The following is a 72,089-nucleotide window of genomic DNA, read 5'->3' on the forward strand; positions in this document are numbered from 1 at the left end:
AAAAACTGTTTTGAAGAGGTAACCCTTCTCATTGCCACAAACTGGGTTTGCACATTTGATAAAAGTGTAACAACACAAATGACCAAAAGGCATTATTATTACACTAAATAGGGAACCATTGTATGTTTTAAATGTTATCTGGGCTTTGTATGAACAAATATATATATACATATATAATTTGTTCGTCAGAATGTGTTCAAAATGTCCAAATAATTTAGCAAACATTTTGATGTTAGATAAATTTAGGGTCAATTAAATCGCATTTGTTACCTACAACTTCAATAAGAGCAAACTATCGCAATACATTACAGGATCTGGGAGGGGGGTTGCTGCGTACAAAGTAAGTAAGGAAGTAAGTCTTAAAACAATATTAAACATACAATGAATTCGTATAAAAATCATGTTGCATTAAAACATAAATTGTGTCTCTGAGATCACCAGCGGAAGGTAGCTGAAATCTGAAACTTGTCATTAGTTTAAAAATGGTGTTTGTAAGCAATTCTCATAATAGTCATAAAGAATCAAGCTGATAAAAGAATGTTTAGTATATATTTGAGTTATTAAAGAGGGCTCAGGTCTACAGGATCCCAAACAGAACAGTAGGATTAAAATGAAATCCACTTTGACGGATTGAAGTGGGATTGTTAGTTGACTTATGGTGGATGTTATGAAAGCAACCGCACACAATTTGTTACATAACTTGTCTTCCTCCAATCAGATTTGTCTGAAGACTTCAGCAACTCTTCCACATTAATCCGGAGCTCCTTGGCCTTGTCTGCATTCAGTCCTTTCTCCACCGGTTCTCCTGCCACCTGGAGCCCCTTCAGCACCGACTGCAGGGCATCTGCATTCTTCACAGAGTCCATCTGGTCTCTTTCTGCCCGGATCTCCTCCACCCAGTCCAGGTACGCCTGAAGTAATCCAAGGTCATCCGCAAAGTTTGCAATTATTCAGAGTCCCGTTCAGCCTTCTCCTCCCCACCTCTCCGATGTCGTTCCCATCAATGCTGATGAAGGAGAAAATACCCGGGTAAGAGTTTCTTTCAAGACATTAACTCACACTAGATGGCAGTGTTTACATACGTTATAACATTGAGAACACTGAGCAGAAGTTGATGTGTTTCAGTCTTACGTCAGTGTCTTCAGAGAAGTGTTTTTGCTGAGGCAGGTAAGGATGTTTTCTGTTCCTTGCTCTGTGATGCTCCACAGTGGTGTTGCGCTCCAGAGAGTCAGAGCATTCCACAGCTCCAAAACGCCCTCTGGACCCAGGTTGTTGCCACACATACTGTACAAACGAGGACTAAAATGTGGAGGACTAAATGTGAAACGAGTATTTTTACCACTAGAAAGACAATACATTAGAAATAATAGATATAATACTCTAATATCTAGTTTTTGATAAGATAATAAATCAGTACATTTAACTTCAGTAGTCAGGGTCCCTTTCCTTTAAACAGTTCAGCAATGGGGCCTTTAGGTTTCTTCTATGTGGGTATCACACATTTCATATGGTAATTAATGCATGAGAGATACATTATATTACAAAGTCATAAGGATTCATCCTCTGGGCACTGGGTATGTTTATCCATTAGTAGTTGTTGAGATATTTCAGTCCGAGTGGGGGACCGACCAACAGACAGGCATTGCCGTTCCTTAAAAATCTCATCATAGCTGAGCTAAATATTAGTTTTGCATTAAAACTCCTTCATTGCCAAAGTCAGTGAACTTAACTTGGCAAGACATCATAATTGATTATACTGTATTAATAATCTTCTCACACCTCTGTCGCACATGCTTAAAAACTTGATTTCGTTTCCAGTCTGTAATTTTGGACGACAAAACATTGCAAACAGTATTATTCACATTTCATTTAACTTTAATACGTGCTTAGTAAGAATACTCACAGTCTTCACCAGTATATTCAAGCAACCTCACCTCCATCTTTTACAAGTGCAGGAGCTGGCTTACTGACGTGATCGCCCCTGCAGTGTCTCTCCACCCAGACCTGCAGATCGCTGCTGTAATAATCCTGCACCTCCCTCAGCACCTGCAGAAACTTTAGGCTGCTCTCCTTGGTGGAACACACCGTCTCTAGAGCCTGTGCCATGGGCATTGGAAGGTGACCTCTCCAGCAGAGACAGGTGTTGCAGCATCATGCAGCCAACGCAGCAAGGGTGCCGGGTGGTCAACGGTCCACTTTAGCAGCAAGTCCCTCTGTGACCGGAGCAACTGCTGAGCTGAGTTCATGGCTGCAGAAAATACTGATGGGAGGAACAAAAACAAATACACTTAAAAATGTCAAGCCAATAACTTGGATTCAGAATGCTAACTATAAATGACAGTTCAGTAAGGAATCCTATGCATAATACTCGCATGCTTACCTTAAAGCATTATTTAATTATTATTTTTTGTGTCACTGTCCCTCCCGGCTAGTTTTGCCATTGCAGTCAGGAGTGTTTGCTGGAGACTTTTTGTGTTCCATCTTAAGTTACAGGGAGGTGGAGTGAAATGACTTACTGTATAGACAGCAATACTACCTTTCAAAATGCCCATAGTTGAAAGTATCCAAGTCTTTTTTTCCCCTGACTCTGATTAATCGCTTTTGTTTGATCTTGCAAAAATGTGCCTGTCCCCTCAAGTGACTTGGAAGTAGCACACAGAGTGAGGAGAATAATCAAACTGCATGGATTTTCAGAACATACTGGGACTTCGAAAACTGAAATGCTGAAAGTTAACACTGGCTAAAAACAGTCTAATATTGTTATATTTTTGCGTATTTGAACAGACCAGAGGTATAAACTCTTGCTGAAGTAAAAAAGTTTTAGCTTGACACTTTTCACACTTGCTTCCATCCTCTTACACAACTGTAGTGACCTACTTACAGCGACGGATATTCATTGACGACTGAACAGCTATAAATCAGTGTCAGACAGAAAAGTGAATCATTAATGAGATGTATTCATTTTTTAATAGAACTTTTATCGCTATAACTTGTGTCACGCTGTTTCGAGGTTTGGTCAGGACGGTCGGAGTAGACAGACGGAAACAGAGATGAACACATTCAGTAGTTGGAGACTTTGAGGAAATGGACATCAGCATGAGAGTGACTCAGCCGTTGTCATGTGTTGTTGCACAGATAATAGCTGAGGTCTTTGTTTTCCAAACAGTTCCTACTTCCATCACTTGTGTGAGCATCTGAATCTTTTGACATGTCAATAAGGATAACGTTGGAAGCCTTTTTACCATTATTTACAATCAATTTATGAAATAAATCAATAAATTATAATCATGAAGCCATTCTTTTCTATTTTTAATTTACGTCTTTTACTATTGCATACAATGTTTATTGTCAGGATTCAATCAACAAGCCAAATTCCCTGTATGTGTAATTTACTTGCCTATAAAACTGTTTCTGATTCTGATTCTGATTCTGATAAGCTCAGCGGGATGTAATGAATGGATATAAACAGCATAGAAGATATAGAAGATGTTGGTAGAGTTCAAGAGTTAAGTGGAGGCATCAAAGTGAAGTCATAGTACGAGCAGCAGAATTAAACACTCCCAACTTCCCCCTCTTTTCTCCGTTGTTCATCCTGCCCTCTGTCTGTGCTGGCAGAGCAGGGTTGCAGTCATGTATGTGGACACTGTCTTTCTTGTGTGTCCTCTGATGTTTGGTGAGTAATTAAATCATTTTAATCACCTTTTTTAATAAATTGATCAGCTTCAGATTTCTGTGAAAATGTCAAAGTTATTCATTATTCAGTCATGTTAACCTGATTAATTTATCCCCTGTTATCTCTGTTATTATCATAATTATTAATGTTAGAGACGGATTAATTGTGTCCGTGAATGTCTCTTTCAGAATATACTGTAGTGGATGATTACATTATATTCACAGATGAGGATGCTTTCTGTTGCATTTTTGTTTTATTTTATTCATTTCATTATCTCCCTGAAGTTGATGCCAATGTGATAACACATATGCAAATGTTTCTTAAAATAATCAAGATCATTTTGTAAAAAAAAAAGAAAAAAGTATTTACTACGTAGTAGATTTTCCAGAAGTACTAGAAGTGCAGTTACCCTCTTCCCTTTTCTAAGTATAAATCTGTTGCGAAATTGTACTGGGTCATATTATGCGTTTGCAGACAGTGCAGGAAAATACAGCATAACCTTGTGTTGGCTCAAATGTATTCTTTTTGATGACCTTACTAGAAGATATCAAGGGATTAATTCAGTTAGACAGGGAGATATTTGTAGCTTGAAACACACACATATATGTCTGGAAATTGTCTTTGGCCTCATGGTGGTCAAGTTAAAACTAAAAAAAGACGTCAAGCACATAAGAAATGAACATCAAGATCATGAGGCACAATAATTCGGCTGGATGGCTTCATAACAAACTTTCTGTCTCCCGTGATTTAAACCTGAGTTTAGAACAAGGTATGGTTACGTTAGATCCTGTGTATTGGTAATCATGGTCTGCTCTCTATCACAGCAGCGAGCCTGTGGAGGAGGGTCCAGGCTGTCTCTCCTGTGCCCTCAGTCCCTGACCGTGTCCAAGCGCTGAAGGGCTCCTGTGTGGTGATTCCCTGCTCCTTCACTCCTCTAGCTCCTCTCAGGGGGAGGAAGGAGAGGGTGGACGTCCGGCTGAGGTTCAGAGGTGGCGGTCACTTCTTCCCTCTCCGCAGCACCGCCTTTAACAGCGAAGACAGAGATCAAGTGAGCCGGGATTTCCAAGGCCGGACGTCCCTCATTGGGCGAATCGCAGATGGAGACTGCTCAGTGAAGATGGAGAGGATCAGCCAGGACGACTCACGGGTGTTTGAGATCACTCTGAAGAGGGGCGATGACTTACTCTGGGGGAGGCCAAGGAGCTTCAATCTGGATGTTTCGGGTGAGTCACTGTGCTGCCTTATTCTTCTCCCATAAAAGCAGTTGTTCTTTTGTATATCTAACAATCAGATAATGTATGTGTATCCAAGCTTCAGGACTTGGAAACAGGAGAATATCTGACACATGACTAATTGCACACAAATGTTCTTTACAATCATTTTTCATTGCATATTGAGTGCAGAAGTGCGTGTCAGTAGATATTTCTTCCCTTCAGGTCAGCTGCATGCCGAACATTATGAATACATAAATAAAAGAAGAAATGAATACAAATAAGCACTTTTATATTGAATAAGCGATCGCAGTCAAGTACTCTTTACATTTTTATGAAAATAGGAAACAATAATAAAGACAAAATAAGGATAGTGGAATCATCCACCTTAAACAAACCACTTTTAAGTAAGTAAAATGTATTTATATAGCGCTTTTCACAGACATAAGTCACAAAGTGCTTAACAGGAGCGGAATTAATACACAATTTAATACACAATCCTATATGGGCTGATTGATTAATAGTTCCTATATCTACATAAATGTGAAAATCTGGGACAACTAATCCAGAAAATAGGCTTTTTTTATGATATTCTGCACAGTACTTTTGTATAAATTGTTATTTGTCCTTAATGAAATACACATCAGCAGAAAAAAAACACAGTAATGATGGAGATTTTCCTCACTGTCAGACACCCCTGAGGCTCCTGTCATCAGCGGCTTGTTGTCAGCCACAGAGGGACAGCTGGTCAGCCTGAACTGCTCCGTCAGCTATCACTGCCCCTCCAGACCTCCTGTCCTGAACTGGAGCTGGGAGAGAGGAACCCAGCTGAACAGCACACCTGGGGAGGTACAGACACTCCACCTGGAGCCCCACAGGCCCATGTTACTGGCCCCTCTGTCCTTCACGGTGTCCCACCAGGTGAAACCGAGGCTCAGATGTGAAGTCAGCTACCCGGGAGCAAAACCAGTGGCTGTTTCAAAGGATCTGCATGTGACATGTAAGCATTGCTTTTACAAGTATATTGTGTGTTTCTTGGCCCTGTTTACACTTTTTTTCCTTTATTTTCTCATGCTCTGTAGTTTCACCAAAAGATGTAGTGGTTCAGGTCCAGACCCTGATAGTGCTGGAGGGGAGCAGCGCCTTGTTGGTCTGCTCCTGTAAAGCCGACCCCCCGGTGACTGTGTACCGCTGGTCCTACAGTCAACACGGCCGCACGGTGCACATCCACCAACGCACGCACACGGTCCGGGTGTTCAACGTGACCCGGGACATGAGGGTCCGCTGCACAGCACAGAACCTGATTGGTCGAGGAGAATCTCGGCCCACTCCGCTGAACATACAATGTAATCCTTCTTCCTCTGGGCCAGCCTCCAATGGCCATACACACATTTATGTAGTCTATTAGAAAAAAACGCTTAACCTACATGACACCAGGCTAAAATGTTTCACTGTCCTTTGTTATTGAAAGTTTTTAAGTTTGCTTCGCCTCTAACTGGTCGGGTGGGGTCAGAGTTGTATTCTGGGGCACCTGTAACAACCCCAAACAGTGATGTCACAGTGTACTGACCACACCCTGTAGTACACTTTTATGTCACTGCAGAAATCTGAGAAGTTAAGAGGTTCGCAAAAAACAAGCTTTCAGTTGATGATAATTTTTCTTTAAGGGGTTAAAGTGTTCTCCAGAAATCTTTTCTGGTTTCCTTATTTTTGACTTCAGTGTAGCCCAAACGTAAATGGAAAAACCTTTTTAAAGGACTCTAACTAACATTCATGCAACATCCAGTCCACACCGATGGCACACCTTGGGGTTAAAACCTTTGACATTTCGGGAAATACATTTATTCGCTTTCTTTCTGAGATTCCTAAATGAGAAGGCAGAGAGTCCGGGAGGTTACTGGTCCAGGCCAAGAATTTCCCTGGTACATAAACTGTAAAATGGTAAATTGTTATTTGGACAATTTCTTTTTTTTGCAGATTAAACAAACAAGATATAAATGGTAATTTTTTAGCTTAAAAAGTGCATTAAAAAATGTTTTGGTTAACTTTGGTCAGGGCCAGGCTAGCTCCTGGCTTTGGCTTCATATTTAGCTTACAAACACGAAACTCGTATTGATCTGCTCATCTTACTTTTCTAATGAATACGAGAAATTTTCTCAAATATTTGAACCTAAGACCAGAGTTTTAATATCACATGAATAAAAAGTAGAGTATAAGTTAAAGAACATAAAGAATACTAAGTAAATATTAAGAGTAATAAGTTAGTGTCAGTCGAAGTTTAAATGTGCTCTATCTCTCATACAGATAAACCAGCCATCCTCCGGCTCTCCTCCACCTGTGTCGTGGAGGATCTGGAGGTGATGTGTCGCTGTTCAGTCGACTCAAACCCAAAACCCGCAGTCACCTGGAGCGTGAATGGTACTGTTCCACCTCGTGACTACAATGTGTCGGTAACATCTGAGCCCGACACGCTTACAGCCACTCTGAGGGGACACATGGACAGACCTCAGACCGTGATCTGCTTTGCTTTCAACGCGCTGGGAAACGACTCCCTGATGTTGCTGCAGGGAGGAGAAGGTGTGTTCAAAGCACAGTTTTCCCACGCTAACAAAAAGACATCAGCTCTGCCTCTTGTTTACTCACTCTGATGGAGGGGCTGTGTGGAAAACATCTGCGCAACATGCCTGCAGCTTGGAAACACAAGTAGAAGAGAATAAGCTGATGAGTGCCGCAAAGACAACCTTATGTTGTTGTACCTTTATTGTACTATGAGTACGGCTTTCTAAGTTGCTGCAGTCCATCGTATATTTCTTTACATTGCAATGCTTAGTTTAAAAGGGAATCCTTTTCATCTATCTTGAATGACAATGTCTGAAAAGGAAAAAACATAATCAATCATGTTGTTTCAGCCATGGCGAGGAGAGACATTTGTAAATGATACATTATAGTTTCACATCATATGCTGATCCATTCCTTCTCTTTTTGTCCATAAACAGAAATAGCACCTTTGTTGTGGGTGGTGATACCTGCTGTGTCCATTTGCCTGGTCATATTCCTTCTGTGTCTTCTTTTCTACTGCTGCCGAAAGAGAGCGAGAAAGTATGTAGAAAACAATCAGCCCTTTAAATATTGCACTTGTATTTGTCACACTTGCTTGTGGTGATGTTTTAAGTACTTGTTGTGCTCCTCTCAGACATGGCCTGAGCAGACGTCCAGCCGTGTACCCTGAAGGAATGGGAATTTATCAGGACCAGATGCCTCTCTACATTAACTGCACAGAAGTGACTCATATCTACACCAACGGCAGCTACCAACTCGTATACCAAAACTGCACACCTCTTTTTGTGCATACTAAGCAGGTAGGTTAAGTCCTTGGCAACAGAGGGCACTGCATAAACAAAAAAACAAAAAAAAATCTGTAATTCCCAAAATTGTGGATTAGCAACATCCGTCCTTTTTTTCCAGAACCGTCCAATGGGCAGAAGAGGGGGTGAAAGAAGAAGAGGAGGAGAGGATGGAAGAATAGAAAGACCAGCAGGTTTGGGAGTGAGAGGCACAAGAGAGGTACAGAGTACTGCTGTGACCGATGCAGAGACGGCAATCTACCTGGAAATCCTCTGAGCTCACTGTGGAAAGGACTGATGATTCACCTGCTACATTAAACTCACATTAGACTTCAGATTCATTCTCACACTGATGGTAATGCATAGGTTATGTAACTCTCAGTTATTGCATATATTGCGAATCCATTGTGTGATCTCTGTAATAGCAAGTGCTGGTCTATCCTTCTCTTAATCTACATATTGAACAATTTCTTCCTCTTTGACTGTTGGCCTTTAACCTGCCTTTCGGCTCTTTTTATAAAAGATGAAACGGTTTGATAAATTAGTTTTTTTTTTGGTCTTTTCTTCTTGTGTCTATTCTTCAATGCACATAAGCACTCTGATTCGATTTGGTCTTACCAGTCTGCTGCTCCAATTGCATTTGTAACAGAAAGTGATCTTCATTTAGTGTCCTAAAGTTCCTCTGTAGGGAGAAAATCTGCTCAACCTATGATGTAGTTTGTGTATATATATATTTTTTTATATATATATATATATATATATACTTTTATTTTGTATAAATTGATATATATTTTTGTATATATTTATATATATTTATATATATATATTATATATATATATATATATATATATTATATATATAATATATATATTTATATATTTATATTATATATATTATTATATAATATATATATATATTTTAAATTTCCCGTAACCTGCTTGGGACTAATAAAGGATTATCTTATCTTATTTTATCTTATATATATATATATATATATATATATATATATATATATATAATAAAATATATATATATATATATATATATATATATATATATATATATTATTATTATTATATATTATATATTATTATTATATTATTATTATATATATATTTGTAAATTTTGCTGCAGGACTAATAAAGGACTATATTATCTTATCTTATATATATATATGTATATATTTATTATTATATTATTATATTTATTATATATATGTACTAATATTATATTATATATATGTATATATTTATTATTATTATTATATATATGTATATTTGTAAATTTCCCCGCTGCAGGATAATAAAGGATTATATTATCTTATCTTATATATATATATATAAATATATATATATATATATATATATATATATATATATATTTTTTTTTATTCTTGTGTATTTGGTGATATATTCGTCTCACTCACAAGATTTCTATACACACCCTATGCGATTGGTGGCGGTAAAGCTCTGACGATGCCGCTATTTAACCGCAGAAGAAGAAAACGAAGCTCTCTCATTGGTTGGGAAGGGGAAATTACGTCACAGCACGACACGCATCAGGCTTTTGGTGGGAATATGAGTTCGCCTCCATGCACATTTAATTTAACATTAAAAGCGTTAATATACGTCTTGTTGTGTTTAATGTAATGCCAAAGTTTCATATATATATCACAGTTTAAAAGGTTGAAGCGTAACAGCCCTTAAGGTGTGTTTAAACCAGAAAGCCAGACAGGAAAAGTTCACTCTTTCTATTGTTTGCTAGCATGCTATCACGTTAGCCGACGGTAGAGCTGAGTAGCAATAAAGTGAGTTTACTTCAGTTTTCGAGGATACATTCACAGCTATTTATAGATAACTGTGTGTAATATGTTTGATTAGTTGTTTGCGATATATCAGTGGTAAGGAAAGCCATCAGTCCATCCTTCAGTCTTCAGAATCAACAACAACATGCCAGAGATCCAACTCAAACACGTCGTGTCCTGCAGCACAGAGGACACTGTGAGTCCACTTCTCACTTGCATTTTCATTTGCTTTGTAGATCTATTTGTATTTAAGCCAAATGTGAAGCCGTCCTTCCACTCATTTCTTGTCCATAATCCAAAAACAGACCCACAAGGCAGACAACCTGCTGAGCTCTGACACCTACAGGAAGTGGAAAGCAGCCCGACCCGGGGAGAAGCAGACCTCAGTCATTCTGCAGGTATGTGTTTCACCACCTGTGAACTGACTCCCACTGGTGTTACATAGTAATGAGGTTTTCAAAGATTCCATCCATCCATCCATCCAAAATGTTTCCAATTGTTTCAATTCAATTCAGTTTATTTTGTATAGCCCAGAATCACAGCCACTACAAATTTGCCTCAGAGGGCTTTACAATCTGTACACATGAGACATCCTCTGTCCTTAGACCCTCACATCGGCACAGGAAAAACTCCCCTAAAAAATAACCTTTTAACAGGGAGAAAAAAGGAAGAAACCTCTGGGGGAGCGACAGAGGAGGGATCCTTCTCCCAGGATGGACAGAATGCAATAGATGTCATGTGTACAGAATGAACAGCATAACAGAGATACAACACATTCAATGTATATGACATAAATGATTCATATAATAAGACTACTTATAATAACAGCAGCAATTATTATAGTAGAATTATAATTATGAAAATAGGGATAGTAATGTGATTAATAATAATAATATCGAAGTAGCAGTGGGTGTCAGTCGGCTCACAGCAGGAGGCACGACTACGGTCCAGGTACCACAACGATTCATGGAAACCTGCAAAGTGAGAAAAGAAAAAGGGCTTCAGGGTGGAAGCAAAGCTAATATTCGTAATGGTACAGGTAATAGTAATGTGACTAATAATAATAATGGTAGTAGCAGTCGGTGTCAGCAGGGCCATAGCAGGATGCACGACCACATAGCATTTTTTTAATGCTGTTAGTCCACTAAAACAAAGGAAAGCTTTGAATCCAACTTTACTTTTTCCATAAAGGGAACAGTTTTCTGTTAAATTCTGAGGTGTGAAGCCATTTGTTATGGCGTTATGTCACCAATTAAAAATGTCGATTTCTGCTCCCACTTCCCCTTTGTTGACATATTTTTTATCCTTTTGGGAATCCCCTTGTCTGCATTGTCTTAATCGTAATGTCATCCTCAACTTGCATACACATTCTGCTATGAGTCCATTTCCTTTTTTTTTTTTACCACAGAATACTTTCAAAACGGTCGCAGTTGTCTTTATTTTTTAGGGTTTAGGCAGGAGCAAATAGCCCGTTCTCCAGATTAATTCGAAATGCTGCTACTGAAAAGCTTTTAACCAAGTCTGGGAGACAATGTCACATATTGTGCTTATCTTTGTCTCTTTTCACCTACAACACCCTACAATTTTACACAATATGTTAAAGGCACTTTGAAATCTGGATTAGTAGATCTATATTACAAAGTATTGTATTACTAAGGAGCAGTTGGTCTATTCCCACATATGTATGAATGTATTTCCTTGGCATAAACATGTTTAAAAGTAGGAACTGGCAACTTCAACTTCTTTCATCTACTCTGAGAACTATTTTGAATTCGTTTCTAGTGTAAACTTTGTTAACTTATGTTGTTTTACTCTTCTCTCAGTTAGAAAAGGAGGAGCAGGTGCACAGCATTGATATTGGAAATGAAGGGTCGGCTTTCATCGAGGTGCTGGTGGGTAATTCTTCAGCTGTCAGAGACCAGGACTATGAGGTATTCCTGCAGTACAAAGTATATCACCCCCTAATGATTGTAATTACTCTACTGGTGTGTCTTGCTCCTTTATACTTTGAGTTCAATCTTTCCTAGGTTCTTTTGGTTACGTCTTCCTTCATGTCCCCCACGGAGAGCCGTAACGGCACCAACATGAACCGGGTGCGTTTCTTCGGGCCCAGCCAGCTGCAGAAGAGCACAGCACAGGAAAAGTGGGACAGAGTGAAAATTGTGTGTAGCCAGCCGTACAGCAAGGTAAAGGCCCGGTCATTCAAATTAACAACGGAGCGCAAACTGACAAATCCATCTAACTTTGAATCAACAGAATCCTAAATTAAACCCTTTTGTAATATTCTCACAGCACTGTTATGATACAGCAGTACAACGGAATTCGACAAACAGTTAGTGCTTTACACACACGGCACAATAAGGGTCTACTTGTATTGAAAGAGCATGGCTTCACACCTAGATGTAAAAGTTGTGTTTAGTAGCTAATTAAGATAACCGAATTAAAGCTGACTTCTGTGACGAGAAAGTGTAAACTAATAAGCAGAGCAGGCCCTGACCAATTTGCTGCATCAGACTTTGGCTGGTGCTCCTTGCATTGCAGCCCATAATTCACACACACACATTTACTGCTTAGCTTTATGTCTTTGAGATTATGTAAGCTATGCAGAATTGTCTTTCCAACTTCCCCTAATCAATTTAAGTGGGAGTAACTGACTTTAACTGTAACTATTTATTAGTTATAAGGGTGATGCTGCGGGCAACATAGAAACTAGGGGCCTAATCAATAGGAAAGTTATGTTGTTGTGGCCTTTTAAGTTATATTTTGAAACAATTGTATTAAAAATAATATAAGTTAAAAAATATAAAATGTTATAAATGTATCTCTTTACAGATGGATGGCGGCCCCAGCATTTGCCCCTATTCCTATGAGCATTTATTCATTGTTACTTGTGACATTAAATCTAAGATGAGTTTGTCTGTGATCTTTGCAGACCATAGCGTACGGACTGGCCTTTGTGAAGTTTCATTCACCGCCTGACAAAAATGACCCTCCTCCAACATCCTCCCCGGTGAGTCGTCCCAAGCCACGTTTTTCCTCTTTTGATTTTAACACTTGAGACCATGATGCTATTGTTGACGATGGCTGGGTATTGATCTATGTGATAGGATTACAGTTTGTAGTCCTTACCCAAAAACAATACTTTTTTTTTACTTTGAAGAAAAATAAAAATTCTCATTCGTTTTACAAAACCCTCTTCAAAATCCAAACATCTCAAAAGGTAAATGTTGTCTGAACACAAACAATTTGGCTGAATGATAATCAGAAAAGTACCTGATCAAAAAACATCTGACCAGACATTCGATGCAAACTTTCTATACTTTGGACTTTGTCAAGTTTTTGACACTATGTGACACATTTTACTTACTACGCAAAAAGTATTGAGGTTCAATACATAATAAGAGTAAATTATTAAAGTTATTCATTCAAGTGTCGGCATGAAATTCAGTATCATAAGAAAACGTTTTTTGGGATCATGTTGCTGTAAGATTAACTGTACGGCTTTACTGCTTTCCTTTGACCTGGATATATGTAATATTTATATTTCCACCTTCTCAACACAGTGTGTGGAGCATCTTTTTTTACCTGTGGTATAATTTGTTAAATTAAATGTTTTTGCTATTTAAGAGATAACAAGAGAATATCCACCCGAATCAGTCCCTCCACTTTCTCGTTTGGTATCAATCTTCTCATCCTTCTCTCCTGTCAGAAACTGACAAAATTGGGACAGTTCAGGGTGAAGGATGAGTCTCCTTCAACGAGTCCCAGCCTTCAGCCTGGCAGTCTCTTCTTCAGTCGGGACAATGCAACAAAGTCCAGCACTGCACTCAAAGGTAAATCCATTTATTAAAACTTAGAAGCTGCTGAAGCCCAATGAAATGCTTTCGTGTCCTTGTAACAATAAAGTGCTGATCACATTGAATAATTATAAAGTGCCAAGAGAGCAGTAATTATGCTTTATTTAAAGCTATTTAAGTGCGTCAGGAGTCAAGAGAGAAGGGGTTTTTCAAAAACATCCTTCATAATGAAGCTACTTTGTTCCCTCTCCAGCACTCAGCACGTCTCTGTCTTTAGTGTCTCCTCAGAGTGAGAGGTTGAGTTACGCCGCTGCTGCCCTGCAGGCTGGGGGCAGCTCCCACTCGTCAGGCCAGGCTTCCTCCTCCAGCTCTGCCTCACCACAGGTACTAAACATCATCATCATTTTCTGAAGGTCGGTCAGCAAACAGCGGTTCCCTTAACGAGGAGTAGTTTTTTTTTTTTATTTTTTTTGCTTTATTAAGACAACAGGAAAGCTGAGAGGTACGTGGAGAAGAAGTAGAAGCAGAGGCAATAAAGCAGGTTGTAGGATGGGATCTACAGTTAGAGGGAGTTTTAACAACCACATCATGTTTGGGAAAGTTAAAAGGATTTAGAAACCAATAGTGTAAAAAAGAAACCAATGTTTTTGCTCCTTTCTTCATAATAGCCTCATAGTTTCTGACAACATGTTTGTCTTTGATCAAAGTAAGCTTTTTCAAATAATAATCTCACTGTCAGGTCAGGAATAACTCAAGCACATGTAAACCAAGAAGATGTCTGACATAATAAACAGTCTGCCCTTTAATAATAACTAATGTATTCGTTGCAGCGTTTAAAAAAAAACAAAAACAGGACGTATCTGAGAAAATAATTACGGTAATACATTTGAGTCAAAAAACTAACTAGGTTCTTAAATTTTACAGCAGATATCAGCAGATATGTGCTCATTCCCTCTTATCTTATTTGGTAAAATCCCGTTTATTGAATGAAATTGTTACGTGTGCAACGGTTGCCGCTTTCATCAACTTTGAAAAAGAAGAAACTGCTTGAAACATCACATTTTCCTGGCTCAGATATAAATGCATCAAGGTAACTCTGCCTGAGCCCACTCTGAAAAAAGAACTCAACATCAGCTCTGTGTCGCTTTGAAGGAAAAAAGATAAATTAAGAATGATCTAGAGCCGCACAAATGAATGGTCTATGCATCGAAAAATAGTATAAAAATATACCTCAGTAATTGCGGTTCTGTTTTAAATTTTCTAGTGTAATTGATTCTCCACGTTTTTTCATGGGAGCTAATAATATTAAAATTTGCACAATCATTCTTTTTGCATACTGAAGGAGTGTTTTATGTCAGATGGCTCACCCATAACTAATAGACAAAAATAGCCTGCCACATTTGAGTAAGATTTATTAAATGTAGTTCTTTTGTCAGGTGACCTTGTTCTGGCATGAAATGAAATGGAAGTATGGGCAGTGTGTCTACTTTATTCCACTCATCGTCGAACAGAATCTCCTTCAAGGCACCTTTCTTAGACATACGGGTGCACTTTCTTTTTTTCATTCTGAAAAGGTGCCTTTTAATTAATGACTTGTATTAATTGTTTCCACGTAGCCACCAGCAAAGAGAAAATTTGAGTTCGGCAAAGAGCGTCCGTCTGCCTCGGGCCCTACACCCTCAAAGAAGACGAGCCCGGCCGGCTCCCCTGAGGTCAAAGCTGCGACCCCCAAACACAAGCCGAGCCCATCCAGCACGCCGAGCCCCAGCACCGCCAAAGGTAACGCACTCACATCCGCGTCTGGATCTCGGCACACAGGTAATTCCTTCACCTTCTTTGACTTTGCATATTGTCTCTCCAGCTTCCCCGGCACAGAAGTCTGCTGAAAAGAAGCGGGAGAGCCAATCCAAACCCGAACCTAAACCCAAACAACAGAAAGCCAGCGCGCAGCAGGTCCCATTCAAACGCATAATGGAGGGGGTTGTGTTTGTCCTCAGCGGCTTCCAAAACCCCTTCAGAGGGGAGCTGAGGGAAAAGGCTGTGGACATGGGGGCTAAATATCGACCCGACTGGACACCCGGCGCCACACACCTCATGTAAGTATTAAGCTGGATTGGAAAAACTGAATGGTTAAGATGTCCTCGCTTCACCATTTATGAATCCATAACTTACTTTTTCTTCCTGACTTATTGCAAAACTTAGTATTGCATCAAAGTGTTGCAGCTTGTTTGAAATACCTGCAGTAGTCAAGTTATTCTCACACTGTAGTCTGACTTGTTTTTGTCAATTACATTTTAGTGACAGTGTTGTTAAGTGTACTTTGCTAGTTTTCACAAAAAGATCCATCACAAAATGAGACTTTTATATTTCCACCACATCAAAAAGTTTTTATTGCAAGCGACACAACAAACTTAGTCCTCTGCTGGCAAGGACAGCTCACAATTATGCCTCCATAAAGAGAAATACAAGACATAAATGGGGTGCAATGGCATGATGTCGGCAGACGGAATAATTAAAACATAATGACAACAATAAATACTTTATGACAGTCAATAAAACTTTTTTCAAGAAGTTTCTTTGTAGAATATCACCGAAACATCATCACACATTTCATTGCTGAATATGAATAAAAATGGCAACATGGATGATGGGTAATGAAGTTTAAGTTGTGGGACAATTCTTTTTATTTTTTATATTAATATTATTTATTGTTAAGTACAAAAGTTTTTAAAATGTTGGTCTCTTAATTGTTCCAAAAATGTTCTTTTATGACACTTTTCTCTGCAGTTGATTATTTATCATTGAACCAGATTGCTTGATTGTGTAACAGCCCTGTTACACAATCCCTCAGTTTGATTGCATCTTGATCTCTGCTGTCAGAGCAGACTATTACCCTTGTCAGCTTCTCTTCAGTGATGTAACCGTATGTGTGTTTGTGTTTTTGTGTGTGTGTGCGTGCACGGCGGTTCTGGCCCACTAATCTGCAGCTGTGCCTTCGCTAACACCCCCAAGTACAGCCAGGTGAAATCAGCAGGGGGCATCATCATACGGAAGGAATGGGTAATGGACTGCCATAAGAGGAAACAGAAGCTCCCCTACAAACGGTAAGAGGGAAAACAAACGAGATGAAACAGAGGATATTATTGTGATAACACTTAAAGTGGCCCCATTATGCTTTTCCACTTTTTCCCTCTTCTTTAGTGTGTTATATATATTTTTGTACATGTAAAAGGTCTGTAGAGTGTAAAACCTGAAGTCCACGCCTAAAAGGAGTTGCCCTCCCCCTCAGAAGATCCTGAGCTCCTGAAACGGCTCCAATGAATTCTCTCCTTCACTTCAGTAACTTTATGAGGTCACAATGTTACGTAAGTGACGTAAAACTCCTTCCTGCTAGTTTGGCCCTCAAACAACAAAAGAGAGACGGAGTTCATGTTCACATCTACCATGTTATAGTGGTTATGAAAGCAGTCTCTCACCCAGGCGGCCTGGGTTCGAATCCTGTTGTGAACCGTTGTTTATTTGTCATGCTCCAGGTGGAGAGTTTTTTTGAAATGTGAAACGTTGACCAATCACAACAGAGCGGGCTAGCTGACCAATCAGGGCAGACTTTGCTTTCTGGACGGAAGAGCAAGCGCTACAACGGAGCGTTTCAGAGAGAGGGTGGGAAGAGGTGCTGCAGGACAGCCAGGATGAGAAAAACAAGGAGGATTATGAGCATTAACGCATGTAAACATGTTGTAACTGTAACTTGACATAAAATATGCACCCGGAAAATAGCATAATAGAGCCTGTTTAAGTGAAACTGCAATGACGCATGCATGGAAACTCAGACATGTCGGAAAGGCCCGAGCTCAGGCTTGTCCTCGGGAACAGCTGGATGGGATTGGGTTTCTAGTTAAAGGTCAACAGCCTGGCGTCGGTGTTGAGCATGTGTCCAACATATGAATCCACATCTGATTTAATACCTTCTCTTAAGCTGTACGTCTACACGGTACAATCTGTGCACGGCACTCACGCTGATTGATGCGTCCAAAAATACACCCCTCACAGCAGTGATGCCCACTTGCTACAGAGAACATTGTAACCTTGAGCAGCTGATGCCTGCTGTGATCACAAATTCAACCCAGCCGGCTCCAGCAGCTCACTAATTAAAGGGCTCATTACGCGGGGAGCTTTTGTAACATCTTATATCAATGCCCCTCATGAATCCGTGCTGAATAATGTAGACCAGAGTACTCGTCTTGGGCAACGGAACGGTCCAAATTAGTTGGAAGAGTTTGGCTCTTGCGTACTTCCGTATGAAACTTTGCTCTATCATTTAAGGAATTCCTTCATACTTGTTGCTTCTGTTGTGATTGCGTCTGGCTTGAGGACGAATCAATTTGCGACCAGGCTCCCACACAGCGAGGTCACTGAACGCATGAGTCTCTGGCTTCTGTTGCATTTGATTTAAGGATAGGAATATGCAGAAGTAGTATTGTGGTAGATATGGTAATAGCTGTCAAAGTGTCCGCCCTAATAAAAGAAGTCTTGCGCTCAGCCCTTTGTATTGTTCTTAAGCCACTTTCAAACATAGAATCAGAAAAATTGCTGTCTTCTAGTGAGCTGACAGAATACCAATTTTACGACATATCATGGTGAAATATATTGACGGTAACAAGACGGCCAAAAAAATGCTGTTTCTCTGACTACCATCATTTTCATCAGGCAACAGGAATACAGCACACTGCTCCTGCATGCGTTAGCAATTTGATTTTGATTAGCAAAATTAGGGCAGCAATTATTAGATTAGTCTGACAATTCTTTTCTAGATTAATGGTTTGGTCTGTAAAATGTCAGAACACATCAGTGAAATTGTCCCAAAATCTTGTTAGAGCCTGAGGCATTAAATGCTTTGTTTTGTCAGTTCAGAACCCAAAAATATGAAATATACTATAATGTAAGATAAAGAAAAGCAGCAAATATTCACAATTGAGAACATGAAACCATCAAATGTTCTTCGCCCTGAAAAGGGATTTAACAATTATCAAGTTGCAGATTCAATCTGTTTCTGTCGACTAATCTATCAAGCGACTAATCGTTGCATCTCTAAGTCCCTGTCCTTTTTTGGAAATATTTTTTATTTATTTATACCGCACAGGTGCTGTTGTTTTTGAATTTGCAAAACTTTACTACACCTAAATCTATGTTGTTAAGTTACATAGCTGCTCATCGAATTTAATTTGTTGGCAAATCTCGCTCTGCTGCACAACAAGCCTCCAGCAAGAAGCTTTGAAGCCAATGTTCGTAGTAGCCAAACTTTGATATTACGACCTCTAGGTGGGGCCCAAAAAGAGGTTTTCTCATAAACTTACCTCCAGAAAGAGACGGCCGTAAATCAGTGGATACTTATTTTTTTTTTTAAGTAAATCATTCATTAAGTCCTAAAAGTTGTAAAATGCAGCAACAGCCGAATCCAGAGTGAATGAATGAGCCTGAGAACGAGCGTCTTGGAGGCGGGGTTAAAGGAAACGCTAGTGTGCTCGCTTTAAAGGCCTGTTGATGCAGAAACGATGCAAAAAGATCTGAGCCAAAAGATGATTTTATTTTTATTATTAAAACAATATCTCGTTGTACATTCATCATTAAAACCGGATCAAGTTATTTAAATGTGTGCATAGCTTTGGGACAGCTACCAAGCACTTCTATAGGCAGAAGGATTTTCCTTGAGGGACCATCTATCACACATAATGCCTTCACAAAAAGGTTTTTGTACATTACTGAGCTTTAGCAGCACAAATAGAGTGAATGTTAAGGTTGTCTGCAGCCTTCAATAGGCTATTCCATGATAATCAAAGTCAGTTTGTGAAAGGCAGAACTGCTCTTCTCTCTCTCTCTCTCTCTCTCTCTCGCTCCACCACGCCCTCGCTAGGCTCTCACTACTCACAGAGCCGCCACGCTGCTCGTGTAACACCATGTTTCAATCAAAACATATTTATGGGAATTATCTAATTAGAAAAACTGCATGGAAATGCCAACTCCAGCATTACATGTCAAACACTCTGCTGCACACGAATAGTGGAGACACTCAATGAAGCTATAAATCAAGAGACCCGTCATCGACACCCCTCTGTCATCATTTTTTTCTTTGGAAAGCAACAAATTCAGTCTCATATGAGCTGAAACCGTAGAACCCCTCCACCAGCTCTTTGTTTCCATTTTATTGTTTTTCCTGTTTTCTCAGAGAGACACTTTGTTTACCCAGCTGATGGATTTGCTGCAAAATCACTTTCCGTCTGCTGCCAACTTTATGAAATTGGCTTCATATCGCCTTGATTGTGGAATCTAACGATTGTGAAAAATAGTCAAAAATATTTGTCGTTTTGAGAGCCCACAATCCATTGACTTTCTTTTTGGTTCTGTGTGCTTATTAAACCTTTAAAAATGACTCTACTTGAACTGAACGACTCAGTCTTTGAAAATGACCATTTCGAGAATGAAGAGGATGTAGCTGAAAGGGGATTATTATTATTATGGGTGGTGTGAATCTCAAAAATATATATCTTATCACTTTGTAGCATGAAACCTTCCAAGTTTATAGCAGAAACAGTGGTGAAACATGTTGGTTGGTCATTCAAATTATGCTTTGTTTTTAATTTCTATATTTTTAATTTATTTGAATTCTCCTCTGAGGCCCACCAGTGGGCCGGACCCAGTGTTTAAGAAAACCGGATTAGTCGATCAACAGAGAATTATTTGGCAACTATTTTGGGAATCGGTTAATCTTTCATCAATCGCTGATTCCAGCTTCTCCAATGTGAGGATTTGCTGCTTTTCTTCGTCTCATACGATGGTAAATACGATGGTAAATACGATGGTAAATTGAATATATTTGTGTTTTGGCTGTTGGTTGGACAAAACAAGCTATTTCTATTTATTGCGATGGACTGTTTATTTCATTTTTTTTATTTAATAGACAAATAAATCAAGTTATTAATTGACAGATTAATCAATAATATATAAAAAAAAGTGTCAGGTTGCAGCCACAACGGGAACCATCACAAACGTGTTATCAGCGGTCAGAGTTGCATTCTGTTTGGATTATTCTGGACGGCCACAGTGTGCGCATGAGCCGTGCAAAGAGTCTCCGAGAGTAACGGAGGAAACTTTGTAACATCAACACTGCTGAAGGGCGACGGCGCACAACGCTGTGGTTTTGTGAAGTCCGATCATTACTTTTAAGATTGTCCAAAAGCGCATTGAAATGAGAAGTGCCCTGCAGCCTGTGTCATCATTCTCCCTCGCACTTTCTCAGTCAATTTCTGATGGTGTCGAAGATCCCTCACCCCCGCCCTCACCCCGCTCTCGTTGCCAGAATAATCCATTCCCCTGCCCAGCACCGCTATTGTGCGGCGCGTGGAGTGTGCAGCTTTGATGATGTATCCTTTATTTAAAAGCTGCATCTGCTATGGGTAATTAAAGGGACCACTTACTTTGATGATGACAAGTGCCCAAAACAAATACGCGCACACTCTCAAACTGTTGCTCCATCATGCACACAAACACCGTCTCACTGGGCGTCTGAGGGCAAATGCACAGCTTCAGCTCCTGCCATGCATACGCACTGTGTATAAATATATATATTAAAGAAATGATGACATCAGCCAAGAACCACAGAAATGCATTCTCCATAGTTATTATCCAATCAGCGAGAATCCAGAGATGGACAGAAAGAGAGGAGAGCAGAAAACACTTAAGCAGCTCTACAACATCCCATCACAATAGAGCTGAATAATTAAGCACATTTCTCATTAAAACTCAGGCTCTGTTGTTAGATCCCAAGAGGAATTGGAAAATAGTTTGCATTGTGGTGCCAAAATATCAGCACAATCACGCCGTGATAAATAAAACGGTGAATAAAACTTAATTGCACACAAAAACCCAAAACTAAAAAGTGATTGTCTGAAAATATTCTTAACTGCACAGAATCAAAAATGTAAAAGCTTAGGGAAGCAACTAAAAGTATTTTTCATTATCGATTAGATAATATATATCATTTTCTTGATTGTTTTGACCCTGAATTGCCAGAAAATAGTTTTTTCCGGGCCCAGTGTGACATTTTCAAATGTCTTGTTTCAGACGATCGCTAGTCGTAAACATAAAGATTTTCAATTTACAGTCATTTAAAACTTTGAAAAGAAGCAACGAGTGTTTGACACTTTTGCTTAAAGCTTACGTAGGTGATTTATTTAAAAAAAAGTTGTCAACACTGAGTTGGGTTTTGTCGGTTGGGAACTTTCAAAATGTATCTCACTCTTTGTTAGTTTCTTCAATTTTGCCAACCCCAGCTTTTAAAAAAAACAAACAAGTTTTAGCAATCAATTATCAAAATTGTTGCTGAATAATTTTCTGTTTCCATTATTCAATGGAATGGAATTATTCTTCACCATTATTTGATTGTTTCAGCTGTAGATAAGTGCATTTCAACCATCATCAGTAGTAAACAGAGCATCTGTTATTTAATTATTTTTGCTTAAAAAAAAAGAAGAGTAATCAAAAGTTTCCGCTCTAGTATGACTTGGTTTTCACCCTCTCTAACAAATCACCACGTGACTGCAGTTCACTGTCAGCAGAGCTGATTGAGTGTGTTGGTCCACTTCTGAGGCAACAAGATTTATTGCCATAAGCAACAGATTCTGCATTCCTCCTGTCGCCCGCGGTGTCCTTTTTCATTTTCCAATTTCCTGGGCACTGAGTTTTATGAAGCAAGTAAGCATAGGTCAGTAAAATGTCTCCCAACTGTGTGAGCGGAAATAATTACACTTAACGGTGGTATTCGACTCTCTGCACTTCACACTCTCAAGCTGATAATGCCCATGTGACTTCATGGTGGCTCGATGGAATACATGGAGAGGGTTCATAGAAATGTCATATCCTTATTTAACTCTCTCACATTTAGAACATTTGGCTTTCTTTTTTCTCCCCTCGCTCTCTTAACCTCTGCAGAGATCGTCATGATCTCTCTGCTAACTAGATTTGTTCTTCTGCTACTTTATTACATTTTCAGGTTTTACTTGATTGCTTAATGATCTGCAAAGAAGGCCTGTGTTTGCAATGTGTATTTTTTTTTTTTTGTTCGTTAGTATATTCCACAAAAATGTAAATACAATTCATAGAAAGGTCAGCCAGTGATTCGTTTTGGTTTTTCAACCCAATAAACTTGTCAATTTCAAATAGACACACTGAAACATTATTCCATGATTGTCACTTTAAAAAAAAAAAAAAATATATATATATATATATATATATATGTATAATGAAGGACAAAAAATAATTAACATTTTTTTTAACCAGAGATGAAATGAAAAATGCATTTTTAGATCACATCCCTCTAGTCATAATGCACACCTATTTAACAATATATGCGAAACGATTAGTCCTGAGGACATAGTGTCAATTCTGAAGCCCATACTCAGTCTGACAGAGTAACAGTCACAGGACTGGAAATAAGTCTACACAGTACATGCAAACCGCATTTCTTGATCTCCAATTTAAAAATCTCATTGTTAGAGGATGTTCGACCTGATGAGGTTTATGAAATGGTGGTAAAGCTCGTTGGGGGTGGGTCTGAAAACAGTGAGCAGGGCTCGGCACAAAGGACACACGAGGACTAGCAGCGTGGAAGATACCGAGCATCCTCCAAAAAAAGAAAAAGATTGACAAGGAGAAAGCAATAGTCATGATGATGATGATGTCAACTGATGAAGAAATGAAGAAATACATGAAGGATCAAATAAAAGTTGATGCGGGGTTACCAAACTTGTGGAGAAGAACCGAGGACCGCTGTCCAAAGCTGTCTGCGGCAGCGTGTTCTCTGAATCCCGTCCACGTCCACACAATCGGAGCAAATACTCTCAAAGGCGGATAAAGACAAAGTTCTTATTTCAAAGCACACAATGCTGTGATTTTTATTTTAAAATGTCATTATGTTCAAAATAACATTTTAAAATAAAATGTTCATTATTCCAGTCATGAATAATTTCATTTGTCAATTTATTCTTGTTTAGATTTATTTATTAGATTTATTTTTCAAAGAGAAATGAGAAATGCACTTTTATATAAGTTTGAATATAAGTGCTTTATTTAACAGAAATGCAAGTTTGCTACCGGTCTCATTCCGACAAATTCATAACGCAACCCGGCACAAACGAATGTTTGCGATTCTGCAATTCAATTACGTCTCAATTCAAATCTCGGATCATATGCAGCTGTGTTTTGTTGATTTTGAAATGTTCAAATATATGTTTCCGTGACTTTTGCATTTGACCATGTTAATGTGGTCAAAATCATCACTGAAACTCATCCCAATGGTTTTTTCTGGTATTTCTGCCAGAAGAAAAAGAATCATTGAGTTGTATCGTCATATGGAAGAGACAAATCTGATTCTGGCAGATAAGTCTGTGATGCAGCTTGACGACCTGACAAGCACACTGACTGACGCCTTGTGGAGAAAAGTCTACTTGTCACAGTCTAAAAATAGTGGCAGACATCGGTATTTATGAGTGAGACATACTATATGTTGAATAAGTCTTGATTTCCTACCAAGAGATAATTGTTTTTTGATTTTGCCCAGAAGATCGCTTGAATTTTTGTATTGTTCTACGAACCCTTCCTCCTTCAAACTTCCCTGAAACGCATTAGTCTCTCAACATAAAACCCCTCCTATCCCTACAGTGTTGCACATTTCAACAAAGGGCTATTGGTAACATCTTATAAATGGCTAAAGAAAAAAGGTAAATGTCACTGCTGCTCATCGTATTTTTCTTTTTGAGCAGCCACTCAGCCATGTCTCACAGACACCATAACCGACTACGTAAACGTTTGTGTGGAGAACACCGTACCCACCAGGACTGTACGGTGTTTTTCCAACAGCAAACCCTGGATCAATCCTGAGATAAAGACCCTCCTCAAGGAGAAGAAGAGGGTCTTTAGATCAGGAAACAAGGAGGAGCTGAGGATTGTGCAGAGGGAGCTGAGGAGGAAGATCAGGGAAGGAAAAACAGTCTACAGGACGAAGATGGAGGATCAGCTGCAGCAGAACAACATCAGCGGAGTCTGGAAGAGCCTCAAGTCCATGTCTGGCCACAAGGGGCCCAACCAACAACCTGTGGGGGACCAACAGTGGGTGAATGATCTGAACTTATTCTTCAACAGATTTGATCAGCCATCCACCCCTCCCCCCACCCAGACCTCCCTGCCGCTGCAGCCCCCATCGTCTGCACCCCCTGTAGATTGCCCCTCTTCCTCCTCTTCCTCCTCCACCCCCTTTTCCACAACACTCGGCTCCCCTCCGCACTCCTCAAACACTGCACTCCACCAACACCCCACCGGACTACCTCACCAACCGTCCACAGTATGTGAGGATACGGGAGTGTGAGTCAGACCTGGTGTCCTGCAGCACGGGGGCCCCACAAGGAACCGTTCTGGCTCCATTCCTCTTCTCCATCTACACATCGGACTTCAAACACAACTCTGCTACCTGCCACCTGCAAAAGTTCTCTGACGACTCTGCAATCGTCGGCCTCATCGCCGCCGGCGATGAGAGGGAATACAGAGAACTGAACCAGGACTTCATAGGATGGTGCCGGCGGAACCGCCTCCAGATCAACTCTGGTAAAACCAAAGAGCTGGTGGTGGACTTCTGCCGGAGTAAACACTGTCCTCCGGAACCAGTGAACATCCAGGGACAGGACATTGAGATTGTGCAAGTTTTTTTTTCTGTCTGTAAATATAATATATCAGTTATTGTTGATTTCTACTGTTTTTTATCGCTTATTTATAATACTTGGTTTTTTTTTTGGTTTTTTTTACATTTTTCTTTGATCTTGTTTTTCTTTTACTATGTCTCTTGTGTGCACTATCCTCTATGCTGCTGTAATCCTGCAAATTTCCCTGCTGCGGGACTAATAAAGGATTATCTTATCTTATCTTATGAGTGACTGTGAAACGAGGAAAGCGCTTTGGGGTGAAACTAGGACAAAGTTTATGTATTTAAAGCAGAATTTATGACTGGTTTGACATTTTTTTGAGTTTTCTTTTCTTCCTCCTGCAGAAGATTAGATTTGTCACCCAGCAGGCAAACTTCAGAATATTAAATACACAGGCACTTGTAATGTTTTAAACATTAGGACATTTATTGTTTGGTGACAAATATTACCTTCACTCTGAACCTTGCTTTTTGTTTTGCCCCACTAATACCTTCCCCACTGCCGTTTGAGACATTGTAAAGCTGATTGGTACCAAGACGTATTGTGCAGGCGTCCCTTTTCCTTCTGGCCTTTAATCATCCTGACACATTTTGTTCACCCGTTCTTTGTCTTCCTTCAGGTATTTGATGGATGGCGCTGAGTCGAGCTCCGAGAGCGAAATGGAAGTAGACGACCAGAGTGAGGAGGAAATGAACACAAAGGTGGATTTCTACTTTAAGTGACTAGAAAAAAATGATCTAATGAATAATCTTTATTTCCAGTTTATAACTGTCAGTCAGTTTTAACGCTCTGTCCACGATGTTCTTGCAGACTCCACTGAAGCAGGAGAGACAAGTCACCCCCAAAAAGACGCCCGAGAAGAAGGGTGAAGACGATGAGTACGCCGGCTCCACTGATGTGGAGGAACCAGGTTTGAGTCAAACTACTTTAATATTTATTTCCACTGTGAAAAAAGGTGCATTTGAACTACCATGTTTAGGATTTAATACCATTTCAATGACTCCACACTTCACATTAGTGTTCGGAAAAGTGACTTACAAAGACTTACATTGTGTTTTTCAATGGACTTGTCGTTAAAGTAAATCGAAACAGGCAGGCCAATGGGTGTAATGATAGGGGAAGAAGGTCAATTGTAAAGGTGAAATAGAGGAAATGGAAAAATGACAGCCTTCTCTGTTGAAGGTCAAAACAAGCATTTTCTCTGAAGTCATGTAGGCTGGCTTATTTACTTTGATACATTTTTTTGAGCTCACTTAAAAGTGATGTTGAAGGTTAAGGAAACATGTTGGTTTATGTAACATTAATGACAGATGAAAGAAGGTAATTACTAATTGTGCAGTCTATGCAAACATAAAGGCAAGGCCAAAAAGTATAAAAAAATAATAGTTAATGTTTAAAATGTACATTCCCTTGGACTTTCCACTCTATTTTAACAATAATGCAGTCCTGCCATACTCACCACACCTCTGTGAGCTTCTCTCTTTGTCCTAACTGAGACACTGTTCTCCATCACTGATTAATTCAAGACAATTATTTGATTGCTTTCTGTTGAATTTTGTGCATAAATATGTGGTTTCCTGACAATGAATCTTAACGAGTTTGGTAAAAAGTACTGATCCCAAAAGCATAAAGACCTCTCATCTTTCCTTGAGATCAGCCAGGAAGTCAAAGTTGACTTCATCGGATACTTTGTTTTGTAACCAAATAATCCCAATCCCATCAGCCTCAGCTGCACTTTGTGTTCAGTGCTAATTGGTGAATGAATAGATAGATAGATAGATAGATAGATAGATAGATAGATAGATAGATAGATAGATAGATAGATAGATAGATAGATAGATAGATAGATAGATAGATAGATAGATAGATAGATATTCCTTAATTGATCCCCATGGGGGTGTTGCAGCATCTCAAGTACTGAGTAAACACATTAAGATAATAAATAAAAGATATTCTACAATAAAATAAAAACAAAAATAAAATAGAACTGTAAGACAGCAATGTTCAGTATATCTACATGTGTGCAATGTTCCACATGAGTCCAGTGCAGGAGAAAGTGGGGGGAGTAGACATTTACAGCGTTATTGTGAGAATTTGTAACTTACATTTATAAAAAAAAAAATAATAATATATCATCTTTTTATTTTATTTATTCCTCTCATGTTTGCATCTGAAAATGTGGAAGTTTGGCCTAACACTTTACCTCTGCAATAAATTATAAAAGCCCACACACACACACACACACACACACACACACACACACACACACACACACACACACACACACACACACACACACACACACACACACACACACACACAAGACAGACAGAGAAGAGCTGAATTGCAAGTGGCTGTGACTCATGGGAAGTGTTTCTTTCTAGCTAAGGAGGCAGGATGAGGGTAACACTGGAGCTGAAGAGGACTGGATGGATTGAGAGGGGCAAGAGGAACAATGTTGGGGCCCGGGGATTAGACAAAAAGGGAACACCTTTATGACGCACTTGGAAATGGACGAGAACAACATACATACTGTAGATGCTGTCTGAGGGGGAAGCAGGGACGGAGGCGAGATGCAATCAGTGTGGAGGGACTTGTGCATGATTCTCATTTCTATGGTAATGCGAAGCCAGAAGTAAAGCGTGCAACTAACGCTGACCCGCCGAACACATAACAGGGAGACGGCGTTTTAATTAGACCTGCTTGTCTTTTTTCCCCCCCCTCAACAGCAAAGGATTGTGTGGTAACGGAAACCGTTGACAACAAGGTTGCGTCTTTTTAAGCGATAACTGTCATAGAGGTGTGGATTCATCTTGCGTTTTTCCACCTTCTGCCGGCACAATGAAAATAGAATGCTGTTGTATTTGGTAGAAAATACGATAGCAAGATTGAGTTCTTTATCACACATATTATTTTCCTCAAGGCCCTTTTCCAGCATTACCCGACATGTCTGCTTTTTAGGTTAATTATTTCACCATATTATAATCTCCTCATTCCACAGGAGGCGGTGATGATGAGTCTGCCGTGGACACGGAGGACGAGCTGCAGAGGTAAACAAAACCCATAATGATGATAATTAATCCTGTTTGTTCCTCCGTGTAATTACAAGCCGGTGACTTGATCTCTGCTCTCTTGTTGCTCCACTAGTAAAAAAACATTACCTGTATATTCGAACTAAAATCAGTAATTCCACTTTTACTTGAGTCAACTTCTGATTCATAAAAACACAATACCTTAAGTTGGCTACAGGTCTACATGTCACGTTTTCCTCACAGGGTGATCAGTGAGAAGGCCCTCTGATTTAAAGTGGAAAGAGTGACGTCATCAGCATAAAGATTGGTTCCCCTACGTGCTTTCTCAATGCAACTGACCTTGACTTAGTGGCTGTAGCCACTCAAATGCAGCAAGCGCAAACCCCTGTACCGGGGGTCAGAGCGGTCTGGTGGCAAAAGGCCGCTCTGGGTCAAACCTTTGTAACAGCAAAACAAAAATCTTGCTGATCTGACAGGGAGTAAGGGCAGTCTGGGGGAAAAAGCAAACCCTTCAGGGTTAGACCAAGCACTACGGAGGCAGAGCGAGTAGAGCTTTAATCACAAGGTTGGCAGTTTGACCTCCCGTCTGAAACCCAAGCTGCTCCCTATAGGCATGCCAGCACCTTATATCAATATTTGAATGTGTTTGAATAAGAGGCACATTCAAGTACATGTAGTTCGAAAATTTACGGACTTAAACATACCTTCTTTTGTGTTTTTCAATAATACAGGAACTGCTTTACAAGCATTTGTCGTACTATAGTACGTACAATATTACTATTGTCTTACAGCCTATATAGAGTGACTCGCAGCAGCGCAATAGAAGTAGCTTTAATTCTTTAACAGCTCCATAAAAGTGAGATCTGTATCGACCTGCCAAACGTAGCTGTGACAGACATGAGAAGAAGTGCTCGGACAAGACAAAAAAAAAATATTGGAAAAAAAGGCAAGAAACTGCAAGGTTTCCTCTTTAGAGGGGTGGACATTTAATCGTGTGCGTGTGTGACATGTCCTGTGTCTGCCTTTGTAATAGGGTGGAGAGTGAGAGCAGACAGAAGAAAGCAGCAGCAGAAGGGAAGACGGTGAAACAGGAGGATCCATACGGGGGGTCGACAGATGAAAACACAGACGTGGAGGCTGAAGAGGATCACCCCATCCCGGAGCTACCAGGTCTGTCGCTTTGGTCTCATCTCTTTTGTCTGTTGCTATCACAGGAACAGATGTCCTCCCGTACACGTCGGCCATCACGAACCCCTGACAGAAAGTAATTGGATGGCTTTCTTGCCTTTCAGGGACGCCACACACAAACGTCAAAGTGTGTTCGTTTTTTTTCCTCTGGTGTTCGGCTGCTTTCTCCTCTTTTTTTATCAGAGAACAACTATAATTACTCCTACATGTTGTGTAATCACCCCTTGCGCTCTTCTGCTCCTTTCTTTTCCCATTTTCTTCCAGACTTCCTGAGTGGAAAGCACTTTTTCCTCTACGGTAAATTCCCTAACAACGAGAGGCGTCTGCTGTTGCGGTACATCGTTGCCTTTAACGGGTGAGAAAGTACCAGAAGCACAATAAGAGTACATAACGACTTTAATTGGTGATGCGATTAAATGTTTGTCTAAAAATAACACAATGCTGTCTTTGCTCCAGGCTGATTGAGGAGTACATGACGGAGAAGGTGCAGTTTGTGGTGACCAGTGAAGGGTGGCACGACTCCTTCGAAGACGTCAGTTGAGTTTCTGCTTCCTTAAGAATATTGAGCATTTCTGTGGATTTGGATTTGAACGTTTGCATGCATGCTTTAATTTTCTGCTCCAGGACACTTAAATGTTTAATAATACAAAGTGAAAAGATCTATATTAAAAAAAGCCATATATATATATATATATATATAAAAAATAAATAATAATAAGACTTCAAAGCAATTTTCTTCAAGCAGAAAGCTGTCATTTTGCAAGGTTTGAACATTTTAAAGCATTGAAGCAAATGGCAAACCTGAGGTCATTTTTGTATTTTTTAGCCTTCCAGTAAGTGGCTTTTTTTTTTTATCTGTTGAAAATTGTGGGTCAGAATTGGTTTGTTAGCGCCTGAATTTGCAGTTTTAGTTACACGATCCAGACCTTCAGTTTTTCCAAAGGCTTTAAACCTTTTCATATCTGTGCGACAGATAACTCCACGACCTCTCTGTTCCCCTTGCTTTCACTCTCGCCTCCGTCACAGGCGCTGATGGAGAACGGCTATCTGAACTTCGTCAAACCAGCATGGATTTACGCAATCAACGAACGACAAAAGATACTGCCCTATCAACCCTACACGGTCGTCCCCTGAACAATGCACTGTATGTACACATGCAGGTGTGCACGGACACACTCAATACACCAATGGGGAACAGCCATGGACGCATTTCTTTTTTTGCAGATTCACCGCTTTACTTTCATAAAAGCAATAAACTGTTCATTAATGACTTTCCACTGACTTTATACTGGCCAATTAGAAATGTTTTCAGTCCTCATGTGTTTCAACACATGTACTCTCCTTTTGGCCAAGATGGGAAAATGTATTTTTAAATGGTGTCTGTTGAGGTTAACGTAACGATAAGCTTTAGACTTATTATTAGCTTTTTATTTTGAAAGTTGTTAGTTCTAGCTTGGACTTTGTGTACAAAGCACACACTCTCTGGTTCAGGACTTGTTTGAATTCCTCGGTTCCTGTGCTGCAGCTTTTTGGCCGCTCACCTCGGCTACCTCGGGCTCCGTCTGGAAATGAGTTATCACCCAGTGCTGACTGCCGGCGGCACCGATAAGACTCTTGACTTGTGTAAGCGGGCAGACCCATTAAGAGGCCAGCTCAAAGTCAGGGGGGAAAAGTGCCATTTATTTAAGGCCGCAGCCACCAAATGCAGAAGTCAGGACGACTGAATTCTGCAAATTAAAAAAGGAATACTGGGGATCCGTTTGTTCTTCTCCTTTTTATTTCATGAAATTCCACGTGTGTGAGAAAGTGATGGATTTCTGTGCGTTTGAAGTTTGATGAATCTTGAGTTTTTTTGTGGTTTGGTTTTATTCATGTTTGTGTAATTAAGAATAAAAGAATTGGACTGGCTCGACAGATGTGAGGACGTAAAACAAACGTCAGTGTTTTGCCTCAGTCGAGATTTTCAAAATGCCTCTGAAGACACGGGGAGATGTCGGCTTACTGTCTGCTTGCTTGGCAGCTTGTCTTAACCTTTATCTTAAATGCTTTTTTTTTTTTTTTTTGTTCTTACACTACTTAATTATTTTGTCTAAAAAAAAAGAAAGATTTTTAATTAAAGGTTTTGTTCTCATTTTTATTCATCAAACATGTCTTTGCACTGAGCTGCTCTCATCCCTTCCTCTCTGGGTTTGCAGCTCAAGAGGCTCTCTCTTCCATTTCATTCCTTCTCCCCACCTCGAGTCCCTTTCTCCATTCTCTATTTTACTTCTCGTCTTGTTTGGCGCCCCGGAGCCACCGGGTCTTCTGCTCTTCAGTCAAGGGGATTAGAAAACTGGAATGTGGACGTGAGACAGGGTGAAGGGGAGGGGTGCCTACAGGACAGATGGAAAGGGTTGGATGTGTTTTTAAAGTAGCCCAGGATCTGCTTTTTATTTTTTATTTTTTTTATTGTGTAAGGTCAATTCATTCACATACCAGAGAGTGTGTGAGGAATGTTAGTACGACTCTCTGCAACCCGCATACCTGCTGCTAATTTTGCTTTTTCATAAGAAGGAGAGTGCAAGGTCAAATCCATTCTGGTAGAAGGAACATTTACAGCAGCTAAGGGCATCATCCTGATACGATGTCGTATTTCATTTAAATGCATATCTGTCCTCAAGATGACAGAGAGGCTGGGCTGCTTTCAAATTGTCCCATTTGACAAGTTGACTTTGTTGAAACAGCAGACTTTCCGCCTTATTCTTGTCACCTTGGTCTCCTCCAGTCAGATTTATTCTTTGCTCTTTGCATTTTTATGTCTTGAATGAATCTCGGCAATGACCTTGGATGACTGCTAAGATAGCCAAGCATTGTTGGACTCTGTCGTTGTGATCCTCATTATCATTGGTGTTGGGTCTCTTTAACTGACTGAGGTTTTCTTTAAAGGTGCAATCTGCCATACAATCTGAATTTACAATATTAAGTTATTTAAAAAAAAAAAAAGAAAGACTATTATTGGCTAAGCTGCACGGTGGTGTAGTGGTTAGCACTGTCGCCTCACAGCAAGAGGGGCCCGGGTTCAATTCCCGGGCTGGACAACCTTCTGTGTGGAGTTTGCATGTTCTCCCCGTGTCAGCGTGGGTTCTCTCCGGGTTCTCCGGCTTCCTCCCACAGTCCAAAGACATGCAGCTAAGGTTAATTGAATTGAATTGACTGAAATTGCCCGTAGGTGTGGATGTGAGTGTGAATGGTTTTCTGTCTATATATGTCAGCCCTGTGATAGGCTATCGACCTGTCCAGGGTGTACCCTGCCTTCGCCCATTGACAGCTGGGATCGGCTCCAGCACCCCCGCGACCCTTAACTGGATAAGCAGGTTACGGAAGATGGATGGATGTATGGATTATTGGCTAACAAAAGGGCAAGAGTTCTCAAAATTCAACCAAACTGCTAAAACTATGAGAGACGATCAAAAATAACACTGTTATCTTATAATCTTCTCAAGTGGCGTCGTCCTGTACTGTGTCACTGTGCCACTGACCAGGAGCTGTACAGTCCATGTGTGTTTTGATAGTATGTTAATTGGATAAAATCCAAAGTGGAAGAAACGACCTGAAGCAGCCTCGTGGCGGTTGGGGGAGATGAGATGAGGATGACGAGTCGTTTTCTAGTTTCTGCCACTTTGAAGTTTATCCACTGAACAAACTTATCAGAACACACGAGGGCCATGGATGTATTACAGACCAGCCCTCTGTGCAGCTCTACTTCTTTGTTCTCTGGACTGTAGGCCGACTGGAGCTACAGTGACTCATTATCGCCTCTCGAGGAACAAGTGGTATTACAAGAAAGTAGGTACCGGACCTTGCTGGTTGGCTGTAGATGTCTCTGCAGCACAATACGTGGACGTATTTGGCATTATGTCAAAACTTTAACTTCTTTCCTTTTTTTTAAACGTTTTTTTCTTTTATTTGTTGGGCTTATTTTTCTTTATTGTAGAACAGCTTGAGACAGGAAAGGGGGGAGAGAGAGGGGACGACATGAATCAAAGTGCTGTGGGTCGGTGTTACGTACAGTGCCGTGTATGTATACGTGTTGTAGGCCTACATGTATTGTGTTCTGGTTTGTGTTGTTGTTCTGTCTCCTCCCACTGTTTTCATTCTCCTCCTTCTCAGATGTGCGCACCTGGTTCCAATCATTGATCATCACCACACCTGTTCCGGATCTCCTATCAGCCATTCCCCTTTAAATAGCCCCCATTTGTGTTAGAGAAGGTGGTTGCTTTTTGGGTTGAGCTCTGGTTGAGCTCTGGTTGATTTTGCTTGGTTTTGATGGTTCATTGATGAACCTTTAGTTAAAACACCTTTGTTAAAACCATTTACTTTAGCAGCCTACTTTTGTTTTGTCTTGTGTTAATTCTTTGTTGTGCGCACAGGGACAAACGAGGATAGGTAAGATACCCTGGGTATACATATTACATGCACGTAGGTTTACCTTTTGTTAAAACCCCAGATTAGAGTGAGCACCACCCGCTGTACTTTTGGGTGCTTGGCACCTGTCAGTGGGGGGTGGGTTTATTTCTGTTCTTTTCTTTGGTGCCACTGACAGTCCTCTTTGATCCCTGTGTTGCTTTTCTGTAAATAAATACTTTCTTTAATTCATATTGGGTCCTGGTTTTGTGTGACTACACCCTCACTTGCTCAACCTGGTGCATTATGTTACGTCCTTCTACTCCGAGCCACCAAGGGGGCGTAACAGTCGGATTTGCCAATTTATTTATCATGTTTTTAACCAAAATTTGGCTTCTTATTCTTGTTTTCCCCCCCCTTCTTACTCGTCATCATGTTGTGTTTGCAGGACTGACTTTAAGGGGATGGATACGCAAAAAAGTTCTTAGTATTTTTCTGCCTCTGCGCTGGCAGCAGACGTGGCCAGTGGCATCATGTTTTAGGGTTGTGTGTCCGTCCATCCTTTCCGGTTTATTCTTGTGTTTTGCTACATGCGAATAAACCTGAATGGAGGGAATGTCTTCCAATGTGGACAAACGTCCTCTGGGACTGAAGGATGAACCGATTAGATTTTGGTGGTCAAAGGACAGTGTGACCGCACAAAACACGTTTTTGTCCAAAATTCAAGAACTCATACGCTGACTATGACAGTTTCACACAAATGTCTAAAAGGATTAAATGATGAAGTGATGACATTTTGAACAGACTTGGATATAAACTGAAACTTGACTAGGCGCTATTTCTATTTCTAATTAAGATCATTTTTGTAGATATGTTTTCACATTGACCTTTAATGCTGTTTCTCTGTCATTTAATCTATTTGAATCGACATTATACCACCATAAAATAGGAACATTTCTAAAGGGGACTGCTAGAACTTTATTTGTAACATCCTGTCTTATATCTTTCAGTCAAAAGTTAACCAGAAATGATATTCTTCTCCCTCTGTCACTCAACATTATCATGCAGGTATACCGTGTGATGTAAAAAAAGAACGTGAAAGGTCATTCACACTGAATTTTGATGTTAGTGTAGTATTAATGAATAGACTGATCTCATGCATAACCTGGATTATTACATTTGTTCAATCACAGGTTCATTTGATGTAGGAGCCCCTGGAGCTCAGATATTTTATATTAAGGTCAGATGCTCCTGCAAATTTATGATGAGTTAGCTGGAGTGGAGAATGGAAAGTTTAAAGATGTGTTTCTGAAAATGAAACAAACTTGAAACAAATTCAAGCACATTAAACATCTTTGATATATTTAAAGACAAAAATGTGTATATCTATTTTAATACAAGGTAGATTAGTGTTGTTTTTAGGATTGTTTGCATCACGAGGATCACGTGCTGGAGGTCAGAGATTATCCACGCTTTATTTATCAGAGCAGTCCTCAGTACTCGGATCTCCAGAAATAAGAAAAGATAATGCTTAAAAAAAATGACTTGAGTAAAAACGTACATGAGTATAGCCATCAAAATATACTTAAAGTACCAAAGGTAACAAGACTCCTTATGCAGAATGGCCCATTTCAGTATAAGAACTATTGTAATTATTGATGCATTAATGTAGGTATCACTTAAATGTTGCAGCAGGTAAAGGTGGCGACTATTATTACCTTATGTAGTACTGCTGGGTAGTCAAATCTATAAAAATGCATGATTTATTTGATTATTTTATTTTGTATTAATCTTTATATATGTAGTAACTATTGCTTTAAAATGAGTGTAGTGGACTAAAAAGGTACAAGCCTCTAAAGTGCAGTGTTAAGTAGCATAAAATGGAGTTACTTAAGTTAAGTTCATGTACCTCAGAATTGTGTACAGCACTTGATTACTTTGTCACTTTGCAGAATTGTCATTATTCGCATCTGTTTTGCCCTAATTAGTTTCATCATGACTTCGCCAGTCAAAGCGACATTAAAGAGGTTTCATCAGTGACTGTGTTGATATGTAGTCGTTCTGACATTCCCTGTTCATCCAACTGCTGTGCTCTCTTGTTGAAGATAATTGACATTTTGATCTGAGTTTCTTCTAATTTATTCAGACTTTTCTCTTGGCCCCAGTTATCGGATAGTAAGCCTCGCCAGCTTGAAGGACGGCGCCGCTGTCTGAGATTTCGTTTCATGATTTATGTTTTATTATGACAGCTGTGACAGTTCTCCTTTGTGATGTCTCAAAATCAGTTATGCCACATGTTCTAACTCCAAATGGCATAAAATCTCTGGAGCTTTATTTGTGTGTAGATTTTGGTAATCCATCAGAGAACATGAAAATGAAAAACACGTCATAAAATTGCATCAGAGCGTTGATATCAGGCTGGAATTTTCCATTCTGAAGATGTTCTGCTTATTACTTCATATTAAAGTTAACATGTTAATGTGGCAAACTCAAAGATTCTCATTTTATTTAATATCTCTTAGCTCACGAACGATCGCCGAAGGAGGTAACGATGGTGATTTAGCCCGTTCCTTAAAGGGATTTTAGGACATTTTAGGAAGTCATTTATTCTGGAAGAGAATTAACAAGTTAGATGAGAAGTTTGCTACCATTCTCATCTCTTAAAATACAAGGTTACAACTAGCAACCAGCTAGCGTAGCTCAGTGCAAAGAAAGGTCATCAAAGCTAGGGGTTGCTAATCTTCTTTAAACATGTTTTTTTGTTATCCATCCATCCATCAATCTCCTTCCGCTTATCCGGGGCCGGGTCGCGGGGGCAGCAAGCTAAGGAGGGTCCTCCAGACGTCCTTCTCCCCAGCAACACTTTCCAGCTCCTCCTGGGGAACCCCGAGGCGTTCCCAGGCCAGACGAGATATATAATCTCTCCAGCGTGTTCTGGGTCTACCCCGGGGCCTCTTACCAGTTGGACGTGCCTGGAAAACCTCTAAAGGGAGGCGTCCAGGAGGCATCCTGATCAGATGCCCGAGCCACCTCAGCTGGCCCCTTTCGACGCGAAGGAGCAGCGGCTCTACTCCGAGCTCCCTCCGGATGTCTGAGCTCCTCACCCTATCTCTAAGGCTGAGCCCAGCCACCCTACGAAGGAAGCTCATTTCGGCCGCTTGTATTCGCGATCTCATTCTTTCGGTCACTACCCAAAGCTCATGACCATAGGTGAGGGTTGGAACGTAGATGGACTGGTAAATCGAGAGCTTTGCCTTTCGGCTCAGCTCCTTCTTCACCAAAACGGTCCGGTACAACGCCCGCATCACTGCTGACGCTGCACCGAACCGCCTGTCCATCTCCCGCTCCATTTTACCCTCACTCGTGAATAAGATCCCGAGATACTTGAACTCCCTCGCTTGGGGCAGTGACTCACTCCCAACCCAGAGGGTGCAATCCACCGTTTTCCGGAAGAGAACCATGGCCTCAGACTTGGAGGTACTGACTCTCATCCCGACCGCTTCACACTCGGCTGTGAACCGTGTTATATTTGTTGAAAAATTCTCATCACATACTGACAGAAATCAATAAATCAAATGCTCTGACAAAATCAAACAATGAAAGGACAGGCTGTCAGTGTTGCAGACCGGGATGGAGATGTGTGATAACCTTGTCATTTTGTTTGTGATTCTAATAACCGCTCACTTCCTCCACCTCAGCGCCATCGATGTAGACTGTCTGCAGTCATTGTGCTAAGCTAAGCTAGCCAATTGTTTGCCTTATATTTGACAGAAAAATATATTTGTATTGTTGATCTGCTTATCTAAACCTCCACCAGACAGCTAATGATTGTATTTCCTAAAAGGTTGGTTTCTATTACCGCAGCTATAAATTACTTACTGAATTAAATCTACTATGGGGACACCAGCATGGACGCCTGGCCAATCCTCGTGCTGAAAATACGCAGATTCGAAGATTTGGATTCATAATAATATATGTAAATGTAGTCACCATCTCCTCATGTCCACAGCAAACCGGCGGCTCGTCACTAACAGTGCTAACAACACTAACAGCGCAAAGTGCAGACGGATCCAACAGTGTTTACCTGTGTTTACCCGGCCATGTCAACAAAGCAAAGCCAAGCCCGGATCACAACACACACACACACACACACACACACACACACACAGACACACACACACAGAGAAACAAATTAGTCCTCTATATCTTTTCAATCGTTTGCTGCTATGTTCACGCTCATGATCTTAAACGCAGCGCCTTTTAAATGAAGTAGTGTGTTTCAATAATCCTGAAAAAAGGTAATTTACTAAATAAATCTTCACTTGAATAATTCACCGTTCTACATTCTTCCCTCTCATCAGATGATGAAATGACCCCATTTGAAATGAATTAAAAAAATAAAATAAAAAAAATCTCATCTTACTCTTTAAATGCATGAATGTGAGATAATATTTGTGTTTTGACTCCATCTCAGCCAATAGCATGACAGGGTTTTTTGGTTACCGTGTGAGCAGCTGTGCATTGATGTTTTGTTTTTTTTCAAGTAGGCTATAAACAACCAAACCTCCTTCATCCTTCTCTCCTCCTCTCCTCCAACTATTTCATCCTCCTCCTCCTCCTCCTCATCATTCCTCCGCGGCTCTGGACTCCCGCTGCGCTGCCTCCCCCACCAGGCTCTACCGCCGACCGGCCACCGACAGCAGAGAGGGAGGGGTGTTTGTGTGTTTATGAGTGAGTGAGTGAGTGAGTGTGTATGTGTGTGTGCAGACTGTGCACTGACTGACTGACTGACTGACTGTGAGGTCAAGGGGGATGGGGATGGGGATGCTGCAGCCTGACTGTCAGTGTGTCGCCCGGTGCTGCTCCTGAGAGGACGGAGGACCTGAAGGCGAGCAGCTCCGCCGGGAGACGGTGAGTGATTCAAACGCTCTGAAAAGAGGTCAAAGAGCTCATTCATTCTTCTCTTTGGTGGATTTCGTCGCTGTGACTTTTAATCGTATTAATGAGGGGATTTGTTGTTGTTTTCTTTTTACTGGTGGTATTGAGGTTCTGCAGGAGCAAAACAAGAAATGGGAGCAATATGGATTCTTTGTGTATCAAAATATAAGTTATTCTAATATTGCCTTATTTGACTGAGTATGACAACCATTGTGTATCAATATCAGATATTGAGCACTAAAGAACAGGTCATGTAGGAGCAAACAGAGATGGCACAAATGCAAAAGGGGAAATTTACAATTTTATAATAGCTGTCACTGGCAAATTGCAAAGACTATGACAAATATACAGAACATAACCGATGTCGCTGACATCATGTAGTTTGAATACCAAAACATACTAAATAAATGCCTATACAATTAAACCATATACAAACCTATTTTCCAAAATGAAACTGTTAAAACTGTAGTTTGGACCTTAGACTAAAAATATAATTAAAATTGTGTCATTGACATGATACAGACTGAGGTGATAATGAGTAGTGCATGTCATTTTTCAGCTGAAATCAGTGCAGATGATGTGTTCAGGTGGTCATATTAGACTCATGAAACTAAACTTCATTTTATCTTTCTCCCTTAAATTCCTTTATCCCCAAAACACCTTTAAGGATTTTCCATATTCTGTTATTATGTTGAGGATAGTATACATAGTTATCCACTGAGGCTCGGGCTGGGCAATATATTGATATAGCATCGATGCGGTGAAATTATAGATATCATTTTCGGTTTTGGGTATTGTAATATTCACAAGTGTTGTCTTTTCCTGGTTTTAAAGGCTGCATTAAAGTAAAGTGATGCACTTTTCTTAACTTACCAGACTCTTCCAGCTGTTCTATTATTTGTATTTAACCACTAAGTCATTACATCCACATTACTGATGATTATCTATCAAAAATATCATCATGTAGATATTTTGTGAAGGCACCAATAGCCAGCCCTACAATATTGTCTCAAATTCGCAGTATAAATAAGGTGAGGTGTTTGTTGAAAACTATATTGATATTTGACTTTTCCTAATAACTGAGGCCCTACGGTATATAGCTTGATGAAATAAAAACATTTCACCTCCATTTAAAATCGCAGACACCTTTAATAAAAAGCCTTTTTATGAACATATCATTTGTGATACCCTCTGGTGGCCAAAAGGCTGCGCAGTGTCAGTGGGTTTGGTTTGGTTAGGCATTCTCTCATTCTCTCATAATGAAGCTTGATTAGAAGAAACCTAATGTGAAATCCCCTGACTAGACTGAAATGTGAGATTTCAAAGGGCAGAGTGAACTTATTTGGCAGAGAGACGTGTGGCTAAGTGCGTAAACAGCAGCCAAACCTAATTATACCGACATATTGTTAAACCTTTCTACCATCTGTGTCTTGTGGCCAATTCTTGCTTTTGATTATTATTACACTGGCTTTACACTGAAACCTGTGTGTGTGATCGTGTGTGTGATCGTGTGATAGTTTAATTTCGCGTGGTGGATTCATTTCAAGTCTGTGCACATCAGGCACACATCACTTGGAATTGACTTCCAGAAGCTGGGTCTCTCATGTTAAATAAAAGATGGAGACGATGCAAAAAATCTGCTCCTTTAAATAAAATATGTTTCTGGTCCAGTTGGGAGCGTCGCCTCCGGGTGGAGGTCTCCTCGTGTGACTCGGTGTTGAAAGGATACCCTTTTTTTTTTCTGTAAACCAACCGATCAGGCTCTTTTAGAGACAAAGGAGAAAACATTTATCATGTCAGGGAGTGCGTCCTCGCTCCCGCTCTGCGCTCCTCTGTGTCCAATCTGGTCTCTTTGATCATCTCTTTGGCGGATTACTTTTTCTTTTTTTTGCAGGAGAAGGTTTCAGATGAAAAAAAATGTTTTATTGATTATTGTCAGTCTCGATATCTTGCAAGCACTTAACATTAACACATGGAGCACAAAGATCCACCTCGTTCCTTCACTCTATCCGACGTAGGACACCTTGTGTTTAATGATGTGAAGGTGAGCCTTACTCTCCGTCTCCCCCTTTTCACTCCCTAACACCAGAAGTCAAGAAGTATGAGGTGTCACAAATCACAGCATTAGTCATTTCCTGCTAAGTGGTACCACGTCTCTGCGCAGGCTGCTTATTAGGTGTATATTACCATAAGTTTGCTCCAGTTATAGCAGCACAGTGAGAAAAGAAACACCTAATTAAGCAGCAGTACCTCTGCTCGTGATCCAATCTGTTTTGAGGAAACAATTGATCCGTGAGGAGACATCACTGTCTTTTTTCATTTTTTTTTCAGGGGTGTATGGGGGCAGACAAGGCCAAGGATGTAATAGACCTGTCAAATGTCTCCAGAGAGGAGCTGCAGAGGGGGAGAAGGAGATGAGAGGAGAGGCTGAAGAAACGAAGGCCGCTGGATGTTATTGAGGGGAAATTAAGGACAGAAAGGGCATCAGACTCCACAGGATTGAAGGAAGGCGAGGTCAGTTATTCATTTACAAAATGAAAAAGACACGAAACTGTTCTGGTTGTACACAAAAAGAAACACATGATATTTGACAGCACAGTTATGGTGTTTTCTCTTTAATAAGGGCCAGTGTGCACAACCTTTCCTTTCAATTTACAGACTTTTTCTTATCTGCAGACCTATTTGTTTCGTCCACAAAGGGATAATACGGTCATAAACGTTTTTTTCCAACACAGACCATCCTTGTTTCATTATGCATTTTATCCCATGCATTATTAAAGTTGTGGGCCAGAATATAAAAAAAGATGATGGACCAGAGGAACAGCGTGAGGCAGTAGTGGGGGCAGATGAAGTGAAGATGGTAAATGGACCATTGAATTGTCTCTTTGTTTGATGTCAAAGGTGACAATGTAATGAGCTGTATGACTATGAAAAACAAGTAGTTGAATTATGTTATCCACGTCACATTAAAAGTAACAATACAGACTGAGAGATGAATCACGTGAGTCGTTGTTTAGTAGCTGTTTTGCATGTTTGTATCCTCACACCGTTTTACTTCCAAACGCGTCATCTCCAGCGTTTCATTCTGAAGATACAAAATACAACCACGCTTTTGCATGCAACCTTTTTCTTTTCACTACGTTTTGTATCTCCCTCCGTGAATTCCTGAGGGATGTTACGTCTGCAGCTCAGATTCCAATTAGACTTTTTCTCAAAATGAATGTGAATCTGCACAAAGTAAATTAAGGCTCTAATGAGCGACTTCGCCCAAGGAGTTGCTGCTTTAATAACGGTGCAACATTTTGTCGCTCGCATAACATCTTGGCTGTGTCCCATTTTGCTGCCTGTTGCTCGGATAAAACCGTCTCATGACACTTTGGTAAATGAGCTCTGAAATTAATAGGGATTACTGTGGAAAGTGCTCCCGTTTCACAAATTGGATATTTCATTTTTAGCTGTTTCTTAACTGCTATGTAAAAATTAATTTCAAATAAGTTTGGTCAGGGTTGGGAAACTAGTACTTCGATTACAGTTAGTCAAGAAACAAATGATTAATTACGCAAGTCATTTTCCAGCCCTGCTGCCATCCCATTTCCACCACAGGACCTCACTGAGAAAGTTTTGCCTTTTTGTATGTTTCCATTTGGCTCCTTTCACAAAACATATTTCATATTTCTCAAAAATGTTCTTTTGCTTTATCATGCATGTATGGGCATAAGTGATATTTATGGTGATTGGAAGTAGGAAAGGTTATCAGAGAAAAAAAACTGTACGTCAAATGGAGAAAATATGAATGTTCCAAAGTATAACACTTAAAAGTTACACTTCTGTCAATTTCAAAATTATACACATTACACATAAGATACTGAAAACTTTAATAGAATCTGTCAAGCTTGCAGTGAGTCAGTGATGTAGACCCAGTACAGCGACTCTTTAAGTACCATTCTCAGGCCATGCGTGTCCTCAGAGGGATGAGATCTCGTAAGATATGACCTTAAGAATCACATCTTAGAAAATCAATCGATTTGAAGCCTTTGGCTCAGGGACAGATTAAGACGTGTTCACTTTGGTGGCCATAGGATAAATTAAATTGACTTCTAGGAGCAGGGATCGTTGCACCCTGTTTTAAAAGGAAACCAATAAATTGATCTTAATGACGGCCTTCCCCTTACAATCTATGAAAATGACCATGAATTCACTGTAGATGTGTAGCAGCACATGCAGCTAGTCAGAGTCAAACAGGATTACCTGTTAATTATCTGAATACCCTTAAAGTGCTAACCTTCCATATTGCTTTCAGCGGAAATAACATGTTTTAGGTTGCATTCATCCATGAGCCGTAAATTCTGTGTAAAAATAAATAAATAAATGCAAATCAAATTTCACATTAAAGCTGCTGGGATGTTTGAAGGTGAAGTCAAGCTTCAGTGATCAAAATGATCTTTTAAGAGGTGTAGAAAGCACTTTTGTTGCCCTGATGTAGAATGCTTTTATTGAGTCTAATCTCTTTTATGGAATTAAGATGCTGTAGAACGGACCGGTAAGTCCTTAGTCTTAAACAAAAAAATAGTTCATTTGATAGAGCTTTCTAAAACGGACCATATAACTGACAACAAAAACAGTTCATGTGTGCATTTTCCACTCCGCCACATCTACAGTAAAGGTTTGATTATGTTTAGGAAACTAAAGATCTCCTCCAGACATGTTTTAAGACATGGAAAAATGTAGCTAATGAACGTGATGATAACCGTTCAGTGGCCAAACATCCAAGTGAAGTAACAGTAAACTAAACACATTAATGAGTGGAGGGGAACTTTTTGTTATTGAAGCTTATGAAAAAATAATAATAATATGCACTCTAGAATATTCAGTAGAAGTCGAGAAGCAAACTGTCTTATGTATTATACATGTTGTGTCTTCCCAATCAATGAATTTGAGCCTCGGCATTCCAAACAATATGTTATTATTTTGTCCTTCAGCTGAAGTAATGAATTTTAGAGGTCTTGCTACAGTTATTTGAACAGATTTGACAAACAATAGCCGCTCTCTCACATGTGATGAAATATGTAGAAGTGAAGGAGCACAACCAAGGACGTTTTAGAAGAATTCATAGGGAGGAGAAAATCATTATAAGACTGTTGAATGATGTAACAGACATTTGTTCAGACATGAAACACACTTGAAGGACATTTTGTTTTATCGTTTTCACCAGCACTACTGCCGTATGTTGTTTTGTTCGTAGGTCATTATTGTTGCCGTGAGACAGTTTCAGTCTGCAGCATTCCAAAGTATGATCGTAGATGTTCACTGCCACCGTAATGTGTCGCTCTTGACGATCACAAACACAGATGCAGACAGCTGTTTGCCTACTTTGTTGGGTTCCAGTTTTAATGCAAGGAAGACTTTACTTTGTAAGCAGAACTACAATGCCGTTCAAAAGTTTGGAATCAGGTGTTTAATTGATGTTATTTCATTTTTTTCCACAGCAAATATATAACTTACATTTGAGATTGTTTTAGGTCCCAAAAGAGGAATTAAACTAATCAAACCTTCCAATTAGGTCCTCACAGTGTTGCATGACAGGCCATGATTTTATTATTTTTAACCATACACTCTTTTTCAGCTGGGCTCTAAATTATCTGCAGTCTTGTGGTTAGATTGAATGGGTTAAAGTTTAATTTGTCAGTCCATAGTATGCTCAGCCACCCTGATTAAATTCAAATAGTGCTAACCTCAGACTATCCTTCTGTTTCGATTGTGAAGTTTGATGAGTAGCTTTGCTAAAGCAGCACGCAGCTGTTTGTTCCAACTTTTAATAGGCATTATTGACACTGAAACAGGAACCTGTTCCTATTTCATTCTGCTCACATGACGATGCTAAGCTTCCAGTTTCTTTTACAAATGATTTATTCTGTTCTTATTGAAGAATCGTTTACATTTCCCTATATTGTTGAACCATTGTTCAGTGTGGTGTGTTTTCCATGTACAAAACAAACCCTTCATACAAAGTAACATCTATTTGTGAAGAAGACTTTCTCCAACACTTAAGCATGAAAGACCTCTTAAACATATGGAGTAGTCCTCTCAGCCTTCTGACTGTAACGAATCACACATTTGTCAGCTCCACATTTTATGTTTTTTTTCTAAAAGTTTTATCTTAAAATCAATTTTTTTCTTTAGTGGGGAACAACATTATTGCTCTGGGCAAAGCACGCCCTGTTTGAAGACTTCATCTTCTACTCTGCTGATTACTTTGACCCTAAGCTTTATTGAAGCACAACACTGCAGTCTGTTACTGGCGAACAGATTCTTCCTCGTCTGGTACTCTGCCTTTTGGCCATCTCTCTCTCTTTGACATCTTTAACACATTTATGAAGGACACTGAGGTGAAATTAGCTGAAATTAGGTGTTAACTATTATATAAGACAAACAAAAAATGGGAAAATGATACAACCAAATTCATTATCAAATGGTTGCTTATTTCTGTCAATCAACTAATTGATAAATTGACTAATAATTTGAGCTCTAATTAACTTATTGAATTATATGTGTAACACATTTTTTCACATTGCAACACTTTAGCTATAAACTCATGAACGGCCATGAATGACCATCTTGTAGGTGCATTTCAGTTGCCTCTTAACAGCTTTCAACATGTTGCCAGCGAGCCAGCAGCTCATTGCTAACGGTGCTAACAGCGCTAACAGTGCAAACCAGTTATCTTTAGATTGTATGTTGATTTGTGCTGATCCAGATTCAAGTTCTCTCATCATTTTCTATCACCAAAAATAATACATTCATAGGATAATGCCGTGTTGGCAGACCTTTGTCCACATGCTCGCTAGTTGTTTCTGTTTTTATTTGAGTTTCTGTTTTTATTTGAGTTTCTAAGCCGCTAACATTAGCCATTAACCGCCCAACAATTTAGTGAAGGACACTTCAGAGGCTGCACGCTCCTGCCTACTGTGGCGATTGGACTGACCTCTACCACAATAATAATGTCTGTAAACTCTTCCACTGAATCAAATCAATACATTTTCCTCAAGAGATAATGTCAGGGGCTGTGGCCAGTGGTGAGAGCTCAACAGGTGGGGATGGATTATTGATTTGTTAGGCGCACCAATCTCTGGCATGTGATGTTGAGCAAGACAGATCTGCGTCTAGAGGAAGACAGGTGATGTGAGAATATCATGGCGCTGAGCAGATGGCTGGATTGGTTCGCAAAATCTCTAACTGAATTTATTCATGACATTGGGACTGACAGGAGAGTTTATACAGGAGAGATGTTGCAAGCCAATAGTCCGTTTCAACTTCCTGTCGCTGATAAATATTGTATGCAGCTTCTTTATGCATGCTATTATACCGCCTGGTTATTGGAGCGTGTGAGAGAAGAGAGATGGAGAGAAATAAGAGAAGGGAAGAGAAGATCTCATCGATCCTCAGCATGTCTCCTCTCTGCAGGATCACATAAACCTTAAATTGCGGGTTACTAATGGTGAGTTTACTAATCAGGAGTTTGCAGTCTTCATTATAAATTATGGATTCCTCGATTAAGCTGTTTCTGTGTTTATCCTCTGTGTCTAACCTTTCTGTGAAAATCATTGATATCGGGTAAACGCTGCATCACAAAGCGACCCCACAAATGTTGATTTACTTGTGGTCTGAAAAAATGTCAATCAATTTCAAAGTTTGGGACAGGATCAGGTTTCGCGACAGATGCTGTAGGCATAAAGACATCCTTAGCCTTTTGGATTAGATTTAGATTTTCAAACTTAAAAAGTCTGCCGTTCTCTAAATGTCCTATTCCTCCTCAATCATCCACATAAATCTGTTTCTGAATAAATCTTTAATGACACTTTAAGAGCCAGTGTGTAGGATTTAGGGGGATTTCTTAGGAGAAATGGAATATAGTATTTCTAACAGGGTTTAATTGCCTGAAACTAAGAACTGTTGTGTTTTTATTAGCTTAGAATGAGACCCGTGTTTCTACATGGGGAGCATGGAGTCCGCCATGTTACACATTTTTGTATTACCTGAAGGCCTCCGTAGTTCTTCGACACGCTTAGCAGAAAAGTCCGACAAAGGGTGGAAACTGGTGGAAAGTCTTGCTAAAAGAAGATTTTTTTTTCTTTTGGAAACCAACCTTTTACGCCTGTTGACGGTTTGCACTTTTCATGGAGTTAAGTTTGACCAGTAAAACCGATTTTATTTTGTACAAAAGGAGTGACGGTAGTTTCCCGTCCATGATTTTGAGCTACTTCCTTTCAATCGACCTTCCAGAGCCGCAGGAGCCAAAAAGACCACGTAGAGATAAAGGAGATCTGTTGTCTCTGTTTCAGTCAGTGGTTTAGACAAAATCATCTGACCTTTACTGTGTATATAAAGGCTGGTTGAGGTCTTTGCATAAAATCTGTGTATCTCTGCGGTGAAACCAAAGAGCCGTTTTCAACCCCGGTGCCACAATAACCTTTTCTTTTCTATTCTTCTGTTGTCAGACTCAGAAGCCAATCTTCGTTGGACTCTACTGTGAAACGCTGAATCGAGCAGACAGCGGGCCATGAAGGGTCCCACGGTCATTATTCTTCTCCTCCTCTGTTTGTGTCATCAATTTCCAGCCTGACTATGTCCACTGGAGCAAGATCATGACTTCGCTCAACGGGTCAGACGAGACCACCCTTCCCTCCTTCCCCATCTCCTCCGCTGAGCTCAATTTCTCCCACTTGATCACCCACGTCCCTTCATCCTTCCCCACCTCCTCCTCGCTGACGTCCTCTAACTGCACCAGCTCTCCGTTAGCCTCCTCTCCTCCGTACAACTTCTACGCGGTGCTGCTGGTGCTCCTGATCTTCTGCGTGGTGTTCGGTAACGTGCTGGTGTGCGTGGCGGTGTCGAGGGAGCGCGCTCTGCAGACAACCACCAACTACCTCATCGTCTCGCTGGCTGTGTCCGACCTGCTGCTGGCCACGCTGGTCATGCCCTGGGGCGTCTACCTGGAGGTGTGTGTGTGTGTGTGTGTGTGTGTGTGTGTGTGTGTGTGTGTGTGTGTGTGTGTGTGTGTGTGTGTGTGTGTGTGTGTGTGTGTGTGTGTGTGTGTGTGTGTGTGTGTGTGTGTGTGTGTGTGTGTGTGTGTGTGTGTGCTCGATGCATTGGGAACTAAATTTGGATCAAAATGTTGTGCAATGTGTGCTTTTTTCTCTAAAAGTTTGTTTTCCATTGCAACACATGCAAAACGTTTGCACACTGGATTTCAGTGCAGCAGTTACAGAACAGATATTTATTGCATATGGCAATTTAATGTAATTTTATGGGTTTTTTTAACCGTACAGGGCTGCAACATAATAAAATTAATTGGCCCCTTTTTCGATAAAACGATTCATCATTTTACGGAAAAAAATGTCAAACCCTCTCTGGTTCAAGCTTTTCAAATGTGAAGATTTGCTTTTTTGCTTCGACAAATATGATAATATTTAGTGATTTAAACTGTTCACTTGTGACATTTTTCACCTTTTTTTCCTGACATCTAATAGAAAAAATTATTAATCAATAATTAAGAAAATAATTAGCAGATTAATTAATAATAAAACATATGTGTTAGTTGTAGGCCTAGATAAATGAGTCTATAAAATGTCAGATTATGGTAGAAATTGCCCTTTAAATCACATTTAAGGCATTGTCATCAAACAGTTAGTTTTCTCCAACCAACAGTGGAAAAACCCAAATATGTTCAGTTTATCACAATAAACAAAGAAAAGCAGCAATTATTTAAAAAAAACAATAATGATCAAAGTAGCTGCAGATGAATTTTCTGTAACAAACGGCTGAGATTATAAACAGAGAGCAGGCCGAGGTGTGACAACAACAAGCGAACCGGAAGAAGCAGTGACCTTTGACACTATGTTTTAAGACGTATGGTTACAGGAAGGCACTGCATTTACATACAAGGTTGAACTCAATAATAAACCGCCTGTCACATTTTCATACGCTAACTGCTCTCTGCCAGCATTGTAATGAATCTTCCCCCTGCCTGAAACATTTGTCACATCCTGCATTATTCCAATCCTAATGGAATTTCTACATTATAGTCTCTAACCCTTCTGCAACTCACAATTTCCTGGAGCCTGAGGGGACATGTTCAGATTGCTAACCAAAACCCAAAGAAAATGAGTTTACAAGCAAATCATCTTGTTTTAGAAGATGGAATAAGCAAATATGTGGTATTTTTGCACAAGAAATTACTCATTACCTGTTTGTTTATCAAAACAAAATGTTGATTAACTCATTAAGTATTCAGTACTAATTAGTTGGTATTACAACTTCTAATTGTCTCAGTTCCAGGCTGTTGATGCCAAAAATCTTTGAAGCAGTTTCAGCTCAATTACTTTATGAAATTGGAAAATAATCAGTCTTCAGATGACGCCAATGAATGTCTCACAGGCTAAAGAGCAAAATACAAACACTATATTTATTACATTTACTATAACTGTTTTATTGTGGTATTTGAGTTTAAATGAAACAAAATATTTGAGGGTTAAATTGGGAAAGTTACGAAACAAATCATCATGGCTGACAGTAAATAAAAAATGAATTAAATATTAAGTACCTCTGAGTGATCCGGCCCGGTGAATATTAACGCTGCTCCACGGGTATTGCATTGCATTAATGTTTGTTTTTGTTGAAGGTGGTGGGAGAGTGGCGCTTCAGTCTCATCCACTGTGACATCCTGCTCACCCTGGACGTCATGATGTGCACCGCCAGCATCCTCAACCTCTGCGCCATCAGCATCGACAGGTGGATTCTCACTTTAACTTTAACCCTTTGTTTCGCTGTCTTTACTGGGCGTATTTTATCTTTTCTTTCACTGTGACTTTTATCCAGAACGAAGACTGAAATAATGATGACAGTGAATCAATATGTAACTTCTTTACTTTGTATCCTCCAAACCTGCAGGTCTGTGCCAGAGAGCAACACACATGTGTGCAGTAAAGATAAAAAACAAGCACTCACATCAAAACTTTAAAGATGCATCCATCATCCGGCTGTCAGAGAGCAGCAGGACAGAAGCCCCACATGCTGTAGTCGTCTTTTTTTGTCTTTTAGCAGGAAATTACAGGCTTCCACTGCGTCATTACCTTGTCCTCTGCTGTCATTACATAATTTATTCTTTGTGGATCAAAGAGACTGTGTTTGGGGATTTTGGCGTTCCACCTGATGCCCTCTTCATGGCGCTAGGGGGGGGAGGTGACCAGACGCCCAGCGGGCAGGCCGTCAGAAGCTGCACCCTAATTACTCTGACACATTGAGGCTGAACCAGTTTGTACGTGTGTAATGCATTGCAATAAGGAAGGATAGAGTCTAATTGCTTTGTCAGAGCCGCAGACGATAAAATATAGACTGCAGTTAGAAAGTTGTCCTGGCTTTGTGCCCGAGCAATTTAAAATCAAACAGGGACTACAAGGTTAAAGTGCTGACGACTCTAATGTGAGGGTGCTCGGATGAACAGAGTAAGAGTCGGAGCCCTTTTTATACTCGGCCCTCCAGTTGCAATTAATGTGCTTTCATGGCTATGACTGAAACATGTATGAACTGTGCGTATAACGATCAATCACTGATCCCCTTTGTTTGACTGGGTAACTCGTGTTCCCTTGTTTTGATCTGAATGATTTAACTAGACTATTTAAGTTTAGTCTCTTCTCAAAATGCACAGGAGTGAGTTTATTCCAGTGAGTCCATTCATGACATTTCAGTCCCAAATGATATGATGAAACCAGTAGGAGTCAGTTAAGCTTGATCACATTTTTTATTTTTTATCTTGCGTAGCAGTAGCAGCCTTTCCCAGCGTTGTCATTGAGACCATGTTAGTGCGTTATAGTTTGGTATTTAGCCCCAAGCACCGCTGTGCAGTGCAGCGCAGCTTCACAGGGCTGCCAGCATGATGTAATATTGTGACTAAAATATGTAAAAGATTCTATGTGGTCCTCCTGTCCTGTGGCTGTTTCTACAAAATAGAATTATAAACCTTTAAGAGAGTCCTTTATAACTTCCATTGACCTGCACAAATTGCTACAGTACTCCTTCACAGCTGATGTATTGCTTCACCTCCAACATCCAAAGACTGCATGTTGCAGATTTTGACTCCTGTAGAGTCTGTGACTGTGTTTTGTTTCAGGATTACACCCACCTGCCTACAGAGCAGACGGCTCTAACCGGTTTTTGACATGCTGACAGTGTGTGTGTGTGTGTGTGTGTGTGTGTGTGTGTGTGTGTGTGTGTGTGTGTGTGTGTGTGTGTGTGTGTGTGTGTGTGTGTGTGTGTGTGTGTGTGTGTGTGTGTGTGTGTGTGTGTGTGTGTGTGTGTGTGTGTGTGTTTGAAACAGGCAATGACAACCTTTGTCGGTTTGAGGGGAAACCAGAGAGTGTTTCTGTGTTCTGTATCAAGTGCCTGAGTGCACTTTAAAATATGTGTGAACATGTTGATGCCATAATGAAGTCTGAAGGTGCATTAATAGTGTATGTGTTTACTTTGTATTGACAACTGTGTTCAAATGCAGGCACCACGAGCGAGTGTGTGGGAGGCATGCTAAATTACTTTCTTTGTACTTTATGCACATATATTTATGTTTGTGTGTGTGTGTGTGTGTGTGTGTGTGTGTGTGTGTGTGTGTGTGTGTGTGTGTGTGTGTGTGTGTGTGTGTGTGTGTGTGTGTGTGTGTGTGTGTGTGTGTGTGTGTGTGTGTGTGTGTACTATTGCAGATACACAGCGGTGGCCATGCCGATGCTCTACAACACCAGATACAGTTCCAGGAGGAGGGTGGCGGTGATGATTAGTGTGGTGTGGTTTCTCTCTTTTGCAATCTCCTGCCCTTTACTGTTTGGACTCAACAACACTGGTAAGAGCTACATCTGACCCCCCCCCCCCCCCCACACACACACACACACACACACACACACACACAATAAAAAGGTTTAGTATTTTGAAAAAAATACTTTGGGATCTTCCATTTCACTCCCATTAAAGAGCTTTAGTTCAGGTCCAGCATCAGCTGTCGAAGTCACTGGAAGGGAAGCATCTTTGGCGTCAGGATGAATTTATAGTGATTGTTGCTTGAATGGGGCCTTTGGTCTGTTTCACACCAATGCAGGTTCAGGTGAAAGTCTTTTCAATTAATTTATGCTAATTTGAAAAATTGGCTCCTTCACGGATAGTTTATTCCACAGCTGTTAGAAGATGTTTCCTTAATTCAGCTGGGAGCCATGGTCTTCTGAGGTGTAATTTAACTCCCTAATAGAGCAGCGTACACACTTTCTTATGCGCACGATGCCTCTGAAATATCCTGATCCATCTGTCCCTGTGTTTGATGATCAATCCTTGATAAGATCGTAAACAAGTTCCATACGTCTGCTCAGTCAACAGACCTTAACATGCACTGAGTCAGCAGACTTTATACTTAAACATGTATTTGCACAGATTAAAAGAACCATTCCGTGATACACCCATATGTTGTTCTTATCAAGGGGGTTGACCGGTGACATCTGCCCCGCAAACAAGTTGGGAACACGTAATCTTCGATTTGTTTGTTGGCTCACAAAAGGAGCAGGAGTGAAGATGCTCTGCTGCTCACCTCTGCCTTAATGAAGGCAGCTACGAGGAGGGAGTGTGAATCTGCTCGCCTTGAACTGAAAGGCCACTCGAGAATAAGCTTCGGTTTGCGGGTCCAAACACTGCAAGATACTGAATGATTTAAACTGCGAAAAACATATTTCACTCTCCTCAGTAACAGGCTGAGCATAGATTACACCCACCAGGCTTTTGGAAAGGTACCTCTGGTGTAGACTGTTGTAGTGTTTATACTTAAATAATAACGAAACATCAGAGTCTTGGCTGAAGTGCATCTACCCTGGAAATAAGAAAAAAAGCCTCAAGGAACGCGGAAAAAAGTATCTAAGACACGCCCAGTCAGGTCGACTGGATTGATTTTCCACACTCAGTGAAGCATAACAATAACAGCACAAGGCTTTTTCTCTGTTTTTTTGTGGACTTGATTCAACTATCAGTACTTCTGGTGTATCACTTTTCCTACGCTGCAACAAGAGTGTGTGAATAAAGCATTAAGCATTTTTTTAATTTTTACTTCCAGTCAATATGAAGCTACAGCCTGGGGGACAGTTAGCTTAACTTTTTAGGATGTAGACTGGACGCAGGGGGAAACAGCTGGATTGGCTCTGTCAAGACGTAAAAACAAACCCAACTTCTAGCACCTCTAGGCTCACTAATTACATGATGCATCTCATTTCAGTCAGGCTAGGCTGCTTCCTGTCTTAATGCTAAACTCGGCTAACCATCTACTGGCTCAATATATAACAGACAGACATGAGAGAGGTATTGATCTCGTTATCTAACTCTTGGCCAGAGAGCATATTCTAGAATATAGTGTATTCCCCAGAAATGTCAGAACTATCCTTTTAAGATGTTTTGGATTAGACAATAAAAAAAGCACACACATGCAAAACTGAGCAATGAAATCATGATATGTTTCTCTGAAAGTTTCCGAACAATGTTAATTCTTTAAACTTTCCTCTTTTTGTCTTCCGCGCATTAGACAACAGGGAAGGCACCACGTGCAGCTTTGCCGATCCGGCCTTCGTGGTGTACTCGTCGGTGGCCTCCTTCTACGTCCCCTTCATTGTCACGTTGCTGGTGTATGCACAGATCTGCGTGGTGCTGCGCAGGCGAGGCAGACGCACCGCCCCGCCGCACAGACACGGCCTGCACGCACAAAGCGCGGCGGAGGTGGGAGAAGTTCACCGACACGGGAAGGTAGAGAGTCTCACATTTGGACTTTGACTGAAAACCCAACGTATCGATGATTCCTAAGCCATTTTACAGACTGTTTGTCTGCGATCTCCCTTTTCTCTTCCAGCTGATGTTGACGCACTGGCCTACACTAACATTGATAATACCACCCAAAAAGTTTAGATGAAGTCCATAACTTCCATGTGCAAAAATATCACTCAAAAAGTTTACAAATCTGCTTTTAATTGAGTTTTTGCTTCATCCATATTTTCAAACCTGTGGGGCATCAAACATTCTGTCAGCCTGTTCACGCTCTTCGTTTAAGCTATAGGATGTGTACACTGAATAAAATATTCATACCCAAAACTCACAATTCTGTAAACAATATTGACGTCTTGTGTGTGATTGTTTCCATCTTTCTCCGAAATCCATTTTGACATATTTGGTGTTTTTCGGAAACTGTGGCACCTCCTCTAGAATTCAAAATAAAGTGCTGTGGTTTCGAACAATGTTTCGCTGCGCTAAATTAGTTTGTTATAACTGGTTCAGTAAGCAACTCGATAATTCAAATAGTTGCAATATATATTTTTTGTTCTCTAGAATAGACCCCAATGGGGCGACCGTGGCTCAGTGGAGAGCAGGGTCGTCCTCCAATCAGAGGATCGGTGGTTCGATCCCTGGCTCCGGCAGTCCATGTCGATGTCGCCTTGGGCAAGACACTTAACCCCGAGTTGCTCCCGAAGGCTGTGCCATCGGTGTGTGAATGGTTAGATAGATCCTGATGGACAGGAGGCACCTTGCATGGTCGCCCCTGTCATCAGTGTGTGAATGGGTGATTGATTAGTAATGTAAAAGCGCTTTGAGCGGTCGGAAGACTAGAAAAGCGCTATACAAGTACAGTCCATTTACCATTTACCATTTACCAATCAATACAACGGCATGTTCACTATATGAGCTGATTTGAGTTTAGCACAGTTATTTTGTTTAATAGTAAAATGTACATTTTTGTGTGTATTTTGCTTGTAACAAATAACCCAAACACATTTAAGGGACCCTTATCATACATTTTGGTTTTGTGTTTATTCTTTTAAAAAAAACAATTTTTGCCAATCTATTTTAATCACTTTTTCCTTATTTTTCCTTTTTTTTTTTTTTAATCCAGTCCCTCAGGCTTTTCCCAAGAATACATTTTTTATTCTGCTTCCTTCCCTTTCAGAGCAAGTGTACACAACCAGAGGATGTGAAGTTGTGCACCCTGATCCTGAGGCCCGCCACCGCCGGCCCACAGCGCAAGAAGGTGGTGAGTCCCTCAGCATCACTAATGGCCTCTCTGTCTTCACTGTCACTCTCCTGCCTCTCTCATACAATCACTTGCCTCTGCAGTGATGCTCTGCTTTGCTTCCTATTGTCCCTTCTTACATCCATAAATGTCTTTGTTTCATCTTTACTATCCAGCACCTTCACCTTTGTTTGTCCTCCAACGCTAACTCCCCTCACCCCAACCCTCCTTCCTCCCTCTCTGTCCGTCAGACCCTGGTGAAGGAGGCGGTGGTTCACCCCCTCGAGGTGGAGCCGGGTCGGTTCCTGCCTCAGACCGAGCAGAGCCTGGCTCCTCCTCCCCAGACCGCCTCCCACCCTGGACGGGCCAGGATCTCCCTGGCCATCTCAGTTGGACCCGCCCCGGTTCACCCCTCCACCGTGACGCGGTCGGCCCTGATGCCCCGCCCCCCCACCCTTGTGGACGGCATGAGGGGGCGCGAGGGATGGAGGGAGCGCAGCGCAGGGAGAGAGAAATGGGGGATCACCAAGGAGAGGGTGAGGGGGAGGCTGTCGCAGCAGAAGGAGCGCAAGGCGACACAGATGCTTGCCATTGTGCTCGGTGAGTGGAGGCTGGGAAAGACTAATTGATGAGGTCTTCATCCTTAGACCATGTACACATACGATACCGTGTAATGTATTCAGTCTAATGATATCTGGGGATGTGGCATATTCAAATACAATGACATAACTGACATTTGTTAAATATCACCTCAATTACCTTCCCTATGACATGTGTATCCTTTTATGTCTTCATCTAGATGCAGAGTTCATTATTTCAAGTAAAAAAAAAAATGTCAATTCGATATAAGGAGCCGATTTGAACCCCTCTTCTATTTCCAGAGGCATCATGTAGGCTGTGCTCATTACAACAGCATCTCGTTTTTTTTCTGCGTCTTTTATCTTGTTCCTGTAAAAATTGTTAAAAACTGAAAACAGGGTTTTGAATACATATTGGAAAGTTGTAGTTGTTTTTAGAAAGACAAATCTAACAAATCATCCAAGGCGCCAATTTTGTATGGCCTCCCATTATTTATGGCTTTTCACTCAAATTGTAGTTCGTTTCTCGCCGACCACATCTGTTTTGTGATTAATGTGACACTGCTATCGGGATTGATGAAGCTCTCCATCTTTCTATTTGTGCATTGTTTCAGCAGTTTCATTGTTCTGTGCGAAATTTCAAATGCAACGGTCAGCGGGTTATTTCATTGATTATATCCATACATGTAGTGCTAAAAACATGCATTCACTGAATCTCTAATCCACGTCCTGTCTCTGTTTCTAAGGTGTGTTCATCATCTGCTGGCTGCCCTTCTTCCTGACCCACGTGCTGAAGGCCCACTGCAGGAGCTGCTGCATCTCGCCCTCGCTGTACAGCGCCGTCACCTGGCTGGGATATCTCAACAGTGCCGTCAACCCTGTCATCTACACCACTTTCAACATCGAGTTTCGCAAAGCCTTCATCAAGATCCTGCACTGCTGAGAGCTGGGGAGATGAGAAGCGTCAACTGTCAGGATTCTTTTTTTTTTTTTCTTTTAAAGCCTGACGTTGGTTTGTGATCAGAGGTGAGAGAAAAAGTAGTAGTCTGCAGTTTTGATACACAGGAAGGAAGGAAGGGGAGGGGGCAATAGATTTGCAACTGATGCGTTAAATGGTACAAGCTTCATAAAGAAATGTAAGACAAGAGGAATGTAACCGGCACCTCAGAGAAGACTGAAGAAAGACAGAAAACATGGCATTCAGAGAGAATAGAAAACAGGAAAAGACGTTACAAGACGATGATAAAAAAAGAGAGCGTGACGAGTGAAAGACAGCTACAAGAACACAAACAAGGCTGGAAATATTTATAGAACAGAAGACATGCACTGTGTTGTGTACATACAGACTCTAAGGGGAATAAGTGAAGACTGATGTCTCCACCGCATTCAGACTGAAAGACTCCCTAAGACGTGACTGTTTTTACAATACATAAGAATACTTTTCTGTCAGTATTCAGCTGTTTTTTCTTGTAATCTTGAGTAAAAACGGCATCTCGTTATTTGTTCGCATGTGCTTTCTCAGAGGACCCAAACAAGACGAGGCAAAGACGAGCAAGGAGCCAGGAGTCCAGTACGAACTTTTTTTGTTTGTTTGTTTGTGTAACTCACATACCCAGGGCTAAATCATTATTCCTAATTTTTGAAAACCCAGTGAAGTTGCATCAAGGCAGAATTTTTAATTTGGTGATTGAGCGAACATTCGAAAACAGCAGACAGTGAAGAAAGCTTTCACAAAGTAAATGTGTTAATCTTTTGCTTTATATAAATGTAAAAATGTAGTGTTTTGAATAATAAATGTAATGGTTTAGAAGGGAGATTGCAAGCATTGTACAAAGCATTGATAATAATAATATTATATTATAATAATAATAATAATAATAATAATAATAATAATAATAAAAATAATACTAATAAACATTTTCTTTCATTGCTTAGTTTGTTACATTTTCTATCTTTATTTGTCCCAAAGGGTTGTTTTTCTACAGATGTTCAGTATTAATTGTATTTCTAAGAAAAATAACATAGAATAAGTAGAATAAAATAAATAAACATATCTACATTGTGCAATGCATGAGTGAAAGTACAACCAGCTAACTCTCCTCCAATTATTTCCTGTGACAATACACTCACCTGTATTAAACAGCAGTGCCATTTCCGTCATTATGCTGATATAATCGATTCATTACGCTACAAACTCCCTCTACTAACCGTTTCATGCTTCAAAGTCCTGCAATTATTTTTTTTACTTGTCTGAGCTTGAACTAGTTTTTGTGCATCAAACACATGGAATTATCTGCAACACATTCTCAAAACTGACTCTCTCACTACTCCTGAACAATTTAAGACTATGATCTCAAACCACTTCACCTCAGTGTGCAACTGTATTCCCTGAGTATTGTCCTCTTTTGTTTTGATTTGTTTAACTCTGTGTATTTCTTGAGAAGAACCACAATGATTTTTGAAACTTAAATAAAAGGTTTGAATGAATGATTCAAATACAAGAAATTTACAAATCCTTGATATATAAGACTGAAAAGTGCATTTTACTCAGCCTCAATGATGGAAGAGAGGTAGTAATAAAAACACTAAGAGCCCCTGTGAATGTGTAAAGTAGTGCCGGTATTGCACATATTTTAGCAGTTAGTATTCAGAACTCTCAAGCACACAGAGGATTTCGACTGAGCCTCCTTTTATTTAAATCCTCCATCTCTGCTATCAATATGATGAAAAATCTCACCATGGGCTTTTCCCCTGATTTCTTCTAAATCTCCGCCGGGACGTTATGTATTTGGTGGTGTGGATTCATCTCTGTGTTTGTCAACAACTTATCTCGCACTGCTAGACCCATAAGCCTTATACTCTTTGGTGCACATTTATGATTGTGTGCTCAGGGACCTCTCACGGTTGCAGTGATTCACACTTTTTGAAAACATATTTTTTTGACCGTTTTATACCATCATTGACTGCTGTCTTCTCTCAAATTTTGTTTAATGTTTAATTTGATTTTACTCCTACGTTTATACTGTGACGCTGATCAATACTATTTATATAATTTCGATTAGGCAAAACCCAGTTTGTGATCAAAACTAATTATTTTAACCGAATCGTTTTATATATGGGGAAATATGCTTATTGATATTCCTGCCGAGAGTGAAATGAGGAAATCGTAACCACTGTCACAATAAATATAAAGCTGGAGACAGGAGACGCTTAGCTTAGTTTAAGTTAGTTTAGTTTGGCCATTGAAGGAGTATAGAGATATTTCTTGGTAGATATTTCTGGCTGTCACAGGAAAGGATATAAAAGTTCAGTTTACTGTCTGGGAATGGCAGCTTCCTGACAGTAACTCTGCTGTCCTGTCAGTAAAAACCCACTGATGTGCCTGTCTGCACAGGATAAAACAAATAATATTAAGTTGCAAATGCTGCTGCACCTCCTGTGGGTGCTTGAGAGCTGTATGTATCCGAGGAGTTCAGATTTATGGGAATTGCCAGTCAGCCTGATTGGTGTAAACAAGAACTCTGACACCAATATGGGAGCAAATGAAGCCTGCACACTTTATTTATTCATAGATTCAGTCAGTGTCATGTGCATACGGGAAGGCTGCGACTCTACACTCGTGTAATAAACAACAAAAAGCCAACCGATACTCAGTCATTTTTAAAACTAAGGCAAAGGAATGTTTGTCTAGCTATATTATAGACCATTTATGTGAGGAAGCGCGGTGGAAAAAACATTTCACTAGATAATAAAAAATAACACAACAGTAAGAAATGGTTGAGCAAGGATGACTGCAAGAAAATAGAAGAGTATTGACATTTACCACAACAAAATGAAATAGAACATTTCACAAAACATTTATAAAACAGAAAGTGTTGACATCTCACAAGACGAGAGAAGTTTGTACATATTTTATCCACTTTGTGAAATGTTTGTTTGTTCTATTTTTACACTTACTTCATGGCACTATGGATGGCAATGTCATTTTTTCCGTCACTAAGTCGGTCCACCTCGGTTCAAGGCTGAGATATCTAACACAAATATTGAATGGAATACCATGACATTTTGGTACAGACATTCATGTTCCCCAGAGGATGAATCCTACTGACTTTGGCAATTCCTCATCCTTTAACATTTAACTAAAAGCCTCACAGAGCCGATAGCGATAGCACTTGTTAGACATTCTGACTTTGTTTGGTAAAATGAAACTTTCAGTTTTTTGTTTTTTTTAAATGTTGTTTTGTCAGTTTGCTTTACACCATGTTCACAGTGCTGCAGGTGCTACAGGTGATGCCGTCATGTCTCCTCCACCCATGTTTGATCTTTGAAGTGAACTCAGCAGCGTAACCTAGAAGATGCTGAGTAACACCGTGACTGGGGTTCCTTGTTGCGGTCAGCACGCCACCACTGTCTGAGACGGTAATGTGATAGGACGAACAAAATACCCTTCAGAGAAATGGACACACACACACAAACGCACACACACACACACACACACACACACACACACACACACACACACACACACACACACACACACACACACACACACACACACACACACACACAAAGACTCATACACACAATTATGCCTCTTCAGATTCATAATAGGAGTACGATTATTGGATACACATCTTTCAGCTGTGAGAAACTCAACTCCTTGACTCTGTGAATGTGTGTCTGTCTGTGCGTCCATTGTGTTCCCCAGTGCTTGTGAGTGGGAGCGACTCATTGGTGTGGTGTGCATTTCCCTCTGTTGTTAAACTCTGACCCGAGCTCACAATTATCCCATGCATATTTCATAGACGCTTGACGACAAGAGTGCACGTATCCGTTACTGACCTGACTGCTACAGCCTCGCCTGCTCTGACCGGAGGAGAAAGATTAATTTGGAGAGGGAGGCAGAGTAGACTGGAACGTGAAGGAGGACGATGATGATGAAGGGGTTGGCACAATGAAATGATTAAGTGGTAACTGAAGGGAGGAGGAGGAGGAGAGCGGTAGGTAGAATCGCAAGAGAAGAGGTGACAAGCTGCAGAAACCTGTGCCGTGTGAAGATGATGGATTCCCCATAACAGAGCACATATCTTTAGATTAAAGATGCTCCAGAGCAGGCGGGCGTCTTCGCTGGTGTCTAGCCACTGACGGTGCGGCTGTGATGCATTTCTTGTCCCCACTGTGGTACAAAGCTGGTTTAATAAAAAAGTGTGGAGGAGACACACTCGGATGAATAATCCCGCGCGTACAAATGAAGCTGAAATCTCTACGGCTGACACTCAGGTGAGAGCGCTTGAAGTTTAGAGTACACTGATGTGATGAGATGTGAGGATGTGATAGAGAGTGTGTAGTGTATTGAACAAACAATGTATGCGTTCTGCAGATAATAATAGATATACAGGATATACAGCTTTAGGGATATATCTCTTTATTCTTACAAGAGTACTTTTTGGGGCCTTGTTTTGCATTTCCTCATGAATATACTGTATATATTTAAAAATATATATTTATATATTTTCCTCAGAGCAAGCTTTTCATTTGAATGTTATCTACGTCTTTTGGGAAAATAATTTTAATTCTGACTCATAATTTAACAAAGTAATTCACAAAGCAATGAGATATAATAATATTCACTTTCAAAAAGTCCTATAAGACTTTTATTATGTGAGAATATCAGCACTCGATATCTAGAAGTTACTCACAGAAACATTATTCCAAGCTCATGATTTGTTGTCGCTTTTGTTTCTTTTGCAGGACTCAGCTCAGGTTTCAGGGTTTCCTTCCACGTCCGTCTCCCTCCACTCAGCTCAGTCATGTCTGATACCCAGTAGATGTTATCCACACCAGCACCCATATGCTGCTGATTGGACCCCCACAGGCTATACACTATCACGCCAAAGAACACGAACCCTAACTTTGAACAGACTTTGCATTTCATGGCAGCTACCAGTATGGATTCGCAGGTCCAAGCAGACAGCTCCAGCACCTCTGATGCTCAGCCGCCGGTTGTTGCGTCACTCTATCCGTCCCTTGAGCACTGGACATCAACATCTTTTCAAAGTCCAACCAGTCACGAAGTATTGAGTGTATCTTCTCTGGTCCCTTCCACAGTCATCACTCTCATGCCTCAGTATAAACCCTCAGCGAACGGGAACTTATACCCAGAGCCTCCATCTTGTTATAAAGTAACACCAGAGCCTCAACTTCCAGGAACTTCATCTTCTCTCTCTGGTTCCTCAGAGGCCCAAGATCAAAAAACCCTGCCTTCACCACTTCCCTGTACTGATAATCCACAGGAAGTTCAGCAGAGGAAACCGTCAGATGGAGGCCCGCTGGAGGAGGGATCAGTAGGTCTCATGATACCAAAAGCTGATGAAGAGCAAGGTAAAAATTCAGGTCGTTGGTCCAATGCTTTAATCCAACACAGCCCCAAACCAATGAACCCAAACATGATTAAAACAAAGTGACTATATGAGTCCGACCATTACATGGCTAAAGGTTTGTGGCCCAAACACATTTGATAGTTGACAGTTTCATTAGAGAACCAATAGGCATTAATCTGCGGCTATAACAGGCCCTCACTAATCTGGGAAGGCTTTCAATAACATGGTGGAACCTGTCTATGTGATTCCATTCAGCCACAAGAGAATTATAGTACACTACATGGCTGTGGAAACTTTTCCATATACTTTTGGTTTTGTCTCTTATTTAAAATGATTCCAAAGCATTTCTTTATGGGCGAGACTGACTGGAGCTCAAACTTTGGTTGATCTTCTAACTTTTCATCAGGTTGACATTCTTGATTTTGACTGAAATGTCTCGACATCTGTTGGATGGATTGCCATGCAAATTGGCAAAGACATTCACGTTCCCATCAGGATGATTAATAATAATGTCGGTGATCTCTTAACTTTTCATATAGCGCAATTGTCATCGATTGTTTTCCCCAATTGGCGAATACCCGCCCTACTGTGCCCCTGAAAATGTTGCTAATTTGGATGGAATTAAATGACAGATCCGTGTCATAAACCAACTTGATGTTAACCTTAGTCTTGATCTGACACGCTGATTAATAAGAACATTTTATATCTACTGCTGGCACCTTTAATACAGGTTTGTGCAATTCAAGGTGCTTCACAGAAAACTGACAAAAAACAAATAAAAAGTGTGCCCCATGGAAATAACAGAAAAGACTAAAACAATTCAGCAATTTTACAAATTTGACCAAATTGCTAGCGTCTTAAATTGTGAAACTGAGACACTCAGTCTTGCACCTCTGAAAATCTGATCAGTGCATACAGGTAAATAATCCCTATTGATAAATTATTAATGGGTCTTAATCTTGAAACAGAAATACATAGCTAAGAGCCTAAATAATGTAAATATCAGAAGTGAGGTCACTATGCTGCATCTTAAATGAACAATAAACACACTCTGAGGTTCTCTGTCTGCACAAACTAGCCTGTTCATCCTGTTCGCCTGGCTGCTCTTGTCTTTTTAAGTTGTGACATATAAGGTGCTTTATCCTTTATAGTCACAATAATAAACAGCAAAGATTTGGCTCAAGTTTCACTGCTTCATCTCCTGTCAGGATCCTATTGATACAGATTTCCCGGCTACATATTGCACTTCAAGTCTCTTAACAGCCTTTTTCCCTTAAAGATAAATCATTGCTACTGTCCTCATGGGATTGTTTCCTTGTACACTGTTCTTTCACTCTGGAATTGTCTGTGATTTCTTGTTGTAAGCAATTTTCCAGCCTCCCCTTAGAAAACAGCCTTGACCCATTGTTTCCACAACATAACAGAGCCATCCATATGTTCCTGACTCCTGCTCCCCTTTCTTGAGTGGTTTCATCAAAACACAGAGTGCTGCGGAAGCTGTTTTAGCCTCAGTAATAAACCCATAATGTTACACAGGGCTCGTGTGCAATCTATTTAATTGCTATTCAACCTCAATGGCCTTTGATGTTATTGATCGTGGCAGTTGATTTCTTGCACCACCCTAGATTGGATTGAAACACATCTAAAAAACAACTTGTGTCAATTTGTCATCCTTTCCCAGAGGGCCATTATACGACCTATGATTTTAAATAGCTCCCTCGGGTGTATCATATGTCATTTTAATTGTGCTTTTTACCAATGCCGTATCCGCCATGTTGACAGTTAGATCTATCTAATGATCCAAGCAGGTAGCTTTGGGCAAGGTTGTGGACAGATGGCACGACATTGTCTTGCAATTTTTTTACTTTTAAAATGGAAATTTGCACCACTTAGCAAACCAAAGTAGCCTACCATGCAGCATGTTAAGCTGCATGGTAGGCTGCATCCCTTTAAAACGCTGCCCCTAATCCGATCTGGTAATCTCTTCCTGATTTGTAGAGAATTATAAAGAATTAAAGGCTTTCGTCTCATTGTCTCTCACTGTGTCTTCAGGCGTAAAGTTCGAGGATAGACCCAGCTCATCAGTTTGTCACTTTTTTTTATTTTTTATAAAGTTTGTTATAGCGTGTATTCAAAGTACACAATATGTCACAGTATGGAGCATCGAACTGATATATGTTATACAGGGAAAAGATCTCTTAGGCGAAGAAGCATAAATTACGATCCCAGAGTTCACGATTGACTCACCTTAACTTTTACCACTACATCACTGTCAGTCCCCCTGCCGCTGCAGAATGCTGCCATGAGGCTTTTTATCAAAGAACGAGTGAGAGGTTGCACATTACACCAGCGCTCGTCAGTCAAGGGTAAAGTTGATTCCAACATTTTTTTTTACCTACAAGGCATTGCATGCAGCTCAGGCTTTACCTCAAATGATGGCTGTGTCCTCAGTTCACTCAGGTTCTCTGAAGTGAGCCTTTTGAACAAGCTTTCTAACAGTGTCGGCTGAAAAAACCCCTCGGGCAGATTGTCTGTAATTGCTTGACTGACCAGCTCAGTCTCTTGTTCTGAGAAATGACTTCAAACACACCTTTTCTGTGCGGCATTCTCCTCCTCTGTCTTGTGCTGCGTATTTATATATTTGATATATATTTGGTGTATCGGTGTGGACTGGATGATGAATGTTGTCTGATGTTTTATGGTAGCCTTTTAAATATGTAATATACTACTGATTGTAAGTCGCTTTGGATAAAAGCGTCTGCTAAATGACTGTAATTTGATATATTTTTGGTTATTTTTATATATGCTGTTTTATTGTGCATATATATATATGCACAATAAATCTATATATTTATTAATATATGTATATATATATATATATATATATATATATAGATATATATATATATATATATATATATATATTATAGTGCTGTTTAATTTCGATTTAAACTGGAAATATGTCAAGTTTATTCACAAAAATACCAGAACTCAAATTATGAAATGCTATGCTACTGATGTTAGACTATATGACCAAATTGCGACAGTCAAATTACCATATTTGGATATTTTCCACTCAGTCTAAACTGTATTAATACTAATAGGTTACCTCTGAAGCATATAGGCTATATACATACAGTATGTCCACATTCCAAAACATTTTATTTAATTTTGAGCCTGTAAACTTTATTTTTGGTCAGTTATGTTCCAGCTTGTGATGCTACAGTGACTTGTTTTTATCACGTTAATTGATTTCTTTAACAATGCAGCCTGACTAAGTTAAACGTTGTTTATATATATGGTTTAAATATATATTTACGGTTTAAAGATGTATTTATTTGTTAATTATTTATTTTTTTAGATTCAGTGCCTCAAGCCTGTTCATCCCGTGACCTGCTTATGATTGTGAGCCTCCTTATCATCATCAAGCTGGTCATCACCTCTGCTCTCTTAGGTAACCCACTGTACCTCAACTCAAATGAAATAAGGAGAGAATCTAAGGCAATATATCCTCTCTTAAGCGTTCTCATGAATTTAAATGTTTCATCAGGAAAACTGAACAGTTCAAATTTCTGTCCTACTAGAATCGGTGGTGAATTTGACAGGGAATCTGTTTTGGGGGTTTTGATCATTTGTATTCTATTCTGTGACTATTCTGTAATTCAATTATTTACTATTCAAGTTAACTTAGTGGGTTTTCCTTCTCTCTTTTCAATCAGTCAAGTTCCTGGTATTCCCCTCTGAGTTAGGTGAATCGTCTCCTCTCTGTGGTGTGAAGGGGAACTGCAGTGCCCCAACTCAGCCGCCGTTTCTGTCTAAGAATCCAGTGAACCAGACAAACAACATCACTGCGGGTAAAAAAATAAATAAAAAATTGATTGAAAATGCACTGGTTAAGGGCTGTAGGGGATTCTGTGCTTATCTATCTTGGACAGAATATTTTTACACAATACATCCATCTGCTGTCTGGCAGATATGGCCATAAGCCTTATCATGGAAAAGGCTTTACTGGAATATTACCCTTAACATACACGATAATAAACAGCTTATATACTTTTACTGAATAAATCTATCTTTGTGGATTGATTCAAAGGTAATTCTTACTTGTGTTATTGCATATGTCAGATTTTTTTAAAATATTTGCATACATACATGTGTACATGCAATGTAAAAATGTTTATATAATATTTTAGTTATTGTTGATTTTGAACTTTGTTTACTTATTGTATATTCTTTACTGTGTTATTACTTATTTATAATACTTGTTTTGATCTTTTTTTAATTTATTTTTTACTATGTCTCTTGTTTGCACTCTCTGCTGCTGTATTCCTGCAACTTTCCCCGCTGCGGGACTGATAAAGGATTATCTTACCTTCGATCCATTCTTATCCATCTCACACCCAGGCTGCCCAGTTGTGCTCAGTGATGGCCGGCGTATTGTTGGTGGGACGCTGGCAGCCAAGGACAAGTGGGTCTGGCAGGTCAGCATGCACTGGAGAGGGAAGCACGTCTGTGGAGGAGCCATCATCTCCCCTCGCTGGGTCATCACTGCAGCTCACTGCTTTGTTGAGTAAGAGGTGGACATGGGGAATGGAAGTAAGAAAGACGGGGGAGCTCAAAGTTATAGGTGCAGCTGGGCAGTGCACCCTGTCTGCATGTCGACGGTCGTCAGTAGGGAGGGCCGTACTCCAAACTAGTTAAATCCAAGTTAATTCCATGTTTTAAGCTAATCAAGTCAATAGGAGGTAGAAAAGTGAGAGCAATTAAATTACCCCCCTTAGTGCATTTTTTAAAATTTTCCCCCAGAACAATAGATTTTCTTGAAAATCCCAGTTCTGTCTGCAGGGGCTCTCTACTAACCTTGAACAAGTATTTGACATTGACATTATGAGCACCATTTCAAAATAAAAGCAGCTCATTAAATATGTTTTAGTGCTGGAGGAAAAATAAATTATTGTTGACCGGATTAGAGTGCAGTTTGGGTGTGACTGGACAGCAAACTATGATTAACTTGCATTCATAAAAAAGGTTATAAACAGTGATTGCATTTAAGGATTTTAAGTGTAATTTCCTGCTTAAAACTATCAACGCTGTACAAACGCTCAGTTCTTTAAAGCTCTTTTTAAATCTATAAAGACAAGTTACTTTTTCCAATTTAATAAAATAGTGACAAGTGAGGTGTATTTAGTTTAGTGTTTTTTAAGTGCTTGTTCCACTGCAATTCTCATCTGATAATCAGCAGTAAATATATCAAGACCAGACATCATCAGAGGAAAAAACAGTATGACCATACAAAATCCCTCACAGTATAAAGATATACAATGATCATTACACAAAGATCTACTTCACTTAAATTTAGACTACAAACGTCTGTGTCTCTCTGCTGTTCCTGCAGGAACAACATGCTTGCAGTGGCTGACTGGCTGGTGGTGGTGGACACGGTCAGCATCGCAGACAACTCTGTGGGGAAACGCTACCGAGCGCTGCAGGTCGTCTACCATCCACGCTTCAACAGATACAACAACGACTACGACGTGGGCCTGCTGCGCACCATCACTGACATGGACATGGAAGGTAGGAGGAGGTGGCTCCATCTGTCGGCAGGGGCCCGGTAAAAACACATCATGTGACATGTTACACTGTGTTAATACTGCAGGGTTATTTGCCTTTACATGGATAGAAACAGATTCAAAAGTAAGCCTCACTGGCAAGAAGTGATTAACGTTAAATGATAAGGACTTGAGTTTATGTTTTGTGAAAAAAAGGCAGTTAGAAGCTTTTGAAGAATGTGCTATTAATGACTAACCCAAAAAAGCTAATACTATTACTGCTAAAATCAATAATTCTGTCTTACATAAAAAATGTAATTAAATAAATAAATATGATTTTTAATAATAAAAGGAATATAATAGGAATATTAGCAATAATACAAGTAATAATAATAATAATAATAATAATAATAGCAATTTTCTAAAATAAATGTTTACAATGTGAGTTTCGTACAATAATGTATTTTTTGTAAAATCAAGGTAATGGTTCAACACCTTTTTTCTAAGGCTAACTAGTTTCTTTTTTTAATCTTAGCAAAATTAATATTACATAAAAAATATGATACGCCTGTCTTGGAAGAAATGAACTACTCATGGCACGGTTTGCTCATTGTTTTCCCATCTGTCTGTTTTTACCCACGATGCATTGGGTGGTGTAACATATGCTCACATCACTGTTTTTTCCATCAATATAGTATCACGAAATCAAACACTTTAATATAAAAACAAGTATCTCGTTAAATCCAGTTTACCTTTGTTGAGTATTCATTTCTTTGTAACATTTCGGACTGTTTACCTACAGTATAAACAGTCCAACAAGCACTACTTATATATTTGTACAGCACAAAAAGAAAAAGCCAAGGTAAAAACACCTCACAAAGTAGAAAACAAAAGACAAAGTCTGCTGTAAAAATGTTACAGGCTTGTAAAGAAAGCAAGCGCAGAGAGTGTGTAGAAGAACTTGAAAACTTTCCAAAAATGGCGCCGTAAGAGGTGCAGTCGTGTTACGTTTTAGGTCATATATTTAGGTTTTATGTTACTTATAAGGCTCAGTTTTATTTAACTTATTAGTTAAGTAGTTCTGTATAGTTTTTGTATAGGTTAGGTAGTTTTGTCATTTACAAATTTCATAGTAAATGGTCCCAGCTCTTGTCCGCGGTCACGACAACAAGCAACAATGCAATCCAACCCCTTTATTGTTGTGTTGATAGATATTCTTATTTCTTCTATTTTGCTATTATATGTATCTTATGTCTTTTTATATTTACTATTTATTTTCTTTCTGTAATGGAGCCTCCCAGTGGAAGCATTTCACATGATTTCAATTGTATAACAGGATCGACAATAAACAAGTTGAATCTTGAATACAGTACGTGGTCTTATGACTGTCGTGTGATAACCTTTATATCTTCATTGCTCTGCTCATGAATGTAATATTGTGTTACGATCTGATTACTGTGTGCCGTTTGTAGGTGGGGCACGACCGGTCTGTCTACCCAGTCCGCACGAGTCCTTTCCTCCTGGAGCAACCTGCTGGATCACAGGCTGGGGATTTATTCATGAAGGAGGTGTGTTACACTGACTCAAACCCGCTGATTGTGCTGATTGTGCAACTTAGGAGCGTAAATGCAAGTCCTCAACTGATTTAACTTCCTCATGGTTGTCCAAAACTGTTTGGGGATTCAAAAAATAATTTGACTCCAGCAGCCGCCCTCAAAGGTTTTAATTATAACTCATCACATAATCCCCAATGACCTTCAACTTATTTTTGTTGCTTCTTCTCCAATAAACTGTAAGCAACAACTTTACAACAAAAATTAGACACTACATTCAACTAGATTTAAATCAGTAAAAAAGGTTTGAATTAAAAAATATATATTTTAAATGCAATTTCCTTCTGGCACATGAGAAGTCCTGATGCAAAGACACTTGAAAAGAAAGATTATTTAAATGATCACAGAAGTTTAAAAGCAGAATTCATGCTTGTGATTTCCTCCTGGCAACGACAAAGGCCTAAAGCAGCTGCTTCATTTATGGACGTGCTGTTAAAGGCCTGTTGGCTGCAGTCTGTCTGAGAGATTATACACAAATTAAAAGGCCTTTTTTTTTAACCTCCCTTTGATTCATACTCTCACATCACGATTACTGTCTGGTATTTCTTTACTCCTTTTCTCTTCCTGCTGCTCTCTGTCAGGCTTTGTGTCAGATGAGCTAAGGCAGGCTCAGGTCAAGGTGATAGCTCAATCCGTCTGCTCCCACCCGAGCGTCTACGGCATGTACCTAACTCCTCGGATGATTTGTGCCGGCACCATGGACGGAGGCGTGGACTCCTGCCAGGTATACACCCAATGATATAAACAATCTCCATATAAACCTGCCTGATACAGGTTTATGAGGAACGTCTTTTATCTTTACAATAGATCGCCAAAGCAAAACTTGCATCACGTCTGTCACCATTAAAGGGACGGTTCACCTGAAAATAAAAAAATACTTATTTGTCCTCTAACCTGTAGGACTACTTATTAATCAAGATTGTTTTGGTGTGAGTTTCCTAGTTTTGGAAATATAGGCCTTAAAGATGCCTTCTCTCCGATATAATGGAACTCGGATTTTTGTTCAAGCCAAAAAAAACAAACCACGTTTAAGAAACTAAACAGCAATGTCTCTTTGCAGAAATCATGACCCGATTACTCAAGATAACACCACAGACTTTGTTGTGAACAGTTTCATGCAGGAACTGTTTTCTTTCTACCCAACTACTCCCACCAACCGTAACTCTGCACGGTAAAAAGCATGCATCTACTCAAGGAAGAGGCTCATGCTCCTGACAGTGCAAAGTGTTTACATCAATGGCATCCTCCTCCGCTGAGATGTAGCGTTTGCTAGCTCAGTGGTGCTAAATGAGCTAGCCGTATTGAGTATAGATGCACGCTTCCCTCTGCGCGGCGATACTGTTGGCAGGTGTAGTTCAGTAGAAAAATAGAACAAAATATAAAATAGTTCCTGCATTAAACAAGGTCTGTGGATTATCTTGAGTAACCGGGTCATGATTTTTTTGAAAAATACATTGATTTTGAGTTTTTCAAATGAGTTTTTTTGGCAGTTTGGGCTTTACAAGCCAAGCGCCATATCGTTCAATTATAATCGAGAGAAGGCAGACATCTCTACGACCCATATCTCCTAAACTAGGAAACTCACACCAAAACAATCTAGATTGATAAATAGCACTACAGGTATGAGGACGTGTTTGTATTTTTGATTTTTGGGGTGAACTGTCCCTTTAAGTGTGCAAACATTGTTTAAAACTTGGTGTATAATGTTTGATAAATGAGTTGGCCTTGTTTAAAGGGAGACAGTGGTGGACCCCTGGTGTGTGAGACAGCCAGTGGGGACTGGAGGCTGGCTGGGGTGGTGAGCTGGGGAGAGGGCTGTGGACGGCCCAACAAACCAGGCGTCTACAGCAGAGTGACCCAACTGATCACCTGGGTTACAAGATATATGGAGGTGATGTATAAAGTCATCTCCCTCTCTGTCTATCGCTATATGAATGTGTCAAGATCACAAAAAGTGAAGCTTCTTTCAGGGATTTTTTTGGTTAAGTTATATCTTTGTCAAGTAGGTTGCATTGTTTATGTCCTGCTCTCAATTTTTTTTAATGTAAATTAGATCAGCATGTGCCCAAAATGTATTGTTTTTGTTTTGAACCATGACCTCTGGATGAAGAGAAATTTGACCATGTTTCTTGTGCTCCCATAAAGTATAGATAGAAAGGTAGAGAGATTACACAGGAACAGTAAATCTATAGAAACTATTTATTAACATTATATTATATTATTGTCATATAATATTATATTACATGCGTCTCCTTCACAGTATCAACTGTTCAACCCAGGTTAAATTTTAAACATTTTGCACAAGTGTTTTGCAAATCAATAAACAGAGGGGACAGTAAATACACCTTTTGGCTCAGTAAGACATGCTGGGTGCCAGCATTGATGAACGGCATGTGTTATACAGACGGTGGTGGGCTGTAACTTTGACATATAAAACTATATTTCAGGTCATGCTTTTCTATTTTTTTCTGCAGGACAAACCAGGGGAATTGGAGACCACAACGGCCATTACTGACACCTCACAAGAACCTGACACTTATTACTGAAACAATTGACAATAAAGATTTAAATCGACTGTATCTGCTTGTTTTTTATTACATTTTTTAAAACAATACAATGATTATACAGCACCAGTCAAAAGTTTGGACACACCTTCTCATTCAACTACTTTGAAGAATCTAAAATATAAAACATTCTGGTTTGTTGAGCATTTGTTTGTTTACCACATAATTCCATATGTGTTCCTTCATAGTTTGGATGTCTTCAATATTAATCTACAATG

General features: G+C 39.9%; 3 protein-coding genes across 6 annotated transcripts; all 3 read left to right on the forward strand.

Annotated features, from left to right (window-relative positions):
- The first annotated feature begins 3,614 nt into the window (after positions 1–3,614).
- LOC129110021 (sialoadhesin) lies at positions 3,615–8,723 on the forward strand. 2 transcript variants are annotated; one of them, XM_054622181.1, is made up of 8 exons: positions 3,615–3,673; positions 4,501–4,896; positions 5,576–5,884; positions 5,967–6,230; positions 7,189–7,461; positions 7,881–7,983; positions 8,078–8,243; positions 8,350–8,723. In XM_054622181.1, exons 1-8 carry the CDS (start codon positions 3,631–3,633, stop codon positions 8,503–8,505), a joined length of 1,710 nt encoding a protein of 569 aa, XP_054478156.1. In that variant the 5' UTR covers positions 3,615–3,630; the 3' UTR covers positions 8,506–8,723. The 2 variants fall into 2 exon arrangements, with proteins under 2 accessions (XP_054478156.1, XP_054478155.1); XM_054622180.1 differs by having other exon boundaries at positions 3,616–3,673; positions 4,498–4,896.
- A 1,037-nt stretch (positions 8,724–9,760) lies between these two features.
- xrcc1 (X-ray repair complementing defective repair in Chinese hamster cells 1) lies at positions 9,761–31,864 on the forward strand. 3 transcript variants are annotated; one of them, XM_054621706.1, is made up of 18 exons: positions 9,761–10,036; positions 10,110–10,229; positions 10,339–10,431; positions 11,857–11,964; positions 12,061–12,219; positions 12,966–13,043; positions 13,743–13,866; positions 14,084–14,214; positions 15,447–15,609; positions 15,692–15,926; positions 16,818–16,934; positions 26,197–26,278; positions 26,388–26,487; positions 28,579–28,627; positions 29,643–29,779; positions 30,062–30,152; positions 30,254–30,329; positions 30,824–31,864. In XM_054621706.1, exons 2-18 carry the CDS (start codon positions 10,179–10,181, stop codon positions 30,929–30,931), a joined length of 1,902 nt encoding a protein of 633 aa, XP_054477681.1. In that variant the 5' UTR covers positions 9,761–10,036; positions 10,110–10,178; the 3' UTR covers positions 30,932–31,864. The 3 variants fall into 3 exon arrangements, with proteins under 3 accessions (XP_054477681.1, XP_054477680.1, XP_054477682.1); XM_054621705.1 differs by having other exon boundaries at positions 9,761–10,229; XM_054621707.1 differs by having other exon boundaries at positions 9,761–10,229; positions 14,108–14,214.
- A 15,863-nt stretch (positions 31,865–47,727) lies between these two features.
- drd2l (dopamine receptor D2 like) lies at positions 47,728–56,708 on the forward strand. Its single transcript, XM_054621796.1, has 7 exons — positions 47,728–48,114; positions 49,797–49,906; positions 51,868–52,004; positions 53,715–53,932; positions 55,125–55,208; positions 55,439–55,787; positions 56,512–56,708. Exons 1-7 carry the CDS (start codon positions 47,761–47,763, stop codon positions 56,706–56,708), a joined length of 1,449 nt encoding a protein of 482 aa, XP_054477771.1. The 5' UTR covers positions 47,728–47,760.
- Positions 56,709–72,089: the final 15,381 nt, after the last annotated feature.

The sequence above is a fragment of the Anoplopoma fimbria genome, chromosome 20 (assembly GCF_027596085.1).
Source record: "Anoplopoma fimbria isolate UVic2021 breed Golden Eagle Sablefish chromosome 20, Afim_UVic_2022, whole genome shotgun sequence".
Lineage (NCBI taxonomy): Eukaryota > Metazoa > Chordata > Actinopteri > Perciformes > Anoplopomatidae > Anoplopoma > Anoplopoma fimbria.

Bases quoted from the DNA above. Each gene is read 5' to 3' on its own strand.
- LOC129110021 (XM_054622180.1), top strand. From the start codon at position 3,631: ATGTATGTGGACACTGTCTTTCTTGTGTGTCCTCTGATGTTTG. The intron at 3,674-4,497 runs GTGAGTAATTAA...TCTCTATCACAG, and splicing joins TGTGTGTCCTCTGATGTTTG to CAGCGAGCCTGTGGAGGAGG. The intron at 7,984-8,077 runs GTATGTAGAAAA...TGCTCCTCTCAG, and splicing joins TGCCGAAAGAGAGCGAGAAA to ACATGGCCTGAGCAGACGTC.
- xrcc1 (XM_054621705.1), top strand. From the start codon at position 10,179: ATGCCAGAGATCCAACTCAAACACGTCGTGTCCTGCAGCACAGAGGAC. The intron at 10,432-11,856 runs GTATGTGTTTCA...CTCTTCTCTCAG, and splicing joins AGACCTCAGTCATTCTGCAG to TTAGAAAAGGAGGAGCAGGT. The intron at 11,965-12,060 runs GTATTCCTGCAG...AATCTTTCCTAG, and splicing joins TCAGAGACCAGGACTATGAG to GTTCTTTTGGTTACGTCTTC.
- drd2l (XM_054621796.1), top strand. From the start codon at position 47,761: ATGACTTCGCTCAACGGGTCAGACGAGACCACCCTTCCCTCCTTCCCC. The intron at 49,907-51,867 runs GTGGATTCTCAC...GTACTATTGCAG, and splicing joins TGCGCCATCAGCATCGACAG to ATACACAGCGGTGGCCATGC. The intron at 55,209-55,438 runs GTGAGTCCCTCA...TCTGTCCGTCAG, and splicing joins GCCCACAGCGCAAGAAGGTG to ACCCTGGTGAAGGAGGCGGT.